This window comes from Silurus aristotelis, assembly GCF_946808225.1.
Source record: "Silurus aristotelis genome assembly, chromosome: 19".
Classification (NCBI taxonomy): Eukaryota; Metazoa; Chordata; class Actinopteri; order Siluriformes; family Siluridae; genus Silurus; species Silurus aristotelis.
Window position 1 is genome coordinate 5,732,660 of NC_139592.1, and position 71,846 is coordinate 5,804,505.

The window sequence follows — 71,846 nt, forward strand, 5'->3', positions numbered from 1 at the left end:
CTTCTCAACATTTCTAGAATTCGAGTTATATAATAGAAAATGGGATTTTCTTTAATGTGCCATTTGTAACATTGAGAAGATTTCTAGACCATAGAGAACTCTTCTAAAATAATCCTGTCATTTCATACTCACTAAAAGTGATTTGCAATGGAAAAGGGCCATTCGGTGGATCTCACTTGATTCTTTGTTATAGGCTTTACTTTGTTTTTGCTTCAGAAATTAGCTCTGTCCCCATTCAGTTCTTCAGCTCAGATGATTTTTTCTAACAAAACAACAAAAAAATGTAATGTATATTCTTTTGCATGGCCCATTATGAGGAAGAGAGAAAAATTGACAATTTTTTTATTGTAATTGCAATTTGGCACATGTACAGCAGAGGTCTCCAAAATTTAACATTTACGACTTACCTGAGTGCTCTTACCTGAGACACATGGCTCAGTAGGTCAAGGTCTAAGAATACCACCAGGTTAGAGAGAATTGAGTATTGCAGGAAGCACACACAAAGTCAGATGCAGTGTTTCAAGACAGCCAGTGACTTATTTCTTTGGACAGCCCGGGTTTTCATTCTTCCAGGACAGAAAACAGAGTCTTGATATATGTCTTCCTTGCAAGTCATTCATCAAGACTTTTACAAACTGTTCTTTTGAAGTGCATGGGTACATCTGTTTGAGTATTCATGACCTCATCTGTTCATTTGGCATGAGCCAGCAGTTTTAAGTGCACTAAATGGGGAAGGCTGTTTGGATAAGTTGACCAGGGCAGACACCATGCCAAAATAATTAAATAAGCAGGTTCTTAAAAAACTATTACAATCTCCTCTTTATTTTAATCACTCGATTCGACTTTTTTGCATTAACCTTGTTTGATGCCTTTTAAAATACTAATTCTTGGAAAGTGTAGCATAAGTTAAAAATGTTTGGACTTTCTGTGCACACACAAGCAAGCTTTTAAAACAAACATTGCAGACTGATTATGGTGATATGTCATAGCTGAGCAATCTGGACGTTACACAACTATTTCTTCAAGCAAATCTGAAAAAGCTAGTGAGGCCCAAAAATAAAAGCACATGTTTAAGAGTCCAAGAGTGTTTGCTCATAGTAACAGCTCCACTGGTGTGCCTAGTTTGCTGACCACACTCAGCTCTTCTGTTTGTTTATTTCCCATCTGTTTGTTACACATGCAAAGAAACAGCTACATTTGATTGCCTGTCCAAAGTGAAACCAAGATGCAAACAAAACATTCTTTTGACTAGCGCACTCTGATCTTCTGTCGTTCTCCTTAACCCCCTATACTTATCCCTTTTAGATTACTTACTGTAATCTAACTCTTTATACACATCGCTCAGGATTCAGAAGGTTAAAGGTACACTCTCGGTCAATATGAGACTTCATGATAGCGGTTACTGACGGTGAGCTCTTTATCGGATGTTACTAAATGTGATTATTGTACACTGTTGTTCTACATGTTAAACATATTGTTGTTTTTTTTTATCTCTAGAAGCCTCAAACGACATTAAAATATTTAAAAACAAACACGTGTTACACTTTAATAAACATCACAATGCAAGTTGATGAAATTAGTGCTTGGCAAACTAACTTCAACTGTCTTGAACTGTTTTCAGAAATCAAAAGAATCCCATTTACAACAATGTTGTGGTTAACTTCAAGGCTACTTTTAGAATTGTTTGACTGTAAAAAATCATGACTTACTCATCTGTTAATCCAGTTGAACAAAATAACAGTGCAGCACGACTGGCGTTCCTTGAGAATTGAGCCCCATAGTGGACAGACCCAGGCATTACAATTAACACCTGTGTTGAATTAAACTACAGACATGAATCCAAATCCCTGTCATTCCTTTACAATCCAGAGAGTGATGAGTTGAGGGTGATAAAACAGATGGTGTTAGTTTGACTTATGACCATGTATCCCAAGGTCTTACTCCGTTAGTACATTATCTTTTAATAGCGTGATTTATTCCATACCACCTGTCTTATCTCTTGTCTCTGTGTCTTCCAGGCACCAAACACAAAACCATTCTAGAGGCCCGGAGTGGACTGGGCCCCATTAAGGCGTATCCTCGTCTGGGGCCCAAGCCCAGTGGAGAGAGTGGGCCTACAGACCCCAACACTCAGGAACGCACCTTCCACTGTGAGATCTGCAACGTGCGGGTCAATTCAGAACTGCAGCTCAAACAGGTGAGAGAGAAAAACAGAGTGAGATGTGCAGAAAGCAGCACTTGTATTTGTAGTAGTATTATTATTTAATTTTGTGGCCCCTGCACAGCTACTGGTGAATGATTTAGATTGCCATGCATTTCTACTGACATTTGTATGTGTTCGAATCCGCAGCACATATCAAGTCGAAGGCACCGGGATGGAGTAGCAGGAAAGCCCAACCCACTTCTGAGCCGACACAAAAAGCACAGGGGTGCAGACCTCACGGTAAGCTCTTATTGAATTACTTTAAGGTTTCAACACCAAGCGCAATTCAGGATAAGCCATTCGTGTGTCTGGCTGTTCTATTCAAAACTAGTGATGAACTGAATTAGCTGGAACAGGAGTGTTCAATGAAGACTAGGAAAGTACACCTGGAAGTAGAACCGTATCTATAGCAGACATAACTGAGCTGTTTTGATCTAAAAAGTCACCTTAACTATTATGATTATCATTTCCTACCACGTGGTATGTTGTGAGGTTGCAACCTGTTTGCATCTATTTATACACCACATAAATCCACTGTAACTTTAATACCATCTGAAATGTATTGCTCGTTCTAACAAGCCATAGCTCTGCTTTGGCACATTAAAAGGGGAAGCAAGAATATGGTCAGATTTATTGATAAAGCTTGCTAAGTGCATGTCAGGCTCGGCTGTGTTGTGTAATCGTCCTTCTCTGTACTTTCCTTAGGATCTCACCAAAGCGTTGGGTGCTGGCCTTCTGCCCAGTCCTCTGGCTGTTGCTGCAGCGATGGCAGCTGCCGCCTCATCCAATCCGTTAGCTCTCCGTGCCGCAGCTCCCACACCACACCCTCATCATCATCATCATCATCATCTCTTACAGGCCCCGCCACTTAGCCATGCCATCCTGAGACCGGCCCCAGGGCCAATCCGCACCTCACACGGGCCCATACTGTTCTCACCCTACTGACACATCCCCTCCCAACTTCAGCCAGCCTGGAGCAGCAACTCCAAAAGCACACTGTGAAGTAATCAAGTAGAAAAATAAATAGCAAACCGCACAGCAAAAACTCATCCACCAACTGCTCAATTACAGAGGGGGGAAAAAACGCTGGAACAAAAGGAAAGGAAGGACACCAAATGGGAAAGATCTGAGAAGAGATTTATTCCTTTTCTCCTTTGCCCTATCCTCCTGTTTTTTTTTTTTTTTTTGTGACTGATTAGCAATTAATAGAAAGACAGTATATCAAAATTACTTCAGCTATCCATTTATCTTTCCCTTCTGATCACAAACATACACACACACACACACACACACACACACTGTGAGAAAGGAGTGCTCTCATAGGAACTGGATGTAAGAAACTGCTGAAGAGTTGTGTAACATGTAACATACCCAAACACGCACACATACTAAAAAGACTTCTACTGCTATCTTTTCCCATATATACTGTGTACCACAGTATGAGTAGATTCTCCCTGTGATGTTTAGCATGTCCTTGGGGAAAAACAGCAACACCAACAGGAACCCGTTGTGTCAGTTGGATAGCTGCTTTGAGAAATCAATCCATGACCTATGAAGTTCTGCCCACTAAGACACTCGTAGCATCTTTTCAGTGCGGAGATGTTGCTCTTGCATAATATACTAATGTGCACTCCCTTGGAAGAACTACGCTATTCAACAAAAAGTGAGAATACGATCGAAGTGGATGTGGTGTCTGTGTGTGCGTGACTTGAAGGCTATCTGAATCCATGCTGGTGTGGGGAAACATACTCACAGCACAAAGTAGTTCGTTTAACTACAGAATATGGATTCGGAATGAAGACTAACATCTAAACACTTTTGGAGGTCATAATTCAGCAATGTTTAACCTCTGTTGAGAGGTGAGAGGACAACATGAGCTGATGATCTGCTGTTTAGCAGAAATCAAACCCTTAATTCCCAAAGGAAGACCAGTAGGCATTTATTTATTCTTGTGTCTTGTAGCATAGTCCAGAACTTCCAAGTTGGCTGATATGGGTGGAATCACATAATGAAAAAGAAAATGAGTTATAGAAGATGGTAGAGCTGTTAGTAGATGCAGTGATCACGATGACAAGATGGGTTTCTTCAAGAGAAGGACAATATAACAGGGGTGTCCAAACTAAATATTTTCTATGGAGCCTAATTATGGCTTGAATAAATTGGCTTATTCAAATCTTAAAGGTGACATTCTTGGTTTGTCCACTGGGTGTCACTGTTGTATGGAATTTCATCTAAAAAACTTTTACTTTATGAATTATCTCCTCTTGTCGCTCTTTGTAACAGTTAATTCTGCAGGCCCACCATAATATTTAATTTCTAAGGTTTCACATAAACATAGTCAATAGAAAAGCAAAAGAATATAATGGTAAATGAATTACTAAATCTGTGGTGGCTCATCTATAGGAGCAGGTGGGTTTGAGAGCAACTATATATTACTTACAACTCCACACATTTTAAATTCCATTGGATTATTAAATACTTCTTTAAAGTAAGCAATGATATACATGTTAAATCAGAGTTATTACTGCAGCTAGTGGTAGAAATTGTAGCTTGGGAGAAGTGCTGATAAAGTTCCAAAGACCAACAGACAGGCCAATTAACAGGGTTGCCAAATATTCAAAGTCACCTTGTTTCCCTTGCTTTGAAGTAGAATACAAAAGGATATTGGGTCCTGTTTCCACAAATATTTTGAACTCAGTTCAAGCCTTTCGTGTGGATTAATTAGAAGGGTTGGAAATTTTCCAAAACTTTGCAAACTTGTCTAAGAAAACACCCGTGCTGTATCAAAGCCAGTAGATTGTATTCTGTAGCATAATTTAAATGTAATAGCATATCGACTTAATTTAGTTTGAGGCTTTGTTGTTAGTAATAGTGTTGTGCCCCACCAAAATGTATGGTCATGACTCGTTCCTGTACTGTTCTGAGTTTAGAGGAACATGTGAGGAACATTAATGAGGGACATACTGACTAAATCAAAATGCTTTTTTTTCAGCAGAATATGCAAGTTATTTTTCCTATCCTCATCCTAAAAATGGTTGGGCACCCCTGCAATAAAAGCAAAGGTTTGGACTCACACAATATCAATCTTTCCTCTCTCTCTCTCTCTCTCTCTCTCTCTCTCTCTCTCTCTCTCTCTCTCAATTTATGCAACCTCAGCAGAAAGGCCAGCAATATGAACCCTGATCTTTCTCTAACATTTCCTCCTGCAAACCCCCCCCCCCCCCCCCAACTAAAAATCTATCCTGAACTCTATCCTGTCCCTAAAAAGGGTAAGGGAAAAGACAACATTTTGCAGAGAAGAGAAAGAGGGGGCGAGGAAATGAAAAAAAGGAATAAATAATAATTAAACAGGAAGAAGCTACAGGATCACAGTGACACTGCAAGGGGATGAGACTGTTCTCCCGTTCTTTGTTCTGAACTTCCTGTCTTGAATCTAAAGCCATGCAATGCATATCATTTCTATTCTTTTACTATGGTTGATTTAATGTTATTTTGTTGTTGTGGTTATTATTATTATTTTTTCCATTTTCATAAAACACTGTCTTGTTGATGACATAATTAGCGATGTGAAGATTTTGCTGAGGGGGAAGAAAATACACCCAAAAATATTTTTGTAAGTGCAGGACTATGGGGTGAAATTCATTGGGGATGTGGCCTACTGTATGCAGCAAAACAAATATTCATTTAGAAAGCAAGACCAATCACAACTCTGGAGGGATTTTTCATAAGGTACTGATGGACATACCAAAAGCCCTTCCATTGACAAGTGATGCGCTAAAATGTCTTACTGTTTGGATATTTGCAATGCAATAACACAAACAAATTATGTGATTTGCTCTAGATGAACATAAACCAAATGTACAGGGTTCTGTAAACTGATTTGTGTGTGCCTACTGATAAGAACATGTTAACGGTGATATTGGCCTTCTCAGTCCAGTAGGAAAGGCAGTGATGGACTCTTACTCACCCTTAACATAAAAAAGGGCCTCATAAATCTCTCCTAGGGGCAAAAATACAGGACATTGGGAGTGAAGATAATATATATATAGTCAGCCATACCATTTGCTTAGTATATGTAGCTAAGCTTCAAGATTTCATCATTGCATTTGGTGTGTGTGCTCTGCAGGTCTAGGAAGTACAGTATCATTATTATCATGATAATGCCATTACAGAAATGCTAACACATGTTAGCGTGCACCGTTGTGCTTTGATTAAAGTGACCTCTATTTGAAGATGTATTTTATTTTTCTCATTAGTTAGTTAAGCACTAGCAAGGGTGCTATAGTTCTTGTCGGTGTGTATCTTCTAGCGCTGTTTGTGTATCAGACAGAAATCAATTAAGCTTGACTGAACGACTCGTATCAGACCGTACGCAGTACGCACCAATCACAAAGAAGCTTTAGCGATGATTTGTCAGGCTGCAAACTCCAAGGAGAAACACCAATTCACTTCCCAGCACAGTCCATAAACATGACACGAACACACTTCAGTCCATGTGTGAACTCTATAAAGAATACATTCATCCTGTAGTCATCCCCAGAAGGAGCATTGTCAGTGTACATAAATGTTTGGAGTCCTTTTGGTAGATTCATCCAATCTTTCAGGGCGGGTGTAATGTTAGTGATGAAGTGTGTTTTAGCCGTAGCCTTATTCCACCCTAAGCCTCTCCAGGAGCAGTGAGGGAAACCTTGAGAAGCTTTTGGTCAAACCTCGTCTTGCCAGTAAAGTTATTTTTGAATTTGTTAGAGGGATAAAAGAGTATGTATGGTGAAGCGTAGCAATATTCAACCCATACCGGCTACTCTTGTTTATTGCAATAAGGAGATCAACCAATAAATGCATAGCCTATGTGAGTAAAATACTATAGATGTAATTTAAATGAAACAAAACTTTATGGAACATATTGATATAAAAAACAACAACCTGGAGTTACCACAGGATAAAAAAATGTCTATAAATCAATAAAGACTATTAAAACTTATTCAAATGAGTCTGCTTAATTTTTTTTTTTGCTCTTTCGTACAGCACAATTGATTACAATATTAGATATTGTAACATATATTTAAAAAAGGGGAAGCTGAAAGAAGAAGAATCTTGCTTCTTTGCCATTTTACACTGCGCATGCGTACAACAAGCTAAAGTCCTACAGGAAATCTTTGATGCACAAAAATGAAAGACTTGTTATGTTGCAATATCGCATAATCATATTACAATACTAGTCCTTTTAAGAACTTCAGACTTATTTAATTGCGTGTCATTCACGAATAACGGAATTAATGTTAAGCAATCACTTTTATTAAAAGCGCATAACTGGTTAGTTCTCTGAGTTAGACCCTAGAGGGCGCACAAGGACAATTTAACCGACAGCAAATAATGTTATGTACTACCACCAGATGGCGGTGTCACATCATCCATCTAAATACGTGCTACAGAAACCATAAGATATCAGTCCCTTAGTTTGACATGAAATGAGCAAAACATCACATTTTCCCTTTTTAAAACATGTTTATGCAGAAAACATGCAGGCTCCATTGGTTATCTTTAAAGCTGTCACTGGCATAATAATATTCTTTACAATTTAAACATTTCTGCATTCATATGTACATAAAGCCACAATACATCTGAATAAATATACAAATGTACGGGGTTTTACCGTGGTCCATTCGGTATTTGTCTGCTTCTTGCCTGTAAGAGGAATTGTAGGGTTATTAAGTAGATGAAGACGAAGATGATGATGATGATGATGATGATGATGATGATGATGATGATGATGATGATGATGATGGATGATGATGGAAAAGGATTTGGGGTGCACTAGCACTCCAACACACTTCAGGAGTGTGATACACTGCACTATCACTACTAATGGCTGTAAGAGCACTGTGTTTTCCAGAGATGGTCTCAGTGTCAAGGGTCTGATGTAGCTGATGTGCATCTCCATTTTGTAAAAGGGCTGAGAATGAGGGGACAAGGGACACACACACACACACACACACACACACACACACACACACACACACACACACACACAGGCCAGTACCCAATTTATTAGCTTACCATATCATATATGAAAACCATGAAGGAGCAATTAGTATGTATGTAGTTCCTGTAGTCCATTCGTTGCTATGCACATTTAATCAGCCCTTCCTTTACTCTGTCCATTAGCAAATAGGACCACTGTAGGATTGCTCCTTTTTCTTAACAAAGCAGTAACATGATAGTGAGTTTGGTGTGTTTGTCACATGTTTAGGATTTTAAAAAACACACCAGAGCCAGAGCTAGAGATTATTTTCACACCAACAAGATACATGTGTCTTATAGGGCCAGTGTGTGTGCAAAATGTTTAAAAAACACTTCAGTGCTATTTGTTTAATGATGGACTTGTGATGGACAGGCTAGATCGGGGCTGTAATTTGGTGCCTAGTAAAAATATGTGTTTTGGTCAATGATTCAATAAATACAAAGTGACTTAAGTGGTACAATAGTATAGGAGCATTCGTTCAAGTTTGATCAAGGACAGAATAAACCATGTATCAAGCTGCATTATTAGCACAAACTGTTGAATTCTCTAATTGGTCAGAAGATATTATGTTTAATACAACCCCAATTCCAAAAATGGGACAAAAATTGCAATTATTTGCAAATCTTATAAACCCATATTTCTTTTACAATAGATCATTTATTACATATCAAATGTTTAAACTGAGAAAATGTAAAATATAGTAATTCTGAATTTGATTGCAATACATTTTAAAAAGTTCGGGCAGGGCAACAAAAGTTTTGAAAATTTAGTTTTGTTCAATCAATCAGTATTGGAGCCTGTGATCTGTGGGACATTGGGCAGCACTGCATTTAAAACAGTCATGATTCTGTAATGAAATTACTGCATGGGCTCATTAACACCTCCAGAACTCATTGTCTGTGAACACAGTTTGCTTCAGTATGTCATCCACAGATGCAGGTTTAATATTTTCATGCAAAGAAAAATGATCCAGAAACGCATGTGATCAGAAGGTCGAAATGTTATTTTCTTTTTGGAAATTGTGGATACCACATCCTCCAGACTAAAGAGGAGAGGGACTATCTGTCTTGTTATCTTGCTAGTCCGAAAAGCAGCATCTCTGATAGAATGGGAGAGTATTAGTGCCTGTGAAATGGACAGCTTGTACATTTGGAAAGTCTCCATCAATGCTGAATGATATATACAGGTTTTAGAGCAATAAATGCTTCCATCAAGAAAATGTTTTTTTCAGGGACGACCTTGCATATTTGTGCAAGACAATGCTAACTGCATATTGCATCTATCACAATGGCATTACTTCATAGTAGAAAAGTCTGTGCTGAATTGACCTGCCTGCAGTCTAGACCTTTCACTATTTGAAATCATTTGGTGCATCATGAAATAAGAGACAACAAAGGACACCCAGAACTGTTGAGCAGCTAGAATCCTGTATTAGACACATATGGGTAAATATTCCTCTTCCAAAACTCCAGCAACTGATTTCCTAAAGTACCTAGATGTATACAGGCAGAAGACATGATGCTACACAGTGGTAAACATAGCCCCATTATAACTTTTTTGAGATGTGTTGCAGCCATAAAATATAAAATGTATTATTTTATCATTAAATGGTACATTTCCTAAGTTTAAACATTGTATATGTTTTCTATGTTCTACTGTAAATAAAATATGGGTTTATAAGATTTGCAAATAATTGCATTCTAATTTTATTTCTTTTCCATTTTGCACAGTGTGCCAGCTTTTTTGGAAATGGGGTTCGAAAGAAACTAAGGCTAAATTGATAGCTGAAAGGAAAATCACAAGTTTATAATACTGCTCTGTTTTTAAGATATTGTTTGTATAGTAAACATTGCATATAAACATATTTTTATTTAAATTTAAAATGTGTATTTATTGACATGAAAAATACATTTACTTAGCATTTTTGGAAGGAGTCTCCAGTGTCAGAGCTTTGTAAAAGTTAATGTTAAAGCTGTTTCTTTACATTTTAAAGGACAGAGGGCTTTGTAGTGGCAGCAAGACCTTCCACAAATATAACCATTTTATATAAACATTTTACTTACTAGTATTAATGTAGTGATGTAGTGATCAGATCTAATCACATTCATATTACCAAAATTCTGAGAGGATGTGACATAATGCATAATTTCAATTTGTGAAATGAACTATGGTTGTTTTCTTAATATGCAGCAGTGTTTGCTATTCTTTATAACCCTATCGCAAGGGCTGTGAAAACCCAATCAGCTTTACTTTATGCATGGATGGAGGTTTTTTTTTTTTTATGTCTGTAAGATATCTATCCAAGAAAATTGCTAAGAGATGGTGTTATGTACCTGTATTATCAAATTGCTTTATTCTCTCGCACAGGCCCAAATGCTGACCCGTGGCCATGCTGTTCCTTTTATTTATTGGTCATCCTTATTAAAATAGTAGTTCAAGGTAAAGTCATGGCTTTCAGTGCTTTTCAGTGCAAAAGATAGTATAAATGACTAATGCTTTCAGAGAGTAGGCTGCATTTCTAAAGCCAGTTCAGAGCCGCATTTTGTGCATTAATGTGGTAACCTGGTGGATTTCATATAACACTGTGCTTTCAGTAAAACAAGCTCAGATCTATTCAAGAGAACTGAGATAGTCTTTCAGGGAAGCATGTACATATTTCTCTTGTTGTTTAAGAAGATAACATAAAAATAATTCATTATTTTAACATTACAAACATTTAAATGAATAACATTGGTTTCTTCTCTGACAAATCTATCGAATGTAAATATTTATATCTTTTTATCTTATATTATATTGGATCTTTGTTTTAAACCTGATTGGTAGCTTGCTTGGTTGCATTGGTCTTTATAGCTCTGTTTGCTTATGTTGATGTTCTCTAAAACATTCTGGAGTCTTCAAGAAGACCCTGTGACAATAAAGTTACATAAAAGTAAAATCCATTAAACTATTATATATAAACTATATATATATATATATATATATATATATATATATATATATATATATATATATATATATATATATATATATATATATATATAGTTTCTTGAACTTTCCACATTCTGCATAATGTGGAAAGTTCAAGAAAGGATTAATACCTATACCACTACCCCTGTAACACCCTTCACTTGGCAAAGTTTTTAAAAATGTTGTCCTTTCGGACATATCTCAATCACAGGTTAAGTTGCAGCATTTTAAAATCTGGTTCCAATCAAAAAGTAAAAAAAGTGGAAAATCTCATGTATAGGTTTAAAACAGACTCCACTGAAAGACACCAACACATTGTTTGTCTACACTATTTCAGCTTGTGGGCTACTTTGGCCAAGTTAAAATCATCTACTTACAAACTTGGATATAGTTTACAGTAGTCAATGTGCAGTTTGTATAGCAGTTCAGATTTCCTGTCCTCTAAAAATAACGTAACATACAGCTATTATTGTTAAAATAGCTGCCAACAAAAGTAAGTACACCCTAATAATAACAGCTGTGAATTATTTAACCATGCAAAACCACATGTCCTATTCATCATGTTCATGTTTTTGTCCGCTTGACAGGACCATACAAAATTGTGTATCTTGTATTAGTGCAGTTAAAAATTGCTTTGAGTACAATTCTCTCATACTGACCACAGGATGTTTAACATGGTACCTCATGACTCTCTGAGGATTTAAGAATAAGAATTGTTGCTCTCCACAAAGATGGCCTAGGAAATAACACCCTGAAACTGAGTTACAGTACAGTTGCCAGGGTCATACAGAGGATTTACAAGACGGGTTCCACTCGAAACAGGCTCAAAAAGTGTCCAGCATGTGTGGCGATGCCTTGGTGAGCTGCGGTTCATTAAGGAAACATAGATTTCAACATGCAAGTTTTCCAACATAATAATGACCCCAAACACATTGGCAAGATGACAACTGCCTTGCTGAGGAAGTTAATGGTGAAGGTGATGTAGCGGCCAAGTATGTCTTGAGACCTGAATCCTATTGCACACTTGTAGAGCATCCTCAAGCTGAAGATGGAGTCCATGTGTCTAATATCCAGCAGCTCTGTGATGTCATTTTTAGAGGACAGTAAATCTGTACTGCTATACAAGCTGCATATTGGCTACTCTAAAATATGTCCAAGTTTAATTACTTATTTAAAACCTTCAGTTCGACACACATTTATTCACAACGTCCTTTCATTACTTTAAAAATAAATATTTTTTTTAATCACTAAACATTTGTTTTACTGATGCACCAAGTCTTAAATCAAGCACCAAAATCCGCTATTTTGCACACATCCGGCAATTTAAGCCGTCCATGTGGAAACATAGCAAAAGTTCAATTTTCTGTCCTGATGATTCACGTAATTTAAAACATTATAATTACTTTAAAACTCCAATGTTAGACTTGCTCTTTTTAATTAATTTTTTTGTGTGTATATTTTTTTATTATTTCTCATGATTATATGCATTGCATCACTGCTGCATGATTGAATAATCAGGTAAGTAGGTATGCAAATGTTCCTATTACAGTGGCCAGAGTATGAGAGAGGCCAGAGAGGTTTAAAACGATCCTTTATCCACATAGTAGTTAAAAATTATATCATGGGTTCTACATGACTGGAGGCTATGAGATGTCTGATGAAGAGAAAGATTCAAAGTAGCACTGTGTTAAGGCTAACGTAGAGAAGGGTGGGGGTGGGGGAACATGTTCCTGCATCTCATGAAGTGTAAAAGTGGCTGAGATTAAAAGGTTTAGGTTTTGCCCTTACAAAATGGAGAACTCCATTAGTTGCCAAAAGCGTGCAAACATTCCTCAGACATTGTGCAGCTGAACTAAAATCCAGACCATTAGAAGGACAAGATACAAAAGCAGTTTCAAACTAGACATGTTACAAATTTTACTGTTGTCCAGTAGATATTCTGTTTATTAATATGAATCTGTCTTAAATGCTTTGTAAAATAAATGCCTTTTATGAGAGCATGAGAAGGGTTGTTTTCAAACCCACTGATACTTCCATGATAAATGAACATATCATCACAAATTTAATAAAGGCTGGATAATTCATTTAAGATGAGATTAAATGATAATCACCAGCCGTTCAAATCACTCAAAATAATACAAATGCTAGGAATTCAGAACCTCGTAGCTCATGTTGACTTTATGTTATAAATATTCACTTCCAATGTGTCACAAATACAATTGTTCAGCTGTACTGAGATAACTGTAAGTCGCTCTGGATAAGGGCATCTGTCAAATACCATAAAATGTAAAAAATGTAAATCAAAAATGTGTATCTTTCAATTGTCCACTAATTATGCTGTCATTATGCCAGCTATATTGTCTAATGCAACACAATGTAGCTCTATGCAGCCTTTGATTGCAAATATGGATAAAGTGCATTATTGACGTGATTCAAAAACAAAATTTGGTGCTGTATGACAAGACCCACCCTCCTATTGCCAGTCTACCACTGACAGCATAGGATTATAATCTATAAACTATAGACTATGTCCAGTGCACTACTTTGTGATTTCAGCAGGTGTTTCTGGTGTTGTGTAGCTTTCATTATATCCACATTCAGTTTTCAGTTCATTTATGTTTTGGTCATATGATACTTTTAACAGTAGATATTGTCTACAAAAGAGCTTTGACAGAAACGTCTTCAGGTTACATATGTAACCATGGTTCCCCGAGGGAAAGAGATGCTGTGTCAACAACTCTTTGGTAACGCGTTCACGTTCAGTCTAATGGAAAGCGTGGCGTCACCGGCGGGGTCACGACTAGGAAGCTATGAATGCACATGGAGTGGAACCGGCACTAGCTTCTGAAAAGGGAAGGAAGTGCTGCAAGGATGCAGACAGTGTGGCATGATAAAGCAGTGACTCATTTCCTCGGGGAACCATGGTTACATATGTAACCTGCAGACGTACAGTCTTGACTGTAAGAAACCTTAAAGGCACCTCGGTCAATGACTCAAAGGGAGGCTCCGACAGAACCTTCAAGAAAATGTCCAAGTTCCACGCAGGCACTCTTGATTGTACCACAAAGAAAATGTGTCACCAACGGGTTCTTTCCCAGCGACTGCAATGGCGGACACATAAACCTTCAGGGTGGAAGAATTCCAGCACTGGGCCGACCGGGCAGTTATCTGTATCTCAGTGGTGTTGTTCGCACTGTGCCGGGAACAGGTGCTACCTCGTGGCATACAACCTTCTAATGGCAGGAGCTCTGACATACTGTATATACGTATACTGAGGTGCAAAGTGCCCCTTCCTGGCAGTATCCCCAGATAGTCATATATTAGGACTTCTTGGCTGAAACCCTTCTATTGAAGGTGACGGTCCTCAGATCCATCAGTTCCCAGGGATTAAGCCTAGAGCATCGCACAGGATCCCTAGCAGGGGGAGTGCGAGTGTTGATGCTCTGCCTTTGCACCTATAGATGCCTGGAGGTGCTGGGTTGAGCAGCCACCGAGCAGCCCCAAAAGAGTGACATGGGAGGTAGCACTGGAACGCCGTGGACTGCTTTTTGACCTCCTGGATCCTATCGACAACCGCATTAACAGCGTCCACAAACAGGCCAGCCGGCACCAGAAGGGGCGTCCAGGAGCACGGCCCTATCCCTGACGGAAAGATACGACAGGGTAAGCCATAAGTGCCTCTCAGTAGACACCAGGGTGGCCATGGACTGAACAATGGCCCTAGTGGCCTAGGACTGGTTGAGGGGGTGTATCTAAGGGCTTGCTGACATCCATACCCTCCTCCTCCTCAGAGGAAGAAAGGAGGAGCTAAGTGCTCTCATAACAAAGTAAAGAAACCGCAAAATGGTGTGCTTCTGAACCTGTCGGAACAAACCCTCTGCTAGGTTCATCTGCAAGCCCCAGGTCCTCAAATGCCGCTTCGCCTCATTGAAGGCAGGGCCCAAACCGCGAGGAGCAAGAGCACCCTCCTCAAAGAGTGCTCTGCAGGAACAGAGCGTTCGCATTGACATTCGAGCGCAATCTGCAGTCGCAGTCGGCTCCCTCGAGAATCAACCTAGCTTGCTCTGCTCTCAAACAAACGAAACAGGCTGTGTGTATCCCCGCATAATATAGCTGTGGCAAGGAGGAACACATAGCCAAAATGAGTGCTTTGGCTTTTTTTGTCACTTTCATCTTATTTATTTATTTTTTTCAAGGACATACACACATAGAGCAGTTCCTGAACAAACAGAGCTGGAGCCAGTTCCACTCCATGTGCTTTTATAGCTTACTGGTTGTGACATCACCCCACCAGTGATGCCACGCTTTCCATTGGATTAATTACACAAGTAATTCAGAGCGGAAGCATTCCCAAAGCGTTGTTGACGCAGCTCAAGTTCCTGAAGGGGAATCTTGATGTAGATTTAGACCCAAGACAAGCAAACCGGAGGCTATAATGACTGAGGAAAAACCCTTAGAGGATTCAGACTCCATATGCCACTAACTATCTCCCGGGGATATAAAGATATTAATTAAGGATGGTGGACATTGTTTCAATACTGTTTAAAGGATGTTCAGATTCATTCATCATGCACGGGATGGGTTTTATTATTGCAGCCGTAGGCACAAAGCAATAGTAGATATGCTGTAGTATAAAGTAGTATCTTGAGATTATTCACTGTCTCCCCAACCCCCATCAGTGCCTCATTTTACAAATGCACTTATAGCTGACTGACCACGAACCTCCATAGCCACGCTGTAAAATCTAGTGGAAAGCCTTCCCAGAAGAGGGGAGGTTGCTATTACAGCAATGGAGAGCTTTGCACTTGTGTGACAGTTTGTGACACAAGTTGACACAAGTTTTGTTCATATATTGTATTACATAATTATTATTTGCGCAATGTTCCATGCTTACTTCAGGCCTTTAATATCTGAAATTCACGTTTACATGCTTTTTAAATATATATCGTGTTGCATACAGAATGACATGAAAAATGCTAAATGGGTTAGCTTTCCATTCTTCAGCTCAAGTGATCATTGCATACAGGCCATCTTAATAACACATTTAACAAAAAAAACTTAACAAACAACACAATAGGCAATGTACATAGTGCATTACATTAAGGTTTATAACATGATCAAGTGAAAAATGAGAATGCAGCATTTTATGCTGCATGTTTCCTCACACTTAGTAGAAAGAAGCGTAGGTATTTAGTTGTTTTTGGCTGTAGATCAGCTTAGTATTTATTTGTGTGCGGAAAGATTCTCACTTAGTCTCTGCAAGTTACTCAGAGTGAACAGTACATGCCAACGGGTTTAAGTGTAAACTCTTAGGCTGCTAATTAGGTCAAACTTTCTCTCATACACACACACGCACATACGCGCATGCACAAGAGTGTAACTGAGGCACCACAGTGGGGTGCTAACACTTCTTGCCCTTTTCTATTTCCATGCTGTCAGATAAATCAGTCTGTTGTATGAAAGCGAATATTATTAAAGGGCCACTTGCTTGGCAAAGTCAAACAAGTTTTTTTTATTTAAAAATGCAAACATTTACAGTTTGGTACTGGTTTATAGTTAAATGGAGTTGGTAAGCCATTTTATATTTTGGCAGATAAACTTAATGTTGACTACATTTTTATTTATTTATTTGTCTGCTTGTCTAATTTCAGCCGTAATGATGGATAAGCTAAAAGCAGATATAGGTGCAGCATTTTTAAATAGGGTGCAAAGATACAAAAGACAAAATAAAAAGCTAAAACACAAAGCAACAAAGAAACCGCAACTGTATCATGAAGACTAAGGCTGTTAACGATAACAATCATGGCGATAGTTGAGAGAAAATGAGTACTGTGAAAGGTGAGACTTTAAAACAAGTGAAAATGCGCAAATAATTCAGTTGGATGCAGTGGCTGAAGAGAGATACCAAGCCACAGTGACACACTGTAACACTAAGGATCTTACATTACACACACACACACACACACACACACACACACACACACACACACACATAAAGACAATCAAAAAAATACCTATTCACTAACTAATAAAGCCTATTTACACAGTAAATGCATCGAATGAGTCAGCCTGGCATACGGAAGCAAATATTATCAAACGAGTATTAACCAACAAAGGCTTGGCTTTGAAGGACAGATACAGTACACTGCTATTCAAGCAAGCAGGGACAGTGTGAATGGACCAAAACATAGACATGTATGATGAATTCAGTAGATGAATGTTTATAGTTTTGATTTGATTTTCTTACCATATTATCTGTGGAAAAACTTCAACAATGTTATAACTTACTTGTATCAGACATCATGATGTTTTTCTTAAATATATGTAAACAGTTCAAAATACATGCATGCAGGAATCATGAATCTGTGTTTAATCAGTGGCTGGAATTGACATCTCCTGCTGAAAGCCAGTACCTCTGGTAAATACAGTATGTGGGCGAAAAATGACTGTAAGTTTCCTGCTAAGAGGATGAAAAATACACGACAAAATAAACCAGCTAATTTTTGTAAATGACATTAAGCAGGTAATATGCTGTAATTAAAACGGGAAACGTGACAGAAACATTTATTTTTAAACAAAAATGACCCGCTGACTCTTTCTCACCAGTAACCGAGGTCAGTTTCATCGGCCCATGTGTCGTGTATAGTTAAAGCTGCATACAGAAAGTATATTTTATTGATTCTTATGCAAGATTCATGTCATAGAGTAGATTTCATAGAGTAGATTTCATGTTAAAGAAAAATATGATGCTCTTATATTTGATTATTGTGCTAACAGCATTGTCTTATTTTTATAAAAAAATATATATTATTGACAAGGTTTTATGGAAACAGTCAATATTTGCATTAATGGTTGATGTTCGTTTGTTTATTTACTTATTTGAAGCAGAAAAGTAATGTATAAGTGCATTTGATACATCTTTTAATATAGAATTTATTTATTGAAAACATCAAAATCTGTCAGGATTATGCATAAAGGCCCAGGGCTACATTTCCCATCAGCCCCTGCATGTCCTATGACCTAGTCAACCGGTACTGACTAATTGCACCTGATTCCAATTTACAGCTGTTTAGCACTTGTATTTAAGTCTTAACTTCTGCCACAGAGTTTTTCCTCACATTTGCCCTCCATGGTGGATGTTATGATTATTGTTCTTTGTCTCATTGTTTTGTGTGGGTTTTTTTTTTCTTCTTTTTTAGCATGTTTATTTCTTACTTCGTACACTAAAGACTACTTTCATAAACAAATTAATGTGTTTTAGATTCATGATATCAAAAAGGCATTTTTCTTTGGTGAAAGATAATCTATTTCACAGTTATGTGTATTAGCTTCTGTGGAGCATCTACTATACATGTTCCTCAGTAGGATATGTTCCTTTAGAAACATTAACATATTATAAGGAAGCACATAATATATACCTGCAATTGGAAACTATTGGCAGAGCTGTAATTTTTGCATTCCCGTCTCAGTCCTAGTCTCAGCAGTATGGACCATAAGCAAACCCTAAACCCTGTTGACTCAATGTTAATCTTAAAATTCCCCCAAAATTTACTTTCAGAGGAAAAAGTCACTTTTTTTGCATTGTACACATTGTCATGTGCTCCCTTTTCCCACTTGTATTCACACACGTGCACACACACACAATCTTCTAAAGAATGGCTAATTAACATTTTAGAAAATAGCTTACGTAAGGTTCGATGATGAATTAGAGTTGTCATCTTATCTCACTCAGTTCATTGTAATATGAAGTAACGCTAAGGAGACTAATTGTCCATCTCCATGAGACTAATTTATAATTTAACTCGGTTAGTGAGCAAATGGAAAACAAATTGAGATTGCATTCGCTTGTTACCCCATGTATGCATAGACGGCTTAATGACAGTCTCTCACGCACCTGTTTGTCTAGAGAGCTTGAGAGACTCAAATAATTTTATTTCATCATGATAACATTGTTGTTTATTGTTTTAGCTATCTGAAATGTACTCAGTGTGCTTTACTAAAAGGTTAATATGCTATGAAACAATTCCTAGTAATACATGAACTGGAGTAGCCCAGCAACTAAAAGACTGCAGTTTATTGGCTCAGGTACATTAAAATATTTTATTAAATTTGTCAAATGCTGTCAAAGTAGCAGCCTGGCAAGCAATATAAGCATGCATTAATATAAGCCTATAATCAGCCTATATAAGTCGACAACAAACTCTTACTCTTTAATATATATCTATAAAAAATTACCTGATAGCATGGAGGCATGTAAAATAGCTAGAATAGTTTTCAGCTAGAATGAAAAATAGAATGTACATGAGTATGAATATAATCTGCATTACATTATGTAGATGCAAGATTCTGTCTTATGGTTGCACCTCGATTTTCAGATGTTTGCAAAGGATTTCTATGAATACGTATAAAGAGTCAAACAGTTTGTGTACAGGCAGGAAAAAAAGCATATTTGCAAAATCCATATAAGATTTGCACTTCATTCGCAGTTCAGATAACTAGATGATTTCTCTCCCTAAGTATTGTGAGGATAATGTGCACAGGTTATGATTATTCCTGCTTGTTTGCTGACAGAAGTTTAAAGCAGGTCTGTGTCAATACACCCAACATGTTTTATTCTGAATTCAAATTCAGGACCTACAAAAAAAAACAAGGAAATATTAATAGGCACTGTAGCACTTTCTCCTTGAGCAGATTCCTTATCTTACATCCAGCTTTACTTCCTTGAAATCTTGAAACATTCATTACTCAGTACCATACATGTTTTATGTTAGCAGGTTATAAATATCATAATGGTTTCAAGCACAAGAAATACATTATGGATAGTGTTTTGATATGAAATCCGAGCAATTTGTTGTTATTTCACTCATATGCAAGTGAAGTCCATATTACACCTTATGTCGTGCGTGCGAAGTGAATACTTGCTCTGGTTACTTTAATAGTAGCTCCAATAACACGTTCAGGCATGTACTTATGCAGATACAAATCAAGAAAAAAAAAGAATTTATTGTTTTTTGCACATGACAGCCAATAGAGCTAGTTTGAGTATTTCAGAAAATGCTAACTTCCTGCTATTTTATCACATTTTCTAATAAAACAAATCCAGTAATAGACAGATCTATAGGTGGAAATGTCTTGTTAATGACAGATTAACTAACAAATCTTTAGAACCATGGTGAATAGAAAAACAATCTCAAAATGCAAATAATAATTAAGGGGACTACATCAAGATTATACAAATTACAATGTTGTTGACCAAGAGCAGGAATATTTGCCTACAGTGTGCATAGGCTCAACAAAGTAAACCGTTTAAGAGAGTAAAACAAAATAGTTTAATTATGATGATGTGACAAGCTCAGGAGCATAATAAACATTTTGACAGCCAGTATAAAATAAATTTATGTAATAGCGTAATTCGTCAACAGCCTCAAATAGTGTCACTCGCTGCGTTAGAAAGGTGCATGTTCCGTATTTTCTAAGGTATTAGATCATCTTTAGGCAGGTCAACTACTGTTACTGGGTCAACCAGTCAAACCAGCATGCTTTTTGCAATTCGACAGCCAAGGTAAGATGCATATTATATAAAAAATATGAATACAATTTCTGTCACTTTGTTCAAAACATAATGTATGCAGCTTACATGTTAAATAAAAAATGTTTCATTTTTGTTTGTTTTGGTTTTGTTTTTTTAATAGAGGTGTCAAAGTATATTTAAATAAATATTTGTTTTGGTCAAAATAAAAATATATTAATTAATCTCATTTTGTCCCAGACAACCAGACATATTTGAAAATATATTTGAAATAGATATGGGGATTTAATAGAGGTATTTAAATATAATAATGGTAGCAAATCTGTTTTGGTCAAAATTAAAACGTTTCTGAAGATTTTATTGTTTGTTTTTGCCAGAATTGATTTATCATAAAATAAATACATCTCTTACATATTTCTTGATCTTTATCATATATTACTTATCTGGCTGCAAATTAAACAATCCAATATAAGTTTGTATGCATGAGCAGACAACTGGTAATATAATTAATTTGTACATAAGACGTTAAAACCGGTCATGTGAAATGTAGAATGTTTTATTTTGGTTCAATGTGATGTAAGATTTTGTTTCAAAGTCTAGTCTTTTAAATAACTGGAAATCCATTTTGTAATGACAACTCCTTAAACAATATAAAATAGGTAATCTTACTCTTATTCTAGAGTCATTTAAAAGTGTCCACTTTGTTCCTTTTCAGATAGAATTGCCATGGACATCAAAGGATAATCTAAATTAAATAATATAAAGAGGTATAAGGAGATAACTTCAGGAGGACCTATGTCAAAATGTATTAAGGATTATCTAAAAAATAGCAAAGCCAATAACCTTACTTATTTAGGTATAATGGACCTGCAGAAGTGAGTGCTACATGAATAATGTGTTTAATAGACTTCAGTTTCTTTTGTCTTCCTCTGTAAAAGTAAACAAATGACAGAAATGTCAAAGGGAATGAGTAAGGAAGAACTGGATTATTGCTTTTGAAATTGCCTTTACACCAATGGCCTATGCCCCTGAAGAAGCTGTGTTTGGACATGATAATACATCACATGCATTACTGTTTTTTTCAAAGTCTGCCCAAAACACCTGTGAAGTTACATACTCATCCCACTTAAAGACATATTAAACCCTTAGGTTATATATATATATATATATATATATATATATGTAAAATTAGGACCAGATAAGTAGGTATTTTTGCTTTAGGTCATTTCTCCGGCGCAAACCAGTTCAGAACTTTGCATATTCATAGTATGCTGTAGGTAAACACTGATCAATAGGACTTGTTTGAAAACCTCCTTAAACCCACAGGCAGTCTATCATGCATGTCAAGTAGTGTCCAATTTCAGCATTATGATGGACCCACAAAAAAAAAAAAGAAGAGAGGGAGAAATGAAGGAAAAAATACAATGAGCTAAAGATTGCTCGTTCCACTGCAATCAAGGAACGCATAACTTGGATCCTCTTCAATCTCTTTTCCAGCTATTGCTTGGCCTATTGTGAACTCTCTGATGCTGCAATTTCCCTTAAAAATTCCTGATCAATCCTAAGGAAAGCTTGGCTAGAGAGATCAGCCAAAAGGACCATGCAGACATGTATAAAATGGAGAAATGAAGCGGGTATTAAGCTAAACAGCTTTGTGCCAATGCAATGAGATTTACTATAAGCAATGCCATTCATGTAAGTCATTGAAAAACACCAATTACAAACTACTAGCATCTTTGCCTGTGGTCTGGGAACAATTAAATTGATCTGTGTGAATAAAAACACAAATGTTATACAACAAACATACAATTGGACAACTCAACAACTGGTATAGAGGATAGACTGAAGATAGACCTGGTGCATAGACCACCAACTTAACTGGCAGACAGTGGTATGGATATAGGATCAAAAATGTTAAAAGGATTGAATTAATACTTGAAAATGACTGAAACAAAGTTGATAAATGTTTAAAAAAATACTTGGCCACAGTTAAAAAAATTTAAAATGTCTAAAAACTGACACATCCTTAGCTTAATAATGCAGGTAATAATAATAAATATAATTTTGCAGACAATAAACTTTGTCTCACCAAAAAGGAATGAAACTAAACCACTTACAATTATTATAACGCCTTTAACTAATCATTGACCATTAAACATTAAACTTTGTTGCAACTATTCACTTACCTTCCTCATCATAAAGAAGGACTTTTATGTAATTTTTTTTTTTATGAATTCTCAGGTCTCTGGTGCGAAATAATCAAACCTCAAACATTATATGCAGAGCATTCGATGACTAATGTTTTTGTGCAAAAAGCCATCAAGGTGTAACAATTCCAACTGTAAACCTTTCACCCATTTTAAACCTTTCACCCACCCACACCACAACAACTTTTGTCCCTGGGTTATGCGCTAAAAATATATATTTTAATTACAAAACCCATTAAAACACATGGCACAATGGCTGTGCAAATGTGAGCTGAAGATTTTCTAAAAGGGAAATACATGCAGTAGCAGGATAGTGCACATCACTGGACAAAGAAATTTAATCCACACCTCTTCAGTAAGTGCTGAGCCTACCTCTTACATATACATTTCATCTTCTCTTGAGGCTCCCTGGAGCCCTTCTCTTTCTCCCACACACGAGATTTCTTCTACTTTTTCAGAATGCAGAGTGGACCGTGTGATTCCTTGAGTGTTTAAGACATTGTTAAAGCATTGCAATATATCGCAGTATACCGGACTAGTGAACAAAATAAACTAGTGATGTGTGAGAGAAATGTTCCCCATGCTTATTAACTACTTGTTCCAGTGTGACACAAGGGATATTGCAGTGCAAAAGCTAGAGCTAACACTACTTCAGGCCAAGTGTATATGTAAAATGCCCAAATGCTGTAGGCAATTCTTTCATTGCCTGGTTCCTGAGGAGAAGACAAGGTCAATATACTGTTACAATCGCAGTCCTTGTGTTAACCAGCACTATGCACATACATAGCCTAAAGTAGCATAAGCTAAAATGGAACAAAGAATAGCAAGTACAGTAAGAATGTCTTTAGAGTGAACATGTATGCTGTAATTATGCAGTTCATTGAAGTGTTTTACAACTTGTTAGACAGGTTATTACATCCACTCAAACATGGCTTCTAATTATAATAATTATAATTACTTGTAGATGGTCCCCTGGTGGTCTAGTGGTTAAGATGCAGCGCTCCCACCGCTGTGACCCGGGTTCGATTCCCGGTCAGGGAACCATCCCCAGCCACTCTTAGTGCCGGTCCCAAGCCCGGATAAATTGGGGAGGGTTGCGTTAGGAAGGGCATCCAGCGTAAAACATGTGCCAAATCAAACGTGCGGAGGATCCGCTGTGGCGACCCCTAACGGGAGAAGCCGAAAAGAAAGTTTTTATAATTACTTGTAGATGTAATCTACAATCACTTGTAAGCCTATCTTAAACATTTAGCAAGTCCTATCATTAAAGAATAATAATAAGCAAGCATTATTATATTTACTTTAGAAAAACGGGAGCAGTCAGAAAGCATTACAAACACTAATGGGCAATTATGAATATGAAATCTGTCAGGTTAGGTCATGTTAGCTAACAGGCTAGCATTAGTTGTGATGACACAAGAGTGAGTTTTAACTTCTACAAATTCTATGAGGCCCTTTTAGCCAGCTGGTTAATCTTAGTTATGAAGATTACAAACATATTAATCCTGTAAAACCACGTTAGCTAGCTGGTTAGTGCTAGTTAGGTAGATTGTGAACATTTATTATTATTTCTAAACCTCTTATAATTTCCATTAGAAAGTTAGTTTATGTTAGCTAGCTGGTTAGTGTTAGCTGGAAGTACATAGCTTTTTGTGTATATAGAAGGGTTTCTCTCTAAGCTTTTTTGCCAATAAGCACTCTTCAGACACAGAACAATTGACAAGCAAGATTTTATTTTATCTTGCTTATTTGCTGTATAGCCAACATATTGCAGTCATATTCTAAAACCATGTAAAGCGTTAGTGGCCTTGACAAAACTTTAGCTGTCAGCTGTGCTGTCTGGCAAGCATTTTCCATTTCACTGATGCGTTTAAGTGTGGAGATACTAGTATGCTTCATTTACAACATTAGTACATTTGGAATGCAAATGAATTCGTAATTGTGTTGCTTGAGATATGCTCCTATGTTTTTATGGATATTATTGAGGGATGCTAGCAGGCGCAACCCTGTATATCTGTCACAAATATACTTGTGAAGTGATAAACCTTTCTCAGATAATAATATTTTATAAAAAAGATATTTAGGCAGAATGAATATGTTCTTCTTTTTACATTCAGATCTACTATCAAAGCTACAGTATGGTGACCACTAATTAGTCATACACATTATATATGAGTTTTCTGACAAGTTATAGTTCTGGCTACTCAGTCAGAAATCTCTGAAGATTAACACGCATGCACACACACACACACACAGACACACACACACACACACACACACACACACACACACACACACACACACACACACACACACCTGTTTAAAAGGACAAGAAAATTTTTCAAAGCACACCCAAAACATCACAGCAATGTTTCCAGCTCTTGCCTGAGAGACAATGAATTGGAAATGTTGGAGGAAGAGCAGTGTCAGCCACTTATAGCTTTCTGAAGAGCCAAATCAAAAGTGGAGTGGTGTTCACAGATTGAATTCTGTCGCATAGTGTAGTGTGAATAGTGGAACACAGTGAATGGAATACATAACAGCCCAGAGATTTAATTTTTTTTGAGGTTGTAAGGTAACAACTTTTCACCAAGACCGCAGAAAAATCTTAAAACATCAAGTGTTAAAAAACTTTCTTTCGGCTTCTCCCGTTAGGGGTCGCCACAGCGGATCCTCCGCACGTTTGATTTGGCATATGTTTTACGCTGGATGCCCTTCCTAACGCAACCCTCCCCAATTTATCCGGGCTTGGGACCGGCACTAAGAGTGGCTGGGGATGGTTCCCTGACCGGGGATCGAACCCGGGGTCGCAACAGTGAGAGCGCTGCATCTTAACCACTAGACCACCAGGGGACCCCTAAAACATCAAGTGTTAAATTAGTAAAATAGTATTACATATAATGTACTTATAATGTATAATGGTTTTCATGTCGGTTATTAAATGACTCATATGGACACAATATATTTATAGTGTGAATGCTAATGTGTCTTGATTCACTCCTGACAACAAGATTAACTAGATTTCTATTCGGTCAGGTTGCTGTTGGCTCTGTGAGCTGTGCTTTTATTGATCAACCTAATGCCTGATTGTATATCATATAAAGTTTTGACTGATGGCTATATACATAAAAACTTGGGCAAATATTAAGATTTGAATTTACTTAACAGCAAATCATTGGTCAGGATATTAGCACAAATTAAACAAATGTGCTCCTGAGACTTCCTCTGTCTCTATTTGCTGGTTTGCTTTTTTTCTGCTGTGAACTATTTCGGGGGAAAAGCTAGAAACAGGGAAATTCACTGCCCTCACAATTCACAATACTCTTGTGCAAATTGTATAGCAACGATGATTCAATTATGAAGTATGTTTGAAGTAAAAAATGTCTGGTGTGTACAAAAGTTTCCAAAAATATTTGTAGTGTTTTTTCTTTTGTTTTTTTTTGTTTTTTAATTAGTCATTATTATTAGTTATAATTACAGGCATAATTATTAGTCAGTTATGTTCCACACCTATGCAGCTCAGCAGAATAAAAAGTTCATAAATAAAACCAGGTGTTATGGGGACATTATTTGATTATTTTCTGACCAAAGATCTGCTTTTATGACTATTTTTTTAAACTTTCATACACTTTGTTTGACTGCGAGTTCTATTTGAAGCTAATTCTGAAATGACACCAGGATGCTTTGTTGCTTTGTCTCACTTATAAGCAGAAAATGTGTAAGCTTTCACATGTTTAATGTACAGTCACTCAACCTGAACCTAACTGAGCTGTTTTGGGAACAGAGTTCGTATCCAGCCATATGTCACTAAGAATTTCTGGAGAACTTGCAGAAGAACTCTTCTTTGGAAATTTTTTTTTTTAACTAATTAAGAATTTGTGGGTTACAATTATAGATGTTTTTTTTTAGGTATGATATAGTTATTTTATGTGGTGTAAGCTTGGGTTATTGTCTGTATGACCTTTTTCCCACACCCAAAAACATGCCAGTAGGTGAATTGCCATTTTTTATTCCTAAGAGATGTGCATAAGTTTTCAAATGGTCCATTAGATTCAATGATTTACAGAAGATGGTAAATATTATCTTGAACGGAAGTTCATGCTGTGGTGCAGACTATAATTTAAATCATTAATACACATTTATCGTTACCATTTCAATAGACAACTTATATACAGACTTGCATGATGAATATCTAAATGTAGAAATGTAAAAATGTTTTGTATAACAAAGAAGAAATGACAGAAAATCAACCAGATGTTTTATGAAGTCCCTCAGCATATCATGACCAATTAATCCAATTATCACAAGTAGTGTCTGAAGTTTCACGTACAGTTTGGACGACTGGGCTTCTCCTCGTTTGCTTTATTTTTGGCTTTGTCGTGTCACCACTGAGAGCAGAGAGCAGCACGCAACTCTCAGAGCATCCAAATGTGGCTCACTGGCCCCCCTCTCAGTTTGACACATTCCCTTACACGTTGCATCACACCTCGGGCTTCACTTGCTATCAATCCCCTGCTGCCCTTCAGCAGCCTGTCCATGCATGCCATGACATGGACACCACTCCAATCTAGCTTTAATAACCCTTATGTTCCTGTCCTTATTGTTTTCCAACATCTCTAAACACTGCAAAACATTACATCAATACATGAAAGTATTTTGTAAGTCAAATTGTATCACAGTATTTCCCATTTTAAAATTAAACCAAATATTATTTTGATTAATGAAACCTTTTTTGTATTCGTTTTTAAGCCTAATATAGTCAACCATCCAAATCTTTATGCTCATTTTATGCATTGATTTGGAGAAAGAAGCAAAAATGATTAACAAACAGAACATACATTTTTAAAAATAAAATGAATAAATATCAGACTCTTAATTTGTAGAACAAAATAAAAACCACCTAAAGAATTCAAACATCACTAATGTGTTAAACGTTTGTATACATTCTGAAAAGAAAATGTAAACATTTGGACTGATATGATCCCCAAATGGATTAGGGATTTTTGTTGTTGTTGATAATTATTTTTTTTACCACAGTTCTACTGAATTTTATATTCTTATAGGCTAAAGGTTGATTAGGTAAAGAAAAAACATAAGACCGATAGTTTTGTTAAATGAAAAAATGCATACTGGTGGTAAGTGATAATGCAGAGAACATCAAATCCAAAAAATATTTTCACTTCGATAAACAACAAACAAACACTTTTAATGTTTTTTTTTTGTTGTTGTTAGCCTAAGATCATGTGGAGTGTCTGTTCTCAGTCCCTATGTATAGATTACTATATTTGTCACTATACAACAATAACATATTAGTATGGATATCAACCTATAATTCTAATAAATACTGCATTTTGTTTTTGTATGACAGCAACAATTTAGAGTGAAATAACATTTAAGATGGATATGAATATATGTGATATAAAAATTTTTTCAGACATTTTCCCCAAGCTGTTACCACAAAGTTGAAGCCATACAATTGCATGTCTTTGGATGCACCAGTATTAGACTTTCCCTTCACTTGAACTAGCACACGCCACAATCTAGTGCACCATCTTCCCAGAAGAGTGGAGGTTATTATAACAGCAATTGGGGACTAAATGTGGAATGGGATTTTCAAAAAGCACTTGTAAATCTTATGGTAAGGTTTCCACAAATCTTATCTATAAAGTGTACAACTCTGAACGTAGAACATTTGATTTTGTAGAATTTACTTAAATAACAAATATAAAAAAAAAAATGAAAAAAATGAACCATCATGTGCTGTTCGTTCCGTAGGACAAAGGCAGTGTGCAAAAGCGTCATGTCATCCTTTCAGCAATTGTGTTTTGTAATACTGCAGTAGATATATGTTTTTTCCCCACTGTAATGAGTATTCACATTCTCTTTCTGCCAAGTGATAGGAGTTTGAGGTCTTCTGCCTTGGCTGCCAAGGCAATGGGGGATGAACACGACAGCCTTGTTCGTCTAACAAACCGCTGCTATAGACACATAATCAACATGCCATCCTGTGGGTTCACACGTTCATGTATTTCTCACAGTCTGATAATCAAGGTTGCTTCACATTCTCAGTGCTTCAATGCTATGTCCTTTATCCATAGTCTGTTCTATGCTATACGACAAAATCACAAGTATGCCTACTAAAAAGAGGATACTGTCTAATTAATTTGATTGGGAATTTATTCAAAATAAGATTTTTCTTTGTACTTTTAACCTTGTCATGCCTCTAAAACAATAAAAATGTTGTTTTATTGAATAATTCCAAAAAGATCATGTTGCGATCACAAATTCTGCTCTGTTGCTCTAACTAGAAAACTGATATTGTCATGTAGAAATCACAAGAAAACAAGACAGAAAAATTTATAATAATACATGTCCTTTCAGGGCATTCATAGATTCATGTTGTATGTCCTTGCATGAACTACAAAAATACAAAATACATTTCTATCGTAGTTTCGTCAGCTATTAGGTGTGTTGCATACCTTTAATCAAGAGGCCTGGTTGCATAGCATCTCAAAGCCGAACAACTAAATGATTGACTAATTAATTCCATGGACAAATGTAAAGTGTCCTCCTTGGTTTCTTTGAGGTTGGTTAAGAACCAGAAATTACTGCTTAGTGAGTCTTGGAAAGCTTATAGGCATTGTATGCTGCATTCTGCTAGTGTGTTATTGAGATGTCACTGGTTTCCTATTGAATATGACTGCAGAGGAAGGTTAAACACACACAAACACAAAAGCTTCTAAAAATACTGAGGTCTAGACCTCACTGACCTTTGTTTTATTCATAACCAAATCTTTCATATGCTGCGCAATTTATGACATGCCTCACAAAAAGCTGTTACATTTCATATATATTTATTTAATTTATTCTGGTGGATATGTAAGTGTGAAAAATGGCAGAAAATATTATGCCAGTCGAAACACAGTAATGGTGCTTAAACGGGAGAAACGCAGGAGCAGTGAGAAACAAGTACATCTAAAATTCTTAGTTTATGGTATAATTTAATTTGTGTTTAATTGATTTTCCCAAATTAGTGTGTATGATGTATGTTACATAACATGGTTATTGGTTGTATGCCATTCAGGTCCCGAGCATATAGTAAGGTTTGCTACAGTGTAAGTGTTTGAACATTTAAAAGTATGATTAATATTTGGCAGATTGTTGTGATATAAAAGGAACAAGACTCTGGGCGGCATCACACCACACAACTGTTGCTTATATTCCTGTAATAACAGAGTATGTTATTCCTACAGCAAAAGTGAATACATTTGAGCACATTTAGCAAAATGGAAAGTTCCTGGGAATGTGTCTTAAATGTTTAGATGCTGATGACTGGATTGATTTTACCACTGGTGACTTAAGACTTGACTCCAAGTTTTGTAAAAGGTACTTACTATTTTGACATATCATTGATCATTTCTCCCTATGTTTTTTAATCCAGACTCAGGCAAGATTTCCTCCACAGCACCCTGCTGTTATTAAGTCCAGCATTGTGACCATCAATCTAATCTGTCAACCTCCATCTGATCAACTGTCATATCATATTCACGTTTTCTCTTTCTCACCGGGGAGCAAACTGTCTTTGAACAAATGATGTTAGCAAGGTGTAAAGGGCTCTTGGCCATTTGAACCAAACTCAGCACGCAGACCTTCTGACAGGCTGAATCACTTTATTCTCTATTGAGAAAGAGCACAAATGAGGGACCTTCCACTATCACTGAAAGCATTGTTCTTGAACACATCAGATATTGAACATCTGTATCACCAGGCATATACCTCATGACATGCCACAGACTGTGTCAGTGGATAGGTTGTCTAAAATGCAAGGCAGCTGGTGTGGTTATGATGTGGTTAGATATGTGCCATCTCAATCAACCACAATGTTCCCAGTCCGCATTTATCACGGCCCTGCCTAAAAGGAAAGGAAGTAAATAATGTTAAGCAATATTACATTATGTCTTGACAATATGTAATTATTGTATTGGTTCTTGTTCTCCACCCTGCACATGATATGTTAATAATTCATGTTGAAGTGGGCGACCTCCTACACTCATGCATGATCTAAATAAGCAGCCTATGGCTTTCTCTCATGCGTCGTCATTGATAACCTCAGGATGTGTTTCTTTGATTAAGAGGAAGAGAAAGTCATTAATTATAGACGAATGCGATTAATTATTTTTTCTGCCCCCGCTTCTGTCAGATCTCCCCATTGCCCTGGCTCTATCCCCCTATCGACCCACTGTGTTCCACGCAGTGCAGGAAGGGACCACAAGTATGACTTCGGGCTCATTACTAAAACATCATATCCGTAATGCCGTACCCTTTGGGAAAAGACACTATTTGGCCCATCGCCTAACCTTTCTTGTTCAACATGTAGCCTCACCACTCAGTGCTTGGTCTCAGGGCAGCACATGTGTCTGCAGGGTTTCATAGGGATTGTACAAGGCTAAATGTTTGAAAATTAATGTAATGCATGACAATCAGCCATTCTGGTTTATACTTCCAAGCAAAGCAGACCTGCCTTCTTACATATTAATGCAACATAAGTTTTCTTTTACAGCCTGAATCTGGATTTCATTTGTTTTTCAAATAAAAATAAAGTAATCAATCCCATTGCTAAGCTGCAACAATTGTTACTCAGCTGCAATAAACACTACTGTCTCTTAGTCTCTTAATGAATACTTCTGATGGTGGACAAGAAAATATTAGTATTTATGTAGAGCAGGGAGGGACAACATTTGCCAAATGGACCAGTTAAGCATAGCTTTCTTTTGTGTCTCTTTACTTATTTATTTTATTTTTTTTATTTCTTGCTTTATTTTTTTATCTCTTCTCTTATTTCAGTGAAATGCAGTCTTAAAACAAAAAGCTCTTCATAAGGTCTGTGGATAGTTAAAGATTTCTACCTTAATTTTGTTGTTCTACCTGAAACCCTGTCTAGTAGAAAACACACTGCTTTAGGTCTCAGTATAGAACATTTAATTAACCAGTTTGAGCACTGTGTGAACTACCTGTGCGGTGTTTTGCATGTTCACTTTCATGTTTATAGAAGATTTCTCCAGATTCCCTGTTTTACCAGAAGTGTAAATTAGTGATGGTGCATGTCTGTCATCTGTGTGTGTCTCCTATGATGAACTAGCATCCCAGATGGATGTGGATCCTGACTTTTCACATCTATCACGATCCTGACAGAGACTAAATTCTTACTGAAGATGAATAAATGAATATTACCATTTAAGTGCTAATATGTACATATCATGAAATGCATGATTGTGTGTTCAATGTTAAAGCACTTTAAATAAGCTTTGAACTCCTGTCTTTCATTCAGTGCCACTGTCTCTAAACCTTACAACATCGCAGGTCTCACAACGTTCCTATAAACTTTCCCTTTCACGCTTGCAAATATGCTTCTATCACAAATCAGTGATACTGCCACTCTTCTCCATCCACTCCACCCTGCTTGCACTGTTGACCCCAGATACCTAAACTCCTCCACCTTCACCACCTCTTCTCCCTGCAACTGCAGCACTCCACTGCCCTCCCTCTCATTCACACACATGTACTCTATATTACTCTTACTGATTTTCAATCCCCTTCTCTCCAGCATGTACCTCCACCTCTCCAGGCTCTTCTCAACTAGCTTCCTACTCTCACCACAAATCACAATATCATCTGCAAACATTATAGTCCAGGGAGACTCCTGTCTGACCTCGTCTGTCAATCTGCCCATCACCACTGCAAACAGGAAAGGGCTCAGAGCTGATCCTTGATGCATTCCAACCTCCACCTTGAACCAGTCTGTTGTTCCTACTGCACACTTCACTGCTGTCACACTGTCCTCATACATGTCCATCACCACCCTCACATACTTCTCTGACACCTGATGTCCTCATACAACACACAATGCAACTCCATCTGACTCTCTGTCGAGGAGAAAAATATTCTAATCAACCTTATCCAGCGTGTGGTTAAATCAAACTAATATAATCCAACAAAGAATACACCCATGATGTGTCTGCTCAGAGACGGGTTTTGAGTTCTGACACTTCTCTATACTTTTCTATCAACATCCTCAAAGCAAATATCGCATCTGTAGTGCTCTTCCTAAAATAAAATCATACTTTTGCTCACAGATGGTCACCTCTTCTTTCAGCCTGGCTTCCACTACTCTTTTCTATAACTTCATATTGTGACTGATCAACTTTATTCCCCTGTAGTTACTGCAGGTCTGCACACTACCATCCTACAGACCACCATCCGATGCCTTCTAGCTACACTGTCCCCCACCAACACCTTACAGTCTCCAATCTCCTTCAGGTTGCATCTCCTACATAGAATATAATCCACCTGTGTGCACCTTCCTCTGCTCTTATACGTCAAACTATGCTCCTCCTTCTTCTTAAAATACGTATTCACCACTGAATCTCTCACCATCTGCCCTTCCACATTCCTCTCCTTAAGGCCATACCTACCCATCACCTCCTCATCACCTCTGTTCCCTTCACCAACATGCCCATTAAAGTCAGCCCCAATCACCAATCTTTTTTTCCTATGTACACTCTCCACCACTTCATCTAATTTACTTCAAAATTTTTCCTTCTCCTTCATCTCACAGCCCACTTGTGGAGCATAAGCACTGATGACATTTATCATCACCTCTTCAACTTCCAGCTTCACATTCATCAATCTATCAGATACTTTCTTCACCGCCACTACACTCTTACTGTACTCTTTCTTCAGGATCACCCCCTGCACCATTTCTCTTTCTATTTACACCATGAAAGAACAGTTTAAACCCCCCTCCAATGTTCCTGCCCTTTCTCTCTTCTCCTGAACACACATCATATCTACCTTTCTCTGCTCCATCATATCAGCTAACTCTCTCCCTTTACCAGTCATAGTACCAACATTTAAAATTCCAATCCAAACCACCAATTTCCTACACTTCTCCTTTCCTGCTGTCTCTGTAGACGTATTTCTCCTCTCCATCTCCTCCTTCGGCCAACAGTAGCCCAATTTCCACCGATACCCTGTTGGCTAACAATACCTGTGGCAGTTGTTGGTAACCCGGGCCTCGACCAATCCAGTATGAAATTCTGGTTTGTGATCCGAATATTTGATTTGGCACATGTCTTATGCTGGATGCCCTTCCAACGCAACATTCCCTATTTATCTGGGCTTGGGACCTGCACCAAGAGTGCACTGGCTTGTGCAGTCCTAATGGCTGGGTTAGAATATGACTATATACTCATATAGAACTACAATTAAGTATAGATACACTTATATGGGCAAACATTTGATAACACATGACCATAAGATTGGTAGGTGCTTTTTGAAAAAATTAAAAAAATGTATGCATTGAGTCTCCATTTACTGTTATAACAATCTCCACTCTTCTGGGCAGATGCTTCACTAGATTTCAGAGTGTGCTTGTGGAGACCTGTGCTCATTCAGCCAAAAGAAATTTTCATAATCTGTACTTTGGTGTATCTTTTTTTGTTCTGTTTAAAAATAGTTAGTAAATAAATCTTAAGTTTTTTTGAACATGGTTTGTTAACTTATCAAATGCTCTTCTAACCATTTTTTGAGATTTTATGTTCATCATTTAATTTACATGCTGTGTGCTTAGCTGTTGTTCTGATGCTGCATAAAACCTTGCTATAATGCTTGTAATTTTTTTGCATAATGAGTCACTGAGCAGTTTATCTCTTTCAAGAGTTAAAAAATATTTCCTGTAAGCCACACAGACCGGAATAAGAGGATCCATAAAAGAAATGAAAATCAAAATGGTCTGACAGGCTCTTTATGATTGCTGTCATAGGTACTTATCTGTAAATTTTTCAGCCATGAGAATACTCCTACAAGGGACCTTTGAACACGTAGTGTTATAGAGCTAGTCATTTTCACCACAGGAAGTATGCCTGGGCTTTTCAAAGCTATTACACTGCTTTCTACTCAAGTGTGGACTCATTCCAGTCAAACTGCACTTGTTGCATGGACTTCAACTCATTGAAGAAGTTGAATTGTTTCTTTAAAATTGGAACTATCCCATTTCACAAACTTCTGCAACGTTTTTGTAGTTGATGGCAATGACAGTGATGATGATAAGTTTAGTGTGGGTGGTCACTAATCTCTCCATTAATCGTCTGTGCATCAATGCTAACCAGTCAGCGCACCCCCCCCTCCCTCCCTCTTTAAGAAGCTCATGTAGGTTGTAAGACACTTCTGCCATGGCTATCTATGTAATTACTTCCTTGCGAGATTACGTTCTAGCCAATGGCTCTGTCAATTAGGCAGCCAGGCGGAAAAAAGGACAATAAGGCCCTACTTAGCAAAAACGAAGAGTTCAAACAGATTATGTCAACAAAGATGCCATTTTAGTATGCTGAACCCTCTCATGCAAAGGTGTACATACTGTAAAATAAAATGCCAACTAGACTTTTGTTCATTTTACTGTGAAAATGCTTTACAAGAAGTGCATTAACAATACATAGGATTTAACCAACACCCTATAGTATTTATTGAGCAAAGTTTTTACTGATCATTTGTTGTTTGTTTTATTTTGGAAGTAAATATCCAAAATTACAACTTACTACAAAAAACCTACTAAAAGAATGATCTGTTGGTTTTGAACATTCACCCTGTTTGCAGAGATGTCATCTAATTGTGTTTGGTTCAGACGTAGTAACTTCCTACAGCTTTATTTTCCACTGATAAAATCCTTTCAAGTCAACTTCCTCACTTGATTCATCCAAGGCAAACATCCAGAGGTCATATATGTTCCTGACAATTACTCCTACATTGATTAAGTATAGAAAAAAAGGTAATTATTAAATGTCATGGCTTAAAGTGGCTTAAACATTTTTTGCAATCTTTTTTAGAAAAAAAATAGTTTTTAATAATTCTTTGGATAGTTAATCGTTTTCAGCTTTAAAAATATCTATTTTTACATGTACATGGTATTCTCTCTCACAGGGTTTTAATATAAAATCCTTTAACGTTTCTCTTGAGAACCTTCAAAGCAGAGGGCCCCAAATCAATGGAGAAATTATTTAACTAGTTACATTTGAAATTGGAATTTGATATTGACTTTAACCTGATTTTCTCATCTTAATTTCAGCATGGTTTAAATTTGTGGATCTTACTGAAGATCACAAAATTGATAAAAATAAATAAATAAAAAAAAATCAAACAAAAAAGTAAACATAAACATAAACCTGTTGTAATGAAGGTGATTGCAGTGAGTAGGATTCAATGAATTCACTTGTATAATTAGCATGGGTTAATTCCTGTGTGTTGTTTCATGCATTTGCTTGTGCATTCTTCCTCTGGTTGCTGGTTGCAAAAAAAAATATTTAAAATTAGTATAAATGAGTAGTGTGTTTCATATTGTGTGTGCATGTTGCCCTATCCAAAGTGAACACCTTCGTCATACCTAGGGTTCCTGGGATAGATACCAGATTCACCAAGACAGTGACAAGGATAAAGCAGTTACTTACTATCAGTGTGTTTCTATAAAATATAACAATGTTAAGAGATGATAAGAGGCTGTGCAGTTATTAGGCTATAAATCATTGATGACTAGTCACAGCTAGGAGTCTTGCTGTTCAAACTGTCACACATTATAATATTTCCTGTACATAAGACTAGTAATGGTTTAGGTTTTGTCAGGATGTTTATAATATTTATTGCGGCTTCTATTCAAATGACACTTTTTTGCAATATATAAGTATTAGGCCAATTACAATGATAAAGTTATATCAAAACATAGACATATATTGCAGTCGGAAGTTCTGTTTCAAAGTTAAAATTAGCACTGCAAGTCATGATTTTATAGATGCAATTATTATTTTTTTTTAAATTAGGGGGCTGTTTCTCTAGTCTCGATATGACGTCAGTGGGTGACCAAAGCGCGCGCTGCGGGGTTTGCTTTTTTTGGAACGCCCTCGCACACTGTGATGTCAGGGTCTTCATTTGCGTTACACAGAGGGTATATAACCACAGACCACATCTGTACAGGCACTGCTGATTGGACTTAGCTGATGCAGCGATCATTTATGCAAACATCTGCTGACAGGATATCGAGGCTCAGCTTTAATCGACAGCACCTCTTCGAACGCATCCAAGTGACTCCTCGGTGCGCCTCACCTGTGCTTCAGACGCTTTATCAGCTCAGGTAAGTGCACAATCGAAAATGCGTTATAATCACGTGGTTTTGACTCTAAACCAATGTATTTCTTTCCCAACCTCCACTTTATACATTTAACTTGATCACAGCGATCCAGAACGCACAGGAGGTGAAACGCACCAAATAATGCAATATTAGTTCCATCTCCAAAGTAATAGACTCAATCCGGAACTAGATGTCAATATTAGATGAAAAAAAAAACATTAAAATATTGTATATAACATTCATCTAATTTGCATCTTAATTAATGAGCCTTATACGCCTCCATCGTAAACCTTTCCATTACGCACAAACAGACATCAAGATATTAGAGCATATTTGGATATCTTTTCTCATATTTTTAGGATCATACGTGAACTATGTTACACCAATTTGTTCAATCCTATGTATGTTCTCCTGCTATGGATCCCAACCACTGGCGTATAATCACGAGCTGATCACCAGGATCCCTCCCGACTTCCACATCTTTACGCATCCGCTCGCGTGGCGTGATTTATTCCTACATACGCAATTTTTATGTATATTTTCATGTTTACCTGAAAAATGCACAATCTGATCCGTCACAAGTTTAAAATCCTTCAACTGCATGTAGATAATCGTTTATACATGGAAACCAGTTATACGCGCAAAACATGACTCTCGCGACCCTCAGGAAAAATAATCGAAATAATATTGCATATAATAATATAATATACAAAAGAATAAAAACATTAATAGAATACATAATATTCCTTATTGAGAAAAGGCAGGTTTGGCAGATTGAATTGTTCTGTGTTATTAAGTGTCATTAAGGATAATTCAATGCCTTTCAGTGGGTTCTTTGCATTTTTAAGAGTTAATGGCTTCTGAAAACGGTCCAGGTGTTGGATTTTAGAGCATCCCAGCCCTTTTTTCTTTCTAAAACTGGAAACCAAGATGTCCTGGTACCAGCCTGAATGTAACTTTTGAAAGGTGACTTTTTATTAAAAAAACAATATTCAAGAATTCTTAATGGCACCTTAAGAAAATAATGTATTGGCCAATCTGGTGTGTGTGTGTGTGTGTGTGTGTGTGTGTGTGTGTGTGTGTGTGTGTGTGTGTGTGTGTGAGAGAGAGAGAGAGAGAGAGAGAGAGAGAGAGAGAGAGAGAGAGAGAGAGAGAGATGCTGTGCTACAAGACCTGTATGGTTTACACTTTACGCATAGAATAGACAGGAGGTGAACTGTAATGCACTGCATTTTGCTTTCTTTTATTCCTTTATAGAGTTATCACAGTATTAACAACAGAGAACTTTGTTGTTTATTCTTTCCTCAGACTGCGTGTGTGTGTGTGTATGTGTGTACAAATGTACCGAGGCTTGCTGTTAGTGTTCCTCATCCTTGTGGTTGAGACTCGGCTCAGTGAGTCGAGCTGCTCGGAACAGGAGACGCAGAGAGAGACCTCGGATGTAAGTGATATATATTAAAGTAATCTTGAACGTGTTTTTCTCTGGTTTCTTTATTTTTGACGAGTCTATCATGTTCTCCACTGCTATTTTGCGCGCAGGAGAGTTCAAGTGTCCAACTCGCAGCTCGTAACTTGCTCAAGCGGTATCACGACATAGACTACGACAGTTTTGTTGGACTGATGGGCCGCAGGAGCGCCGGTGAGAAAACATTTTCTTATATTCATTATGACTGGAGGGACTATTCAAGTGCACGAGATGTTTATGCTATGCTTTTTAAGTAACAAATAATAATAATAATAATAATAATAATAATAATAATAATAATAATAATAACAATAACAATAATAATAATAATAATAATGTAAACCACAAATCTAGGGGTTTTCCAGGGTTGGAGGTTTCAATGCCTCCTCCTCCTCCTGTGTGCAGAGTTTACATGATCTCCAAAATTTTGTAATCTGTAAAAAGGTGTGTGTGTGTGTGTGTGTGTGTGTGTGTGTGTGTGTGTGTGTGTGTGTGTGTGTGTGTGTAAATGGACCATCCAGGATTTCCCCCACATTTTGCCCTGTGTTTGTGATCCTGTGTTGGATAACTGTTAAAAAAATTTGAGGAAAAAAAAAATAATACTGTAAACCAATACACAAAACAACCCAAATCCTGCTTACCAGTTCTTTTTCTAATGTGATTAAGAAAATTATTAAACTAATTGTGAAAATCTCACTGTCCTATTTTTTTTTTTCAGATGCTGCAGGTGATGAGCAGACCCAGCGTAAAAGTAAAAGCATCCTTCTTTCTAATTTCTGCTCATTCTAAAATCCACATAAATGATCTCATTTTAAGCTTAATGGTTCAATTTCAGGAGAAATGCACGACATCTTTGTGGGCCTAATGGGACGGCGAAACAGCGAAGATGGTAAGAGTAAATTTGAGTCCTAATATTTGTATTTTTTGTATTTTCCTGGTGAATGCATAGCCAAATCCCCAGTACTGAATTAACATGTGTAAGTCCATCTGGGTTTGTGCATTGTTAAATCAAACCTGGGGGTTTTCAAAATTTTAATTCCAATCATCTCAGACATGCTGTATTTACACTGTCAGATGCTGAACGTCCATGGAGAAAAGACTACCAAGAACCACGTGGCCTGTTCTTCAACAAGTGCAGACTGAGGTTAGTATTGTACCTGGCCTTGAATACTGCAACACACTCAAATATTATTGCAAATTAAAGCCATTCATGGTTTTAATTGCAGGTTTCGTCGTGGGGTGTAGGCACAAAAAAAATCCTCTGGATCAACTCGGCCATTCTCAAAGGATGTACGTCTTTTCATTACACACACTTTGCAAAAAAAAAAAAAAAAAGAAATTGAGTCAAATAATTACACAATGCCAATTATTCTAAAATGACATTTGTCAAAGGATGATGATTTATGTTGAACTGCAATTAGAATTTACATAGATTTGTATATACCAGTAGCAGTATATAAATCTCTAGAAACACCATCTTTATCTGACTATGTTTATTTACCACATTAACTTTTTAATGTAAAAACAAAACATGATTTTTGTAAATAAATGTATTATTTAATTAAGCTCATCATTGATATACAAATACAGTATGTCGAAATACATGGATTATATTTAAAGCTCTAAAGCCTCCAACAGCCTTCTAGCAGCCCAAGAATGGAGTGTGTAGTGTAATTTGGGTAATTCTGCAAGCTCCATGGTATGTGCTACATTTTAATATTTCATATGAGGCCTAATGTATATAACAGACCTTCAGAAAAGGATAAAAATACAATTAAAATCAATACAATAAATATCATTTGCATGACATTAGATATAGATGAAACGCTCATGGCCGTCTACAATCTGTTTGTGAGCAACAGGAAGACTTTCTTATGCACCTTTTGACAGGAGCCATAAAAATTGATGTTAAATGACGCTGATGTGTAGAAATACTCCGTTTAACGTGGTGTGATGTTAAAAAAAATAAATGGAGACTGACATTTTTATTTCTCTCCATCCACATCCAGTCATTATCAGATGCAATACACTTCATAAGTAGATTTTTGGTGAATTAATTAAGGGGGGAATAAGGGCACAAAAAAACCCCCAAAACAAAACAAAAAAAAAAAAAACAACAGGGTGGAATGTCCAAAATCATTTCTTGAAGAGCTCGTTCATATGCGTGTTGTGATAAATGTAGAAATATGAACAAACAGAGAAAGAACTTTCAAAGATTCACTAAAACTCAGGTGTAGTAGAATTTTGTAAGCTTTATTATGTGGTAAAATAGTTTCTTTGCCACAAGACTCTCAAAAAAAAAATCACAAACACTAGCAGAATTAAGGAAATCAAGAGCAGGAATTCATCATCCCATCATCCTCGGGAGCAAACTTACAGTACCTCAGAATTAGGAAATCGATCCTGAACATTGATATGTCAGCAGTCAGTCTTCATTACTAAGTACAAAAATAGTTCAGTTGCTTTAAATCATAATAATAGTGTATGGTGAGGCAGCATGTCCAGGTACTACATTATCACCATTATCATTAGCATCACCTTCATTTACTCAAGCCTATTACCTAGCAATACCACAGAGCAAAATATAAACATAGGACACAGGAGATGAATGAAACACAGACACCTAATGAGTATCTGAATAATTATCTCCTGCAAAAGATACCATCAACTGTCCACTGGGGTAAACGAGACTCTTGAACAGTGATGGCGAATGCGTTTCTGTTCAGAGCGTCAACGTTGCAAGGTCTACCTGGCTAAAATGCAATTAAAATTTTAATTAAAATAAAAGTGAACTAGTCTACACCTATGGGACTTTAGAATGCCTTGGAGTGACTGCATGAGATTATAGGAAAACCACTGACAGGATACCTACTGGATGCCAAGTTACTGTTACTGGTCCACAGTTAATTGATTTCCTATGCCAGCACACTGTATGTGCATGAGTAATTTATTCCTCTTATTTCACAGCACCTTTTTACTATGATTTCCTTTTTTTTTAATAAACATATCTTTCATCTGTTTAAAGGTATATATAACAAATTCCTTACAACATACGTTTGTGCAGCTATACATACATAATATCCAATTCCTGAACACTCTCCTGTTCTAGAAAAACCTAGTAACTGTAAGAAAGTGCTGACAGTGGAGACTCCTATAAATGGTCCATAATACTGTTCACAGTAAACTTTCAGTGTCTGGGGGAATTATCTGTAACTACAGAAACAATAATATTCACATGAGCGCATTAATATAAACCTGTAATTTGAACTCGAAAATAAACACCTGAACAATCTTAATTAAGTATTTAATCATTGCTGTGACATTTATTTAAATAAACCGTTTTGATCTCCTTTAGCTTCTTTATGCTGCAGTGTACCACCAAGAACACTTACATTACATTGATTTCTCTACATAATACTCTACATCTTTAGCTCCCTGATATTGATTTTTTACTTTCCTTTATGGTTGCATTGCTGCTATTTGTTGGCCTATTCTGCTGAACTGTTTTTTGAGCCGAGTCCCCTTCATTATTCTCCTTTCGTTCTGGCTTTGCCTGGATCGGTGGCAGCAGGTTGGATGCATTTGGTTGTTCTGCTACATCCTGTGATGTTTTCACAGTGACCAGGTTCTCAGTGTTGAATGTTGTGCCGACTAGAGACGAATCTGGAGGCCGGTAGCGGTACTGGTAGCCATAAGGCCGCAGGTGGTACGCGTAGTACTCAAGAATGTACATTAGCTCAGCGTCCACATAATGGAAGGACACAGCGAGATCAGAGCAACACCGTGGACCCTGTGAACAGACATGACTCATAATTATTCCAAGATTTTCACAAATAACACATTCATATAAAGTATTAGCAATCACAACAATGAGACACAGTATGATATAGCACAGCAATGCTGAATCGTCAAATCTAAATAGTTAGAAAGTGATTGATTTTCTGAAACAACAGCTGTAACAACTGTGCTGCCCTGGAAAGCAAATCACATGTTTATATCAATGCACTGCATCCAAGACATTCTAAAGTGTCAAGTTACACAGGGCAAAACCTTCTGCAAGGAAATTTTTTCAAAAAAGTCTCAAGTGTCAGAACTTTTATACGTCACTTAGTTTTCGGTTACAGAAGAATTTCCAGTTTAAAGCACTTTTCTGCCTTGTCAAGCTGTTGGTTTGTATTACTGAGGACATTCCATAACTGTAAACATAACTATAAATGGCTAAAAAGAACAATGTGTAATTCTTTCACTGGTGTGCTATATGAAGATTGCAACACATCGGTACATGTGTTATAAGAAAATAATTCCTGACTAATTATTTTTCTGCAACAGCAACTCCAAATGTGTTCATTACACATCACGTTATTGTTATTAATCATTCCTCCAATCTCATTTTTTAGGACAGTAATTGTCATTTTATTTCCAGAGTTACATTATTTTTTTTTTTAAACTGCAAGTCGGTTCACAATAGGCTGGAAAATTGCATTTTTCAGATACATTAGACAATTTTTATTAACAAAAAGACAATTTGCCTCATTCTCCTTCGCTCTTAATTTCCTATTTTATATGATTGTTTATTAGAGTAGTTTGTGATTTCTGATAAAAAAATTTACAATAATCCTGAAGCTCAAGTGCTATACAAATAATGTATAGGCACTACACACTGTCACAAGTAATTCAGGCTCTGTAGCAATAATGGAGCAACACAGGTGGTCTTTCATAAAACCCTTATTTCACAGTCAGGAGCAAACATTGTAGAACAGTCATAGAAGCCAATGATGAGGGTGTGCCTAGGGGCGAACCGATTTAGAGCTTATTTCCCTTGAGCATAAAGCAACAACTTAAGTCGTAAATGTATTGAGTTTTCCCGAGCATCTGATGTGTTCATTCATGTACATTTTAAACAGGTGGTCAGAGACTTACCAGTACGATGGGATAAAAGCAGTAATTCCAGTACCAGAAGGTTTTGGAGAAAACCTGAGTGAGATGGTGCTCAGGCACAAACGGGTGGAATGTCTCACGCTCTATACTGTCTCTTGAGTCTCCTGCTTTAACGCCCATCTTCTCCAAACATTGACCCATAGCCAAGTCCTCCACTGAGGAAGTATGAGTGCACACTTTGGTGCTGAAGCCCTGCACAAATCGCCTCAGGGCCTCTTTGCTGAGCACGTATCCAGCTCCCCCACTCATGTAACCCTGCTTGACGTAGGGTTTAAATCGCTTGCCAAAGTAGATCGGATCCTCAGAGGAGTAGTTGGACAGGATCCAGCGCAAGTTGTCCACCACCACAAACGTGTCATCGTCTGCCTTGAGGAACCAGTCAGCTTCCTCGCCGTGGTTTTTCAGGGCATAATGGAAGGCTCGGATGGTCTTCCAGTAGAGCTGATCGCGTCCTTCTGATGTTTCAAGGCCCACAGTTGGGAAGTCACGGTCCTCCTTCGAGCTCATGAACAGCACTGTGTTGCAGTGGCGACTCCATGTAGCTTTCACGTGCCGTGCCTTTAACTGCAGGTTGTCAGGGCCGGTCATGACCCAGCACAGGATACGTACTTTTTTGAAAAGCTCATCTGCAACATGGCTGTCTTCTTCTGTAGAGAAACATAGGGGAAATACACTCAGTAATGCAGTATATAAAAAAATATGATTTAATTCATGTTTGGGAAGACATCTAGCTCACTATTAAAAAACAATCAATTATGTATGATGTAATACCAGATATCAAAAGTTACAACTTACCCTAGATTTACACTAACTAACGAGCTACCTAACATGGAAAATGTCATATGTATAGCCCAGTGTGGTCACACTTACACACCTGAATGATGAGGGTGATTCAGGTTGATGACAGCAGGAAGTTCCACCTTCCAGCTCACATTGTTGCTGCTCAGCTTACCCTGCTGTGCACCGTGCCACTGACTGGATCTTTTTTCGTACCGTGCCTCCTTCAGAAAGAAGTAAATGGTGCAGCAGCCTACCAGAAAACCCAGGGCAAATGCAGGCCTGGCGCTCACTGCTTTCATGGCAACCTCTTCACAGTCAGCAACAATCACGCAAGGGCTGTACAGAAAAAGAACTGATGGTTTGAGGATATTTATATTTAGTTGTTTGACCATATTTGTGCACTATTCATAATATTTATGGACATTCAGCATTATAGTACAGCAGGTCATGTAGTTTCCCCGCTTCTAGGCTCTTGTGGGATCAAATATGCAATAAAGATGTAACCATTATGAAAAACTGTATTGTGGCCTAAAGACTTTTGCACACCCACAGTACTGATTACTCGAATGGATAAAATACTGCCATCCCTATTGGGCAACTCTCTAAGTTATGCAAAACTTTACAGCCAACGAAGCATGCTTTTAAACAAATCTGTGCTGTCAATCAATATCACAAGGATTTATTCCTTCCCTGAGTGTTGGTTTTTGAGAGTTTACATATATATTAAATTTTTTAAGATCGCCAAAGCCTATTCAACAAGTAAAAAGAAAAAAAAGAAGGCACTAATAAAAAACAATTTAAAAAATACTCTGGATTTGTGTTCAGCACCACAAACAAAGATCCACATGCTGTAAGCAACCTATTAAGTACCTTAAAGTTATTTTTATATAAAACTCATCCAAGGGGCAAGGAACGGCTGGCAACTGATGAAGAATTTAAGAGTCTTTTTCTGAGATGGCATCCATCTGTCACACTTAACTTCATCACTGCTTATCCAGAAAGATTCCACTACACTACATAAGCCAGAGATTTCACTTCAGAATTAAATTTGAAAATTATATAAAATGTTTAATAAATCATTAATTAAACATCTTGCAAAACTTGCATTAATGTCACTTGGGACCTTATTGTAAAAGGACTGACATTATACTTCTATATGTTATACTTGAAATGTAAACAAATAGATTCAGGTTTTGGTGGAAAACCTGTTGACTGTGTACAAAATACGGAAAAAAGCTTTAAGATGCCCGAGGGTCCTATCTATATTCTATTCTTCATCAAATGTTTAGCAAATGGTGTAGGATGCTTTGAACTAGCTTGCTTTGAAACAAACCTACTCCAGCATGACAATACCACCAAGAAGGTGTGGTTTTAAGTGGAAGATCATGAGTGTCAACTCTATTGGACTCCATTGGGATGAATTGGAATGCTGACTGCACCCCAGGCCTCCCCACCCTACATAATTGCCTTACTTTACTACACCCTTGTGGCTAAATGACCACATCTCTCCACAGCCACATTCTAAAATCTAGTGAAACATCTTCCCAGAGGAGAAAGAAAGAAGTTAGCACATTCTGACTGACATTTTACATCAAGAATTAGAATTAATTACTCTCAATTACTCTCTAACTGATGTACTGGGGTTCCCTGGTGGTCTAGTGGTTAGGATGCGGCAGCCCGGGTTCGATTCCCGGTCAGGGATCCAACCCCAGCCATTAGGGTTGCACAAGCCAGTGCACTCTTAGTGCCAGTCCCAAGCAAAGATAAATGGGAAGGGTTGTGTTAGGAAGGGCATCCGGCGTAAAAACATGTGCCAAATCAAACATGCGGATCATGAATACAGATGAGACAGCATTATTTTAGAGAGACAGAGAGACAGAGAGACAACAATATTTTAGACAGCAACTTATCTTTCAAAAATCACATCAATCAAGTTACAAAAACAGCCTTCTTTCACCTTAGAAATATTTCTAAGCTAAGAAATATGTTATCTATATCTGATGCAGAGAAGCTCGTCCATGCGTTTATGACCTCTAGAATAGACTACTGTAATGCATTACTAGGTGGATGTCCTGCATCATTAATAAACAAGCTTCAGTTAGTTCAGAATGCCGCAGCAAGAGTTCTTACTAGGTCAAGAAAATACGATCATATAACCCCAATCTTATCGTCCCTACATTGGCTTCCTATTAAGTTTCGAATAGACTACAAACTACTGCTACTCACTTATAAAGCACTAAATGGTTTGGCTCCCATGTATCTATCCAGTCTCTTAACACGCTACAATCCGTCACGCTCCCTGAGATCTCAAAACTCTGGGCTTCTAGTAGTTCCTAGAATAGCAAAGTCCACTAAAGGCGGTAGAGCATTTTCACATTTAGCTCCTAAACTCTGGAATAGTCTTCCTGACAGTGTTCGGGGCTCAGATACACTCTCCCAGTTTAAGTGTAGATTAAAAACATATCTTTTTAGCAAAGCCTACACATAACACACATCACACACATCACATCATAACCTTGTGCTCCAGAACATCTGATCACATGCACATTATCAACTTGTGCTGTTAATATCATGAACAGCAGCTACGCTAATTCCTCTCCACTGCTTCTCTTTCTCTCCCCATCCCGAGGCATCCTGAGGTTTGGCCAGCTCCAGTCACGTCCCACCTCGTGAAGATTATGGACCTATGGATGATCATGGAGAAGTAGATGCCGAGTGTTTAAAGGCCCTGGCATGGAGAAGCTGATGCTGGATCTATGATGATCACAAATTGTTCTGTATTGTTGAAAGATTTATGACCAAACTTTTGATGTCACCCATATGGGGATGGGTTCCCCTTTGAGTCTGGTTCCTCTCGGGGTTTCTTCCTCGTATCATCTGGGGGAGTTTTTCCTTGCCACTGTCGCCACGGCTGCTCATCAGGGACAAACGCACACCATTCACCTTCACTGTTGTTTTCTGTAAAGCTGCTTTGAGACAATGTCTGTTGTGAAAAGCGCTATACAAATAAACTTGACTTGACTTGACTTGACATGATCCGCTGTGGCGACCCCTAATAGGAGAAGCCGAAAGAAAGTTACTCTCTAATTGATGTACTGCAATCTTTTGTTTAACTTGTGCCACTGACAGATTATAAAGGAACCTAATTACTAATTAAAAACTAATAAGCTCTGAAAATTACTGCATGCTTCCAACTATATTTTTTTACATTTCTAATTAAGACAATGTAAAATAAATTCAGTAAGTGATATCTACACTACAAGTTGCATAATTAAATAGCTCATGGATCTCATCAGTGTACATCTCTGTACTTATAAAATCCAGTCCAACCAGATCCCAAAAACATTTCCCCCTCAATTTCCTTCTCTGGCTCCTTGGTCTACAATATCGACAATAGTATAGCTTCAGGCTTTAGAAAACTTGATCACAGTGAAACAGTGCAAGATTTAAGCAAGGATCAAGTGCATTTAATCTGTTAACCTTGACTGACTACAAAATCTTAGTAACTACCTTAGATCCCAGATCAGGACATCTGCTTCCTGCTTCAAGTCATCATCTATTTATGATTTGGAGTCTGGATAGAAACAACAACAATTAAATAAAAAATAAAAATAGATAAGATGAATGTTATAAACGTGCTATAAATATTATACATTTATGATCTAAATTTTTTTTCTGTTTGTTTGTTCCCTGTGATAATTCAGCATATTTAGAAACTTGATATATATATATATATATATATATATATATATATATATATATATATATATATATATACATATACATACATACATACATACATACATACATACATACACACACTAATACTGACTCCTCTATTTCAATCTTTTTTAGATATGAAAAATACAGTAACTGATAATGTGAATGAAACTACACTACTGGTTGCGTATTTATAATCTCGATAAATGGTTTGCTGCAATCACTCAAAAGCATATATACTTATATACTTTTTAAATATACTGTTAACGTTACCCATTAATACAACTGATCAGCTGATCTTCGGTTTCCTGCTGAAACTTCAACGTGTTAGCTCCTCGCTGTCCTTCTCGCTAAAATATTACTCACTATGTGTCTCTGATACCGCTAGCTGAAACCGGGCATGTTGGTGTTCGAGGCCTCCTTTGTGTAATTTCATTCACGCGTTTACTTCCCACCAGCTGCACGGCTCGCCGAGGGATTCTATTGGAGGAGCGGAAATGGAAGGCCCGCCCACATACGGAAGTCCGTTCAGCACGTAGGATAATTAAACGCGTCAGCACGTTTCTCGGAATGCGAAAAGTCGGAATGGAATAGCAAATAAGTATATATATTGCACATTTATAAATATGCGTTTGTAATTTTAGTTGTAGTCAATTTTTTTTTTTTTATTACATATCCGCTGCATAAACGCGGAAGTAAGATGGGTTAATCATAGCCCCCCGGTCTCATCCGGGTATTTTGGGGTGAGCGAACCTTTAAAGCTCTTATTACATAAAGGACTTCCCCAGCGCATTGACTGATGTCTTCACCCTGATTCTTTAGTCAGATTTAAAAAAATATTTACACAGTACAATTTTTATATATGAACCAGGGCGGAATAAAGCAGAGAGAGGGTCTTTATAGCATGGATACTCGGGCGCGTCATACGCGGAAGCAGTTTTGTCATTGTAACACGTGATGCAGGACTACACTACACTATACTATACTGTACATGCTCCACTTGTCTCAAAATGAAAATAATTTGACGCTAACAATAAACACGAATAAATCATTAAATTGAACTGAGCGAAATTGGACACTGACGTAAATGTCATGTGTTAGAGAGAGAAGGCTGTCGCACAATTTGGTCTCTTCTAAATGTAAACCATAAATTAATAGTTTTCAAGGTTTTGATACTCTAATCAACATGGGTGTGGATGCTTTATGCAAATGTACGTTTATTCTTAGTCAAACCACACTCAACATAGAGCATGAAAACTAAATATTCTTGTAAATGTTTGATAGTAATTGTGTTTTAATCGAAGTAAATCATCAGGAACATAAACAGAACTTTTGCTATGTTTCCACACGGACGGTTTTAATTATTGGATGTGTGCATCATGGCGGATTTTGGTGCTTGATTTGCAAGATTTGTTTATTGATTAAAAAATATTTTTCGGTGGAGTTTTTTTTTTCATTTTGTATATCTAAATAAGAAAAGGACATCTTTTATATTTATAAATGTAAATGTAATGTGTAATCTGGCTTCAAATCCAGCTCCCTCACATAGGATAAAAAGTTACAGAAAGTAAAAAAAAAAATAATAATAATAATTTAGTTGATCAAACTGAACACACCTAACAACATTTGTTATTTATATTAAACTATGTTAACCACGGGAGCAGTTTCGGATACAACATTTTTTAAATCTTTTATCTCATTGTTTAAAAAAACCTACAGTATATAGCAGGCATGGGCAGGGTGGTTCCTTCACCACTGGCCAGGTGTTACAGCCCAATTATATATATTTTTTTTTTTAAATGCATGTACCCCGGATGGCTGCAGCATGTAACTTGTCTTTTAATAAAGGCCTTTGTGCATGTCTTCATCACATGTCTTCACAGTTATTGATTACCAACTCTACCTTTTTTTTTAATTATCAGATAGACAGGGATGTTTTGACTAAACCGTTCCATGTAATGTCATGTTTCATTCTCAAGGCGTATTCCAAAGATGCAAGTGAGAATGTGCATAATCTACGCACACACTTAGTCATGCAACCAATAAACCAGTTTGGTTCTTGTACTGTACTTCATATTTAGGACTAATAGGTACAATAATAACTCACCTAAAAAAACACAAGTCATAAAAAATAAACAAGATCACACTGATTAAGAGTTTAAGGACACTTAAGGGATTACACTCAAACAACAAATGTAAGCCTTGTTGATCTTACAGAAAACAATAAATTCTAAGTCTTTATAGCTGAGAGGATCTGGCTGTTTCCGGATATAAAGCATTGCAAGGCAACTGAAAATCACAGTGAGGAAAATAAGTATTTGAACACCCTACTATTTTGCAAGTTCTCCCAACTAAGAAATCATGGTGGGGTCTGAAATTGTCATCGTAGGTGCATATCCACTGTGAGAGACATAATCTAAAAAAAAAAATCCAGAAAATTTTTTTAACCATTTATTTGTATGATACAGCTGCAAATAAGTATTTGAACACCTGTCTATCAGCTAGAATTCTGACCCTCAAAGACCTGTTAGTCTGCCTTTAAAATGTCAACGTCCACTACATTTATTATCCTAAATTAGATGCACCTGTTTGAGGTCGTTAGCTGCATAAAGACACCTGTCCACCCCATACTGCTGCCCCCGTGACGGATAAGCGGGAGAAAATTACATGACATATATATATATATATATATATATATATATATATATATATATATATATATATATATATATATATATATATATATATATATATAAATATATATATATATATATATATATATATATATATATATATATATATATATATATATATAAAACACATTCAGAAATCAAGCATTAATGTAAATGGTAGCTGGTAGAAAGTTAGACCTACCTGGATAGCAAGGCTGTGATAATGAACCTCTGACACTAGATCACTATTGCCTTATACTTATGTTCTTTGTCTTTGTATTTGCTTTGCTTTCCCAAAGGTATGCAAATATTTGCATTCAACTGTTAAGCAATCCTTACCAGGTTACATGCTGTTTCCTCCACACTGCTTGCTTCAGGTCTTGAAAAGCAAAGGACAAATATGCGTGGTTAGAGTGATTTCTCTAGTGACTTCAGGCTGTCAAATTTCAACTGCCACCAAAGGGTGACAACACGTGGCCTTTTCAATATTCTTACAGATTCATTTGCACCACCTTTATGAGGTGTGTGTGTATTTTTACTCATTGCTTTAAAATACTGGCTGTAATGAATGCAATTTCAGATCTATTCAATATTGGAAAACAATTACTAATGACATATGACAACGCCTTATGCATGTCTGACACATAAATGCTTTTTAGCAGAGGAACACCTGAAAAAAACATTAATTTTCCAGCCTTTAGATGTGTAGGTTTGGTAAGCCCTGAATCTGTGCCCCAAGATTCCCTTTCTCAACTGACAGTAGAGGAATATGCTGTGGGCTTCTGTTGTTCTATACCACCATGTATCTCAAGGTTCAGGATAATGTCTAGTCTGTGTTAATTCCCATGATTGTACAGAGTGATTATTTAAGTTTGACAGCCCTCCAATAATCTGGCCATTCTCTTCTTAACTCTTTCATCAGCAAGGTGCTTCCTCATGCAGCCTGCTCAGTATCACTGAGACCATTCCCCAATTCTTGTGTTTGATCTGAACATTAATTAAAGTGGTTTGACCTGTATCTGCATTATTTCACTGCTTTAGGTTAATAGTAATTATACTATACTGTACTAAATTAAATATTTTACTCTTCCATTTCGATTGACTACCTGGCTGATTTAAATTTTTTTCTATAGAATGCTATTTATTAGATAAGACTTTTTCCTTTATGTTTTCAGTGTTTCCTGATAGTGACACACCTGTAAGGCTGTTCAGGGCAGGTTTTTAGTCACATTTATATTTAGTTTTGCAAATAATGAGCAAACAATGAGAGTGCATTAAATACGTTGCCTCCCACAAACACTAAACTTGTTCAGATTATAAGAATTAAAACATACAATTTACGTTCAGGTGTAGGGTTTTAACTTTTAGAGCAGCCTACCCACATACATAATACCAACATAACATAGGTATGTTGGATAAACATCTGAAATTCTGCCCAACATGCTAATAAGATTATGGTGAACACATAAAGCACTTCAGTATTTTCTTTTCCATGTAGGTTACACCAAAACAACAACCTAAAAAACCTCACAAACCGGACAATATTTTCCTCATACAGTACATATTAGTTACTCAATGATTAACACCACAACTTCTTCACACATCTAATTATGTACTTTGACAGGTAATGCATATGCGTTGAGCATATAATGTATTTCTTTTTGTTATGTATAATATATTCTATTTACTTCATCCAATATTTATATAATTAACTTATTTGACAGTTACAGAGGCAAAGTTGTACCAACAACACTTATTGGCCTTAGTGAAACATTAGTAAAGATATCATTTTGCTCTACTGGTTCACTTACATAGAAGCAAGAGTAAAAAAAAGCCATGCATAGGGTAACCTATTTATAGACATATTTTGCATCCAACATACCACCATGCAGGTTGCACACTTGAATATCAGCGCACAAAAACTCACAAACAGGATAGGCTCTTTCTCATACTTGTTCGTTACTTAGTAAATAACATCATACTGTCTTTTTACATATTTAATCAAAGACTGTAAATGCATGAGTGATCTGCATATATTGTATGTCTGTGTATGAATATGAAGTACTAAATCCCTTTTGGGATTTATTTTTATGGGATTTTTGTTTGGTAAATTACAGCAGCAAAGGACCAAAAACATCCACTGCCCAGTGCACAATAGTAAAGACCCTAAGTTGCACATTAGTAAAGATTTATGGGTTTGTTTTGTGTAACACATTTTACATTCACTTTCCATAGTAAATTGCAAAAAAAAAAAGAGTAATGAAAAATCATATGCAGTTCATATTTATGGGGAAGGGTATCCAGAGCAAAAATATCCACGAACTGTTCTGAAGTAGAACGTCAAACAAAGTCCAAAAGCTAATCTGTCAGCAAATAACATAAAACAGGCAAAGGTCAGGCTTACTGAAGTTATTATGAAAGAGAGTAAAACAAGGCTCCGATTATACTGCTGAACTCTACAGTGGATTGCAGTAAGATTTCCTGAAACATGTACTGAACGAGAGATAAGCTGGTTAAACAGAATGAAATTATAGCGGCATCTCAATGACGATAGAGACCTCTAGTGGACAAAGAAGGTATATGTCCGTGTATTGATTACTCTAAACCCAATTTGTTCCTGACAGATTACAGTGTGGTAATCTGTCTAGCAATCAGGGGTGTAGATTACACTTTTTATAAAAGGTAAATTCGTCCCCCTCACTTTTTTATTGGAGAGTTGTGTTCACGACATGTTAAGGTTTTAATGGAGCAATGTATATTAATGCAGAGTGATTTAAAATTCAAAGAGACAAGATAGTCTATACATGACGTTCACGTATCCATGGCAATCAGTCACTCACTTGTCACGCGCCCTAGTTCTGTAGCTCGAGTCGCATCCGCGGTCCCGGATGCGACTCGAAAAAGTCGAGCAGTGTAAATTGGCATATTGTATCCGAATTGTTTTGCACAATGTTTAGTAACTCTGCCTGTTGCTCTTGTTGAATAATTAGCAAGTTTTAAAGGGTTTAAAGGATTCTAAAGAAAAATAGCTGCTTGGACAAACGTTCACTTTTTTCTGTGTCTTTTCCTTAAACTCTTTTATAACGTCTTTTGTTTTGTGTTATCAAAACCCTTCAAATAAGAATAAAGATAATGTTGAACTGAGATTTTCCAGCATGTTTAACTCTGTGTGTCACGGTATGAACACGGAGAGACGAGGACACGAATAGTAACATTAAAGATGTTCTTTTAATAATAAGGAGCAGGTAAATCACACATACATACAACGTAGTAAAGAAGATAACCGACAATGAGTGAAGACAGTGGTGATGAGTATAAATAGAGTCCAGGTGAAAAGACAGGTGAAGACGGGAAACAAACATGGTGGATGACGGGGTGCAAAGGATGATGGGTAATGTAGTCCGGTAAATGAGGGTAGATGACAGGGGAGACGTTACAGTATGCTGATAGGAACGATCTTTATTTTATGGGTGTGCTCTTTCATTATTGCACTAATTTAACATTTTTATGTGTTGTCAAGAATGAGCAAGAAACAGACAGTGGCACCTGGCCAGAGGGAAATAGAGGCGTTGGCCCAGGTGTGTCATTTCCTCATTCTTGTGATCCACAGTTCATTTAAAGTAAGAGGAGTGAGAACCAATAATCTCAGCAGTCTGGACTGTTCTTTGCAGTCTACTAAAAAGAGTGTTTGTTTGTGATAAATAGTTAAATGACAAATGTACAGATGTGTAGAAAAAAGAAAGAAAGAAAGAAAGAAAGAAAGAAAGAAAGAAAGAAAGAAAGAAAGAAAGAAAGAAAGAAAGAAAGAAAGATGCAACAAAGAAACCTGAGTTTTAGAATATTTTACTAATAGGATTTTTTTTTATTGTGGATTGTAACAATGGACCACATTTTTCTGTAACTATTCAGAACCCAGGGGGCGACAGAGAACAGTTTGTTTTTGATTTGCTCCCAGCTGGGAGCTGTAACTCTTTACTATTTTAAACTGTGGAACTCTTCTGAAGTGATTTTCAGGGTTTATTGTCCTTGAGGTGGCAGGCAATGGAGTTTTCGCTGTGTTTCAGCAGTTTCCAGAAAGTTTCTCTATAGTGGAGTTTAGTGTTTTTTGACTTATACTCAGGGTATAGATAAAGGAGAACAGCCAGTAATAGTCTCAATATCACAAAACCCACATAAACCTTCACGCCCTTTTAGATCAGACAGATTTGAGAGACTATGAAAGATGTAGAGGAATTAAAATGAATAGACTCCGCACCTACTGTTATGGTTTTGACAGTGGAGACTTTAGGAACCTTTAAACCTGAACGGAACAACATTGCTAAGTCACATGTGCAGAAGATTTCGATGGCGTTTTAGGGCCATTGTTTAAAGAAAAGTAACATTTAGGAATTAAATAATATTTCAAAAATGTGTAATATATTGAAATAACAACAACAACAACAACAATAATAATAACAACAGTAATAATAATAATTATTATAAGAATTTATTACTATTATAATAATGAAATAATAATTAGTTGTTGAAATATTCCAATATTTAAAAAACATTGTAAAGTCGTAGAAATGTATATAATATATATATATATATATATTTTTTTTAAGGCTTTAAAATAAAAAATAAAAAGGAAATGATGAAATAGATAACGTTCTTTTATTATTATTATTATTATTATTATTATTATTATTATTATTATTATTATTATTATATCATTATCATTATTATTATGAGAAATAAACGATAATTATTTTCCTGACTGTGTAGTGTATTTATTCCTATTTTATGTTTTATATTTATTTTCTATTAAATGCTTCTGCACTTATGGGAACCTACGAAATTTGTTGGTTTATTCAACATTTATGGCAACCCAGACAGGATTATTAAGTCAAGTCAAGTCAAGTTTATTTGTATAGCGCTTTTCACAACAGACATTGTCTCAAAGCAGCTTTACACAAATCAACAGTTAAGGTGAATGGTTGTGAATTTGTCCCTGATGAGCAAGCCGTGGCAACTTATTATAACAATAATTACAGCAGCATTTCCACTCTAATTACAGACAAGATAAGGAAAAGGAAAAAGCCAAAAATTCCAAAAGAAAAAATACAAGCTCCGGTATGTACACAGCAAATAAACAGGCTAGATAGAAAATGTGGGACAGATCGGACCTGATGCATCATAAGTTTAGACACGAAAGTGATTTGTACATGTGTGGTTTTGACATTGGACCTCCTGGAGTGTTTAAAGGCTCTGGCATGGAGAAGCTGATGCTGTGATGATCACAAATGTTGAGCTTATAAAACTAGGAGCTACTAACCATATAGACTGTATAAGACTGTAGAAAGAACATTACTTATAATCTTATACTCCAGTAATCATGTTAGTTCTCACTCTCCAGTGTTCTGTATTGTTGAAAGATTTATGATCAAACTCTTTTTGTCACCCAAATGAGAATGGGTTCCCCTTTTGAGTCTGGTTCCTCTGAAGGTTTCTTCCTCATAACAAATAAGGGAGTTTTTTCTTGCCACAGTCACCACGGCTGCTCATCACGGTTAATTGCACACCATTCACCTTGACTGTTGATTTCTGTAAAGCTGCTTTGAGACAATGTCTGTTGTGAAAAGCGCTATAGAAATAAACTTGACTCGACTTGACAGGACCTCGCACTTTTTGGCGTTTATTGATTGTAAGATAAAATTGGAAATTGAAATGGAATTAAACAAACATGATGGTAAGAAGAGATTATTGTCTGGTCTAATAAAAAATTATCTATGTTAAGGTGCTAGATGACATCAGCTTGAAATAATTATATAGAATTGCAATTTCATGTTAAAATGTTTAAATAGCTGATTTTTTATGTAGCTGTGGCTGTAGTATATACAGTGAGGAAAATAAGTATTTGAACACTCTGCTATTTTGCAAGTTCTGCCACTTAGAAATCATGGAGGGGTCTGAAATTGTCATCGTAGGTGCATGTCCACTGTGAGAGACATAATCTAAAAAAAAAAATCCAGAAATCACAATGTATGATTTTTAAACTATTTATTTGTATGATACAGCTGCAAATCAGTATTTGAACACCTGTCTATCAGCTAGAATTCTGACCCTCAAAGACCTGTTAGTCTGCCTTTAAAATGTCCACCTCCACTACATTTATTATCCTAAATTAGATGCACCTGTTTGAGGTCGTTAGCTGCATAAAGACACCTGTCCACCCCATACAATCAGTAAGAATCCAAATACTAACATGGCCAAGACCAAAGAGCTGTCCAAAGACATTAGAGACAAAATTGTACGCCTCCACAAGGCTGGAAAGGGCTACGGGAAAAAATTGCCAAGCAGCTTGGTGAAAAAAGGTCCACTGTTGGAGCAATCATTAGAAAATGGAAGAAGCTAAACATGACTGTCAATCTCCCTCGGACTGGGGCTCCATGCAAGATCTCACCTCGTGGGGTCTCAATGATCCTAAGGAAGGTGAGAAATCAGCCCAGAACTACAGCTGTTCAATGACCTGAAAAGAGCTGGGACCACCGTTTCCAAGGTTACTGTTGGTAATACACTAAGACGTCATGGTTTGAAATCATGCATGGCACGGAAGGTTCCCCTGCTTAAACCAGCACATGTCCAGGCACGTCTTAAGTTTGCCAATGACCATTTGGATGATCCAGAGGAGTCATTGGAGAAAGTCATGTGGTCAGATAAGACCAAAATAGAACTTTTGGGTCATAATTCCACTAAACGTGTTTGGAGGAAGAAGAATGATGAGTACCATCCCAAGAACACTATCCCTACTGTGAAGCATGGGGGTGGTAGCATCATGCTTTGGGGGTGTTTTTCTGCACATGGGACAGGGTGACAGCACTGTATTAAGGAGAGGATGACCGGGGCCATGTATTGCGAGATTTTGGGGAACAACCTCCTTCCCTCTGTTAGAGCATTGAAGATGGGTCGAGGCTGGGTCTTCCAACATGACAATGACCCGAAGCACACAGCCAGGATAACCAAGGAGTGGCTCTGTAAGAAGCATATCAAGGTTCTGGCGTGGCCTAGCCAGTCTCCAGACCTAAACCCAATAGAGAATCTTTGGAGGGAGCTCAAACTTCGTGTTTTTCAGCAACAGGCCAGAAACCTGACTGATCTAGAGAAGATCTGTGTGGAGGAGTGGGCCAAAATCCCTCCTGCAGTGTGTGCAAACCTGGTGAAAAACTACAGGAAATGTTTGACCTCTGTAATTGCAAACAAAGGCTACTGTACCAAATATTAACATTGACTTTCTCAGGTGTTCAAATACTTATTTGCAGCTGTATTATACAAATACATAGTTAAAAAATCATACATTGTGATTTCTGGATTTTTTTTTAGATTATATCTCTCACAGTGGACATGCACCTACGATGACAATTTCAGACCCCTCCATGATTTCTAAGTGGGAGAACTTGCAAAATAGCAGGGTGTTCAAATACTTATTTTCCTCACTGTATATTGCTGTTAGAGGGACTTCCTTCAAGTCGATTCTAGACATCTATTAGTTAGAATGTTTCTCTCACATGGTACAACTTTTTTATTTGTATTTTTTCTTTGATGCTTGAACAAAAGTTTATTTTCGCAGGGCCCGAATAACAGGAAGCACCCCATTTCATTTCTTGTGCTGCTGCACTGAGTATAATCTAAAGCAGTAGTCACCAACGTGGTGCCCACGGGCACCAGGTAGCCCGCAAGGACCACATGGGTAGCCCGCGGGCCTTTTCTAAAAATAGCTGTTTCCTACTTTGTTAAATCATTGTTGATAATTATTATGAGAAATCATTAACATGATCAGTGTCTTCACATAGATAAATATCATTCATTATTAATAATAACATATAATAAAAGGTAAATTGAGCAAATTTATTATTTCAGATCAAAGTGAAAACTGTATCAAACTGGTAGCCCTTCACATTAATCGGTACCCAAGAAGTAGCTCTCAGTTTCAAAAAAAGTTGGTGACCCCTGATCTAAAGTATAATCAAAGAGATGTATAATCAAGTATAAAACAGAGATGCACCTGCCATTGTCTGAAAAAGAGAAGCCAAACCCGGTATCGTCCTAACAACAATAACACCATCCTCCGACCTCAAAGAAAGATTTGTGATTTGAAATTGTTGTTTCATGTTCATCTGTACATGTTGTTTCATAATTCCTGTCTGACAAGACAGTGCAGGTATAAAGGCGCCACAGTTAAAGGTATGGTTTTCTGTTAAACTGGTCTAAAGGCATGTTCCATCTTGCACATTAATTTAATGTTAATGAAAAAGATCATAATAGGGATGACACAGGTGCTTAAGATCATTGTATCTAATGCTGTAGTTCTGCACCAGCAGTGTACCTTTGTTGTTTTCTTTGACTGTTTTTTTTTTTGCAGATGACTCTGGCTTAAATATTGTCGTTTATCTTCAGAACTTTATTCTGAACTACCCCACCAAACACACACACACACACACACACACACACACACACACACACACACACACACACACTCCCCAGTGGTGGTGTAGTAAATGTAATTCGTTACTGTACTTAAGTTGCTTTGTCATGTATCTACTTTATTTAAAGCATTTCCAATTGGACAGACTTTTACGTTTTAACTTAAAGTCAAATATCTTAATTTTTACTCAACTATATTTTGCAAGATTGTCTTTCCCTTTTATTAATGAAAGGATAAAAACTACCAATCAGGGTAGAGCACACACTGTTTTTAACTTGTTTTGATTGCTGCTGGGTGATATCTACTTAGCTCGAACATAACAGTTCAGCATTAGTCTAACAGCGAGCACAACATTTTGAGAGGAATAAATGATGGAAGAAACTCCTGACTCTAACTTGCCACAACACCCATGGCCAACAATCTGTCTCTAAACATTGACAAAACTGAAGAGATGGTTGTTGACTTTGGGAGAGCACAGAGTGGCCTTTCTCCACTGATCATCGATGGGTCCTTCATGGAGATCGTCAAGAGCACCAAATTCCTTGGTGTTCATCTGCCGGAAAACTTTACCTGGTCACTCAACACCAGCTCCATCACCAAGAAAACCCAGCAGCATCTCTACTTCTTGAGAAGGCTGAGGAAAGCCCATCTCCTTTCCCCCATCCTAACCGTGTTCTACAGAAAGATAATTGAGAGCATCCTGAGAAGCTGCATCACTGCCTGGTTTCCGAACTACACCATCTCGGATCCCTACTGACCCTACTGAGGATATTGAGGACACAGAGAAGATCATTGGAGTCTGTATCCCCTTTATCATGGCCATTTACAATCACACGCTGCATCCGCAATCTTAGTTGCATTGGGGAAGACCTCACACACCCCTCACACACACTCTTCACTCTCCTACCATCAAGAAAGAGGTTCCAAAGCATTCTGGGCTTACATCCAGACTGTGTAACATTTTTTTCTCTCAAGCTATCAGACTCTACAACACGCAGAACTGAACTAGAACTGAAACGCACACTTACTCAATTGTGTGTTAGTGAGCTGCTTGAAATCAGAACTTAATCACACATACATACTCATTTGATTCACACACCACCATGTCCCCATTTTATATTATTATTTTATTATAACTATATAACTATTTACAAGCTGTTTTGCACATCTACTTGACTGCTGCTGTTGCTATTGTGCACAACCCTTTGTGCTTACATTTTGTGTTTATTTACAAGTTCATGCTTGTGTACAGTTGTCTTTTGCACATTGTACTGTATAACACTTTATACAGTAGGTGTACTGCTATTTCGTGTTTGTCTCACACTCTTTTGTGTTGTCTGTTTGCTGTGCCATTTGTCTGCTTTGTTTGCTCTTTGCTGCACACAATGCACATTATGTGGCGAGGATAACTTACTTTAGTATTGTTACTTTAGTGCTCTGTTATGTAGTTCTATGTTGTGTGATGTAGCTCTATGTTGTTTTATGTAGTACCAGGGTCCTGGAGAAACGTTTCATTTCAATGTGTGCTGCATCAGCTACAAATGGTTGAAATGACAATAAAAGCTTCAGTGTTTGACTCATTAATATCATTCTATTTAAAGATAGTCTTTTAGAATACTTTGGATACTAAAGTACATTTGAGGCAAATACTTTTGTACTTTTACTTAAGTGAAAGTTTATGGGAAGCACTTATTTTTACTGAAGTAATATTTTACCTATTGTATCTCCCATTAACTCAAGTTAATGATTTGTGTACTTCATTCACCACTGACACACACACACCTCCGACACACTCAGTAAAAGGAAGTTACAGTCAATTCTCCTTCCTCTAAGTTATTGTTCAGATGAGCCATAAATTAGTTATTCATCTACTAAAATTAAACGTTAACACAGTCAATCTGCAGTATTAACAACAGTTCTGTCCAATGCATGTAAGCAACTCTATGTATAACTCAAACTGCAGTTTAAAAAGGAAGACAAGCTGTAGGTGTAACATCAGCTGAAGACTTTGGAGATTTAGCGTCCTCCAAAAAATTACTTCTACACCACAACTTGCAGAACTTTGGTGATTACAGAAAAGACAATAGGCAGTATACTACTGTAAAACTATGCCATCACATAGTGAATGATATGAGGGTTTTCTTACATTACCTAGAGATCTAGGATCAAACCTTCCGAGGTGCTCAGCGAATAATGAGTGTGACATGCAAGAACTATCTTTTTTTTTTTTCAGCAGTTGATTGATGACTGCTACTTTCCCACAAAACTCCACAATGGTTGTCTCTAAAAGTTAGCAAAGCAACAAATAAGCAAGGTCACTCAAAGGGTTTTTTAAATAAAAAAATAAAAAAAGATAAAGTATACTTGCAGAAAAATACAAATACAGTGGTACCCCGCTTATCGACCTTAATCCGTTCCTTAAAACCGGTCGAAATGCGAAAAGGTCGAAGAGCGAATGTAATTATCCCATAGGAAATAATGGAAAACCAATTAATCCGTTCCCGACCTCCACCGATACCCAATTTTTGCCCTGTTTTTAGCAGTATTAATATTAAATAATACAGGTACATAAATAATACTGTATATAATTTTTATGCAGGGTAAGGAGCGGAGGCAAAGCCGGAGCACAGTTCGCTTTGGTTTAACAAAAACACACAAACACACGGCAGTCCATAGAATCTCAACGAACGAGAGAGAGATATCCGTGGTATGCCCTGGAGGGGCGAGGTCCACGGGCGAACGCACGGGAGGAAAAAGGTAATCCGGTGTGCTTTGGAAAGAAAGCGCAGCCTTGGAGAGCGCGTGGAGAAACGCATAGGAATACGTGTGACAGGGGAACCACAGAAAAACATGCTCCAAACACCTCCAAATACCAACTATAACCGACAAGGAGTGTGAATGAATGAGGGGTTTATATAGGAGCTGGGGATGAGTGTATAATGAGCCCCAGGTGTGCATTGTTGAAGCCGGGGGCTTTAGGGAAAGCGGAGGTTTTGACAGCCGCCGAAGGGGGCGTGGCAGGTGGATTTCTGACAATAATACAGTAAAAAGTATAAATTAAAAACATTACAAAAGTAACAAAAAACACGTAGGTCGGGGGGGAAAAAAAGGTCGATAAGCGGGCATTTGGTCGTTTAGCGGGCGCATATTTCGGTCGATAAACTGTTTGCTAAGCGAAAAGGTCGATGTCCGAGCGGGTCGATAAACGGGGTACCAGTGTACAAAGTCTTGTCTCTTTTTGTGGGCAATTTGGTTTGTAAATTATGGTCTAATCACATTTACTGATCAATGATTGGGCGTGTGTGAAAACTATAAAATTAATTATTGTAATTAACAATTGGCAAAGTGGTCAGGGATGTCATTTATAGTAACTTTTCAGCAAAATACTGTTGTTTTTTATACATTAATCAAGGAAGTTGTAAATCAGTGATAAAGGCTCTGGGTTACTTTTCGAAGGGTCATGCTTCAGTAAACTCTTTAGCAAGACCCTCAAGCCTCTGTTCTCCAGGGACGTTGCACCATAGCTAACCTTGTTATCTGACCCCAGTTTCCGAACATTGCTGGTGTATGCTGTAATATATAGAGAAAATCCTCTTTCTTTAGATCTTTAACTATTTTGCTTGAAAGACACTCGATAAACTAGAAAGGCTATTACTCTGTTGTTAAAGTTATTATGCAAAAACAATATTTAATGTCAGTGGCAGGTCGTGCATTTTCCAGGAAGACCTTCAATGTTGTCCTACTTGAATCAATCCACCTCTTAATACCATAATTTTGACACCACAGCTAAAGAAACCATCAATATTAAACATGCAGATTTGTTACAACCTGCAGTATTTGGCTGGTTGTATTGTATTCTATTGGAGGTGTGGAGTTGTATGTTTTTTTTAAAGATATTCCAGTGTTACACAACCACCCTGTGCCTTTAATAACGCTGCGCAGCCCAACCCTCGGGTCATAACATATATCATGAAGTGAAAATGAATGCCACTACTAAAGCAAGAAACTCTGAACCCCAATTAACTCTATTTAACAAGTCTCCTTTCATTGCAGCCACAGCTGCCCCACCCACATACACCATACCAAGCAGAAGCATCAATATTAACTCCATAAGGGTTATCAGTGTATTTTTTTTGTGCATTTTTCTATGCATTATGATTTTCCTAGGGAATTTGAACTGAAAGCAAAATGTGTGTTTTTGTGGAAATTCTACAGGAAAGACATACATACAACAATCACAGAAAACAGAAAACACAGGGCTAAGGACTAGTAAGTGTCCTTGCCACATAAAGTGCATGTGTGCAACCTGGTGCAGACAGTGCAAGACAACACAAGACAGTGCAAGACAAATACACAAAATACAAAATACAAAATAAAAAAATAGCTCCACCAGTAAACCTGTTGTAAAGAGACGTAAAGTGAACAGTAACAAAAATGTAAACAAAATGTTGTGCAATAAGCAAATAGCAGCAATCCTAAAAAGATGTGCAAAAAATGTTTATGGTTTTAAGGTTTATGGTAATGAAGTGATGTAATGTGAGTGGTGCTGAAAACATGAGTGTGCAAAGTGAGTACGAGTGTGCGTTGAGGGAGATGTGCTTTCCTCCGCCTTCTCAGGAAGTAGAGATGCTGCTGGGCTTTCTTGGTGATGGATCTGGTGTTGAGTGACCAGGTGAGGTTATCCGCCAAGTGAACAGCAAGGGATTTGGTGCTCTTGACGATCTCCACGGAGGATCCATCGATGATCAGTGGAGAATGGTCGCTCTGTGCTCTCCTGAAGTCAACAACTATCTCTTTCGTTTTGTCGACGTTCAGAGACAGGTTGTTGGCTCCACACCAGGCTGTTAACCATTGCACCTTCTCTATGTATGCTGACTCATCGTTTTTGCTGATAAGACCCACCACGGTCGTGTCATCAGCGAACTTGATGATATGATTTGAGCTGTGCTTTGCTACACAGTAGTGTATGTAAAAGATTTTGAAAATGTGCAAAGTTGTGCCAACTTGAAAATGAAAATGCAGTGTTCTGTTGCAATCCAGAATTTAAATACACATTGAAAACTTGTTTAAGTTAAAAAAGTTTTTGTGTGTAAGAGAAATTAAAGAGCCATTAGCCAAAGGCCAAAACTGTATCTCCTCATGCTTTTTGCTAGAAAGACACCCACATAAAAACAATATAAAAGAGCAACTCTTCATTATCAAATTAGGTTTAACTTTTGGAGTTTTGTTTTAACTGGCCTAACATGACACAAAAAAAGAAAACCAAGAAACATGAGAAAAGTTTTTTGGGAAGTAGAAGTAAAAAAATGCAATTTCCTTTTTTTTTTGGTGAGTCATCTGGCTGAAATTAGAAAAGCTAAAATATACACCAACAAGGCATAGGATTATAACTAATGAAGATTGTATACATCTCTTTTAGGAAGTCTTCAAGGGGACCAGGAGGGCAGTAGATGACAATGATGAAGAGGTTGATTGGAGAGGTAAGTGAAACTGCATAGAATTCAAAAGAAGACATAGTTAGATGAGACAAAGGGAGAGGTGTGAAACACCATCTCCGTGACAACAGTAAACCTGTACCACCACCTCTACCAGTTTCTCTTGGGAAGTGAGAGCAATACTTTTTATTTATATAGTGTATATATATCCCACCAACAGGTGCCATGATGAAGAGAAAATGTTATTCACTTACTGATTATAATAACATTTTCTCTTCATCATGGCACCTGTTGGTGGTATATACACTATATAAACAAAAGTATTGGGACACCTGACCTTTCTGTCCATATGTATTTTTTTCTACAAACTGTAACCAATAAGCTGGAGGCTTTTATTTGTGTTTATTTATTAGTACATATATTGTTCTTTTGTGTTCTTAAAATTCATACATTGATTTCAAATTGGCAGATCAGTCATATGTCTTAAACCCATCTCTGTAGTCACCTCTTACAGACACAGACATTCACACACTCACATTACCAGTAACCTCATCTACCCTCCTCTGTTGTCTCAATCTCAAACAGCCGTGGTAAGTGGGCTCTGGAATTACCTGCTGTATTAGTCTTATGTAAGAAAAGCTGACTTTATCACACCCTTAGCTTCCCACTATGCCTTCGACTTTTTGGCACTCACTGAGACCTGGATATCACCTCAGAACAATGGTACACCAGCTGCTCTGTCTTATGCCTATGCTTGCTGTCACTTCCCAAGAAAAACCAGTAGAGTTGGTGGTATGGGTTTACTGTTGTCACTTGGTCTCATCTAACCATATCTTCTTCTGAATTCCATGCAGTTTGACTTACCAATCAACCTCTTCATCATTGTCATCTACGGCCCTCCTGGTCCCCTTGAGGACTTCCTAGAAAAGATGGACACACTCTTCATTAGTTTCCATTCTGACAGTTCTTGGTGACTTCAACCTCCCTTCTGACAAACTTCAGTCATCTTGCCTCCTGACTTTTCTGAAGAACTTCTCCTTGACCTTTAACAGCTGCCTTCCCACACACAAGGAAGGAAATGTCCTGGACCTGGTTTTCACTCGCTCTACCCCAGCTACAGACAGGACTGCTACCCCACTTAAAATGTCTGGTTTTTTTAACAATCACTCTTTCTATCCTACCTAAAAACAATTTCCAACATCTCTCTTATCCGTCCTAACCCCTACTCCATCTACTCGTCCTAACCCCTACTCCATCTACTACTACATCCCTCCTCTGTAGCTTCCTGTACTCTTTCATCTCTTCCTGACCCTGACTCATTTTCCTCTCTAACCTTGGAGTTTGCCACTGACTCTTTCCTCTCCTCTCTTTCCTCAACCAAAAATTCTTCTTGTCTTGGCCCCTGGCTGTCAGAATTCTTGTGCATCAATCAGCGAGAACAAACATTTTAACCCTGATATTGAGCAATTCTAGATGGAAAAGTCTTTTGCACTGAAGTGACAATTAGAATTATCAAGTTCCATAATTCCAAATTCCTGTCAAACTTGCTAGTGTGGCACAGAAAAATGCTTTTAAAGATCTAAAAACTGATAATTGTGGAGATTAGTCTGAGATTTTGTATGCAGTAGGAGCGACCAACTGGTTTAAGGTGGAGGTTAGATTGCATCAAGGATCGGCTCTGAGCCCTTTCAGGTTTGCAGTGGTGACGGACAGGTTGGCGGACAAGGTCAGACAGGAGTCTCCATGGACTATGATGTTTGCAGATGATGTTGTGATTTGTGGTGAGAGTAGGGAGCAGGTTGAGAAGAGCCTGGAGAGGTGGAGTACACGCTGGAGAGAAGGGGAATGAAAGTCAGTAGGAGTAAGACACAGTACATGTGTGTGAATGAGAGGGAGGGCAGTGGAGTGGTGCAGTTGCAGGGAGAAGAGGTGGAGAAGGTGGAGGAGTTTAGGTACCTGGGGTCAACAGTGCAATATAATAGAGCGTGTGTTAGAGAAGTGAAGAAAAGAGTGCAGGCAGGGTGGAGTGGGTGGAGAAGAGTAGCAGGAGTGATTTGTGTTAGAAGAGTGGTGAGACCTGTGATGTTGTATGGTTTAGAGACAGTGGCATTCGCTAAAAGACAGGAGGTGGAGCTGGAGGTAGCAGAGTTGAAGATGCTAAGATTTTCATTGGGAGTGATGAGGATGGACTGTATTAGAAATGAGTTTATTAGAGGACAACGCATGTAGGACATTTTGGAGACAAGGTAAGATGGTTTGGACATGTGCAGAGGAGGGACATGGGGTATATTGGTAGGAGAATGTTGAGGATGAGCCGCCAGGATGAAGGAAAAGAGGAAGGCCAAGGAGGAGGTTCATGGATGTGATGAAGAAAGACATGCAGGTAGTTGGTGTGAAAGAGGCAGGTGTAAAAAATGCTGTTACATGAGAATGTTTTATAAAATTTTTAATAGTGTGTTGATAGTTTATTTTTATCAGGTGGAAAATCATTGTGGATAAGTGGAAGAGGATCCCAGGAACATTATGGTGGAAAATAAGTATTTGGTCACCTACAAAAAAGCTAGATTTCTGGCTCTCACAGACCTGTAACTTCTTCTTTAAGAGGCTCCTCTGTCCTCCACTTGTTACCTGTATTAAAGGCATCTGTTTTAACTTGTTACCAGTATAAAAGACACCTGTCCACAACCTTAAACAGTCAGACTCCAAACTCCACTATGGCCAAGACCAAAGAGCTGTCAAAGGACACCAGAAACAAAATTGTAGACCTGTACCAGGCTGGGAAGACTGAATCGGCAATAGGTAAGCAGCTTGGTGTGAAGAAATCAACTGTGGGAGCATTTATTAATAAATGGAAGACATACAAGACCACTGATAATCTCCCTCGATCTGGGGCTCCACGAAAGATCTCACCCCAAGGGGGACAAAATGATAACAAGAACGGTGAGCAAAAATCCCAGAACCACACGGGGGGACCTAGTGAATGACCTGCAGAGAGCTGGGACCAAAGTAACAAAGGCTACCATCAGTAACACACTACGCCGCCAGTGACTCAAATCCTGCAGTGCCAGACGTATCCTCCTGCTTAATCCAGTACATGTCCAGGCCCCTCTGAAGTTTGCTAGAGAGCTTTTGGATGATCCAGAAGAGGATTGGGAGAATGTCATATGGCCAGATGAAACCAAAATAAAACTTCTTGGTAAAAATTTAACTTGTCGTGTTTGTAGGAGAAAGAATGCTGAGATGCATCCAAAGAACACCATACCTACTGTGAAGCATGGGGGTGGAAACATCATGCTTTGGGGCTGTTTTTCTGCAAAGGGACCAGGACAACTGATCCGTGTAAAGGAAAGAATGGGTCCATGTATCGTGAGATTTTGAGTGAAAACCTCCTTCCATCAACAAGGGCATTGAAGATATAAACGTGGCTGGGTCTTTTAGCATGACACTGATCCCAAACATACCGCCCGGGCAACGAAGGAGTGACTTCATAAGAAGCATTTCAAGGTCCTGGAGTGGCCTAGCCAGTCTCCAGATCTCAACCATATAGAAAATCTTTGGAGGGAGTTGAAAATCTGTGTGGCCCAGCGACAGCCCCAAACATCACTGCTCTAGAGGAGATCTGCATGGAGGAATGGGCCAAACTACCAGCAACAGTGTGTAAAAAACCTTGTGAAGACTTACAGAAAACATTTGATCTCTGTCATTGCCAACAAAGGGTATATAATTGCCAACAAAGGGTATAAGTATTGGGATGAACTTTTGTTATTGACCAAATACTTCTTTTTCACCATTATTTGCAAATAAATTCTTTAAAAATCAGACAATGTGATTTCTGGGATTTTTTTTTTCTTATTTTGTCTCTCATAGTTGAAATGTACCTATGATAAAAATGACAGGTGCCTCTCATCTTTTTAAGTGGGAGAACTTGCACAATTGGTGGCTGACTAAATACTTTTTTGCCCCACTGTTTATTTATATATATATATATATATATATATATATATATATATATATATATATATATATATATATATATATATATATATATATATATAAAATATATATATATACACACACACACACACACACACACACATATATATATATATATATATATATATATATATATATATATATATATATATATATATATATATATATATATATATATATATATATATACAGTGAGGAAAATAAGTATTTGAACACCCTGCTATTTTGCAAGTTCTCCCACTTAGAAATCATGGAGGGGTCTGAAATTGTCATAGTAGGTGCATGTCCACTGTGAGAGACATAATCAAAAAAAAAAAAAATCCAGAAATCACAATATATGATTTTTAAACTATTTATTTGTATTATACAGCTGCAAATAAGTATTTGAACACCTGAGAAAGTCAATGTTAATATTTGGTACAGTAGCCTTTGTTTGCAATTACAGAGGTCAAACGTTTCCTGTAGTTTTTTACCGGGCTTGCACACACTGCAGGAGGGATTTTGGCCCACTCCTCAACACAGATCTTTTCTAGATCATTCAGGTTTCTGGCCTGTCGCTGAGAAACACGGAGTTTGAGCTCCCTCCAAGGATTCTCTATTGGGTTTAGGTCTGGAGACTGGCTAGGCCACGCCAGAACCTTGATATGCTTCTTACAGAGCCACTCCTTGGTTATCCTGGCTGTGTGCTTCGGGTCATTGTCATGTTGGAAGACCCAGCCTCGACCCATCTTCAATGCTCTAACTGAGGGAAGGAGGTTGTTCCCCAAAATCTCGCAATACATGGCCCCGGTCATCCTCTCCTTAATACAGTGCAGTTGCCCTGTCCCATGTGCAGAAAAACACCCCCAAAGCATGATGCTACCACCCCCATGCTTCATAGTAGGGATGGTGTTCTTGGGATGGTACTCATCATTCTTCTTCCTCCGAACACGTTTAGTGGAATTATGACCCAAAAGTTCTATTTTGGTCTCGTCTGACCACATGACTTTCTCCCATGACTCCTCTGGATCATCCAAATGGTCATTGGCAAACTTAAGACGTGCCTGGACATGTGCTGGTTTAAGCAGGGGAACCTTCCGTGCCATGCATGATTTCAAACCATGACGTCTTAGTGTATTACCAACAGTAACCTTGGAAACGGTGGTCCCAGCTCTTTTCAGGTCATTGACCAGCTCCTCCCGTGTAGTTCTGGGCTGATTTCTCACCTTCCTTAGGATCATTGAGACCCCACGAGGTGAGATCTTGCATGGAGCCCCAGTCCGAGGGAGATAAACAGTCATGTTTAGCTTCTTCCATTTTCTAATGATTGCTCAGTGGACCTTTTTTCACCAATCTGCTTGGCAATTACCCCGTAGCCCTTTCCAGTCTTGTGGAGGTGTACAATTTTGTCTCTAGTGTCTTTGGACAGCTCTTTGGTCTTGGCCATGTTGGTAGTTGGATTCTTACTCATTGTATGGGGTGGACAGGTGTCTTTATGCAGCTAACGACCTTAAACAGGTGCATCTAATTTAGGATAATAAATGTAGTGGAGGTGGACATTTTTGAGGGTCAGAATTCTAGCTGATAGACAGGTGTTCAAATACTTATTTGCAGCTGTATCATACAAATAAATAGTTTAAAAATCATATATTGTGATTTCTGGATTTTTTTTTTAGATTATGTCTCTCACAGTGGACATGCACCTACGATGACAATTTCAGACCCCTCCATGATTTCTAAGTGGGAGAACTTGCAAAATAGCAGGGTGTTCAAATACTTATTTTCCTCACTGTATATATATATATATATATATATATATATATATATATATATATATATACACACATACATATATACATATATATATATATATATATATATATATATATATATATATATATATATATATATACGATCAGGTGATTAGGAAATGTCTATGTTCTCAGTCATGTTTGCATTGCTGACTCCTTCTGTCCTATCCATGTTAGCCCAAAACTTCTTGCCTTCTGCCGTGCCTGTTGTATCTTTGTAAGATAGCCTATTTTCGTGGTCTCTTATAGCCAGGAAATGATACACCAGTGGTAGGTTCAGAAAGCTGTGCAAAAAAAGAGGAAATAGCTTGATGGGCTGACAAATTCATGCATTTAGAAAAAAGGAACGAGCCTGGTTTAAAAATGAATGAAGTAAAAAGTACAGATATTTGTGTAAAAAATATAATAAAGGAAAGTAAAAAGTTGTTTGCAGGCTTTCTTGTGAGCCAGCTTCAGAAAGGCTTCCTTCTGAAAAGACGGCCATGCAAACCGACTTACATTGTGCTGCGTTTAGTCTAACCACTGACAAGCGAACCTTCCGCTTCAACCTCAAAAACGATGCTGGCAGCACTGTCTGGTTTTTTTTTTCTTAAACCAGCTTCTGCACATGAGGCACTGCATGAGGACTCAAATTCTGTGATCGACCCTTGTGAGGCCTGTTCTTAGTGTAATCCGTCTTGGAAAACCTCTGTATGTCCCTGGCCACTGTACTGTAACTTAGTTTCAGGGTGTTACCAATCTTCTTATCACATCTTTGTAGAGAGCAACAGTTCTAATTCTTAAATCTTTAGACAGTTCTTTGCCATTAGTGCAATGATTTAAGTTGTTTGCTTTCAGCTGTCTACTCCACAGAAAGAAGCAAACGGATATCGAAAAGATGTTTTAATCTTTTAGTGTGAATGTTTTATACCTTGAAAGAAGAATTTACTTTTTGTTTTTTTACAGCTTATTTGACTTAGATGCAAAATAAAGAAGAAAATATGCTAAGCTTAAAACTGGGAAAAAAAACTGCATGCAGCTTCGGCAACGTCGAGAGTGAAGAAATAGTCAATGAATTAGAATATCACTCTAGTCAATGAGTCAGTACATTAGAATATCATTAAAATGTTTATTCATTTTCGTAATTCAATACAAAAAGTAAAACTCGTATATTATATAGATTCATCACACATGACTGATATATTTACAATTTGGGAGAGTAAATAGAAATTGATACTCTACATAAGAATTATTTGAAAGATGAGCAAACCTACAGTATAAAAGAAAATATTTTATGAGTGTTTGAATATGAAACATGATTGAAAATATGCACTAAGGTGAACTTTCCTTTACTTTTCTCAAAAACTGCACAATAAAATGACTTGAAATTCGGAACAGTACTAGACATTGGTACTCTAAATAAGAATAAATTGAAAGATTGAGCAAACCTAAAAAAAAAAAATAAAAAACAATTATTTGAGTTGAAACATAAAATTCAATCACATCAGTTAT

At 37.3% G+C, this 71,846-nt stretch overlaps 3 protein-coding genes across 7 annotated transcripts in view; 2 read left to right on the forward strand and 1 right to left on the reverse strand.

The window, feature by feature from the left end:
- Window positions 1-7,184, forward strand: part of znf385a (zinc finger protein 385A) — a 78,526-nt gene extending 71,342 nt beyond the window's left edge. For all 5 annotated transcript variants that reach the window (XM_083521127.1, XM_083521128.1, XM_083521130.1 and 2 more), the window contains 3 exons: window positions 2,019-2,197; window positions 2,351-2,443; window positions 2,909-7,184. In XM_083521127.1, the coding sequence (XP_083377253.1) occupies window positions 2,019-2,197; window positions 2,351-2,443; window positions 2,909-3,148 (512 nt within the window). In that variant the 3' untranslated portion in view covers window positions 3,149-7,184. The remainder of the gene's footprint in view (window positions 1-2,018; window positions 2,198-2,350; window positions 2,444-2,908) is intronic.
- Window positions 7,185-36,930: 29,746 nt separating this feature from the next.
- On the forward strand, window positions 36,931-40,554 carry tac3a (tachykinin precursor 3a). The gene is made up of 7 exons (XM_083570298.1): window positions 36,931-37,104; window positions 38,410-38,542; window positions 38,641-38,740; window positions 39,285-39,317; window positions 39,402-39,455; window positions 39,641-39,710; window positions 39,793-40,554. Exons 1-7 carry the CDS (start codon window positions 36,971-36,973, stop codon window positions 39,809-39,811), a joined length of 543 nt encoding a protein of 180 aa, XP_083426424.1. The 5' UTR covers window positions 36,931-36,970; the 3' UTR covers window positions 39,812-40,554.
- Window positions 40,555-40,800: 246 nt separating this feature from the next.
- c1galt1la (core 1 synthase, glycoprotein-N-acetylgalactosamine 3-beta-galactosyltransferase 1, like a) lies at window positions 40,801-48,484 on the reverse strand. Its single transcript, XM_083570297.1, has 5 exons — window positions 48,278-48,484; window positions 47,795-47,858; window positions 44,379-44,620; window positions 43,487-44,151; window positions 40,801-42,356 (listed from the first exon to the last, which is right to left on the reverse strand). The coding sequence occupies exons 3-5, from the start codon at window positions 44,581-44,583 to the stop codon at window positions 41,994-41,996; spliced, it is 1,233 nt and encodes a 410-aa protein (XP_083426423.1). The 5' UTR covers window positions 44,584-44,620; window positions 47,795-47,858; window positions 48,278-48,484; the 3' UTR covers window positions 40,801-41,993.
- Window positions 48,485-71,846: the final 23,362 nt, after the last annotated feature.

Excerpts from the sequence above, each read along its gene's own strand:
- tac3a (XM_083570298.1), top strand. The coding sequence starts at position 36,971 with ATGCAGCGATCATTTATGCAAACATCTGCTGACAGGATATCGAGGCTC. Across the intron at positions 38,543-38,640 it reads CGCAGAGAGAGACCTCGGAT|GAGAGTTCAAGTGTCCAACT; the intron begins GTAAGTGATATA and ends TTTTGCGCGCAG. Across the intron at positions 38,741-39,284 it reads GATGGGCCGCAGGAGCGCCG|ATGCTGCAGGTGATGAGCAG; the intron begins GTGAGAAAACAT and ends TTTTTTTTTCAG.
- c1galt1la (XM_083570297.1), bottom strand. The coding sequence starts at position 44,583 with ATGAAAGCAGTGAGCGCCAGGCCTGCATTTGCCCTGGGTTTTCTGGTA. Across the intron at positions 44,152-44,378 it reads GAATCACCCTCATCATTCAG|AAGAAGACAGCCATGTTGCA; the intron begins GTGTGTAAGTGT and ends GTTTCTCTACAG. Across the intron at positions 42,357-43,486 it reads GCTTTTATCCCATCGTACTG|GGTCCACGGTGTTGCTCTGA; the intron begins GTAAGTCTCTGA and ends GTCTGTTCACAG.